Raw genomic sequence first — 71,449 nt, forward strand, 5'->3', positions numbered from 1 at the left:
GGGGAAGGAACCTTCCTCGCAGCTGCCTGCAGGAAGCTCCAGGACCAGGATGATTTCAGGAACCTCTCTATTACTCTCAATTGTCTGATGAAACAAGAGCTTTGGTGTTTCCAGCCATTAGCTGACACGTCAGAACAGCCTGGAGGGGTTAACACTCTCCATTGGCAACCTCCTAGCAGTACATCTCTCCCTTTTGGCATCTATGGATCCTGGGAGCGATAAGCAGCTTCCTTCCTAGCAGTGACTGCTGTGCTAAGGTGGAATGATTCCATTGGGCTGGGACAGTAGGTTTGAGGAGATTAACAATATGAGAAGAGACTAGAATTGAGGGGGAAAGCCTAGAAATCACAGCTTACCTGGCTATGAGGGGAAAAAACAGATCTATTTCTGACAGGGATATGGATTTTAGGGCTCAAATCCCTACGCTCCCTCATGAACTTTAACTCCAGAACTTCAAAGTCTGAAAGCTTAGAGATTTGAATTACAACTCCTATGCTTGCAACGTGCCACTCTCTTTAAAACAGGAAAAGTACTGTGCTGCAAAGATTTAAGCCCCTACGATCCCTCATCTTTGTTTTACAGCAAAACCTAGGGAAGAAAGAGGAGCACCCTTACAGGATGCTCATGCCCAGCATCTAAGATTCCACAGGATCTAGGCTTCACTAAACTTCTGCCTTCGTCAAGACACAGATTCAGGCTCAAACCCTGTATTGTAGCTTAAGTCTAACCCAACTGTTCTTTACTCAGCTACATTTTAACTTATACAGGCTAAAAGGAAACAGAAAAAGCTGCCATTCACCATCCTGCATGTATAGCCAAGCCCCAGATACATCTCTCTTTACGGAATGAGAGCTTTACCTGTCAAGATATACCAAAAGTCGATTTTGCAACATTATTTTTCTCCCTAGTTTTCATTTCCATGTAGTTCGACCCAGGTAAGCTTCTCACCTTTGCTTTTCCTCTCACCTCCTCCTCCTCTCTGTTTCACTCATTCTCTTATCACTGTCCTTGTCCATTTTACTCCTGAAGAGAGGTGATGGAACTGAAAACCCACCCAAGCACCAAATTCCTTTGTACTGGCCTGAAGTTAAACGAACACATCCTTTTTCTCTTGCAAAACAAGACCAAAGCCCATTCATCCCTGCTGGGACCTGGGGGAACTTAACCATCCTGCAGGATGAGCTCAGTGCTTTGTGAGATTACCTAAACAGTGGGTACAATAAAAGGTGGGTCCCAGCCAGAACTCCGGATATGAGCACTTTCAATCCCTGTAGGGAAGTTCGGATTTCGACATCGGGGCTTGTTCCTCGCTGTCAGAACTGGAAGCCAAACACCCCTGAACATCAGCAAGGTTCAACCCCAAGGGCACACGATGAGGCTCCTCGGATAAGTGACAAAGAGTCCTAGGACAGGAGATGCCTGGGAGACAGAACAGTCAACAGCCTTTTAAAGAAGTAAAGCTACCTGCAGGACTAGGACTTGGAAAGCCCTTTGCTGTCATTCCCTCAGTAAAGATGGGGATGAGCCTTGCAATGTTCTTTCTGGGTCTCAGAAGCATGAAGCAAACACAACTCACAGCCACGAGAGCTGCATCACCACAGTCCCCTTTAAAAGCTAAACTCACCCAGCCAGGCTTTCTCCAGCCCTGCTTAGCTCAGCTCAGCCCAAAGCTGAATTCCTTTAAATTCCAGTGGAGGAAAATCTTAGAACAAGAGAAATCTCACCCAGAGAAGCTGTGGCTGCCCCATCCCTGGCAGTGCTCAAGGCCAGGTTGGACACAGGGGCTTGGAGCAAGCTGCTCCAGTGGAAGGGGTCCCTGCCATGGCAGGGGGTTGGAACTGGGTGAGCTTTACGGTCCCATACAGCTCAAGCCAGTGATTCCATGAAAAGGAGTATTTGCCTACCAGCAATGGCTGGGATCACTATGATCGATTCCACCAGAATCTGTAGATGGTTTTTCTCCAGCTGCAGATATAACCCAGGACAAACAAAAAAGTACGAGAAGATTTAGGCAAGAAATAATTCAATGGGTTTCCATGCAAACAGACACATTCTGCAAGTGCTTTCCATGAACATTCAAGAGATGATCAGGCAAGTCAGCAAAAGGAACTCAGTGGGAGCAAGTATCAGCATTTCAAGAGCTAATTTTGCACCCAAAGAACTGCGTTGAAAAAGAAGATGCTAAGATTGCTACTCATCCAGAAGAGGAACAAAATCATCCTCAGTGTCTTATGGGCTCATTCAAAACTAGCCCAGACAGCTTGAGTATTGCATTTGTACCCAGATTGACTCATAAGCGATTAGAATGGGATTAAGGAAAGAAAACATAGAGTCAAATCCCTGGAACTGTTCCCACCATAAAATGGGGCTGAGTCAGGAACAATTATTTTCCTCTGGGAAGTGGGAAATGTCGTTTTGTAACACTTGCTTTACTCTTTGCTGGAAGCTCACCAACTTTGCCTTGCTGGTGCCTTACACACGTAGCTTGAAAAGGATTTCGCGTTTTCTACTTTCTTATTTACCCATTTCAGTGGGCAGCACAGACCCAGCACTGCCCATTGCAGAGCAAGAAAATAACTCCTTTGCTCCTGTTTCTACTTTTCTTGCTGCTCTGCGAATCGATCGAACCACCTCGAATCAGCCAAACCCACTGTGAAAAAGGAAACGCAAGCCCCACATGCATCACCCATTGTACGGAGCAGCCTTTGGCTCATAAAAAGGCTGTATGCTGACATCTCCCACATACACCTCTGGATGCATTTGGTTTGTTAATTCACTGCAATTGCTCTCTTCACCCTCACCAAGTACTACAGCATTTAAGACTTGTGGAAACATTCTACTTTGAGATAACAGTGCTGATGCTGCTATCCAAGAACAACAGAGGATGACTGTGGGTTTCAGAGACCATCTCATCTAATGCCTGTACAAACAGGCCATAGGCCCCGTCTCAACTCAATGCCATTTCAAGTCCAATAGATACGGTTGAACTAAAGCACAGCTCTGGAAAGGAAAAGAAAGACATGACAATGAGAAAAGACCCCCACAGATCAAGGAATGTGCAACAACATCCTGTACAGGAACCCCAGACAAGCCACCCTTGCCTCTCCCTGTGCCTATCACCGAATCCTGCCAGGTTCAAAGACAAATTTGGAAGCATTTTCACGGCAGCAGAAAGATTTCGTAGCTCACAGCCTGCATCTTCAACACAACAGGCAAGAGGGAAACCTATCCCGCTTCCATCCCTGCCAGTAAAAAGCAGCTAAATGGTATCAAATGCCTGGGATTTCCCAAGGTTCTTCCAAACGAGCATTGCCCAACTCCGGTGCATTTGTTTTAGGTTTCGGTGTAAACCTGTAGATTGCACTTAAATCTGTAGATGCCTCTTCAAAGTTGATTACTATGCATGAAATACACAGCGAGTGGAGCAATGTCCCACCCTGGCTCTGCTGAAGTCAGCTGGAGTTTTGCCATGTCAGTATTACCTGATGCAGATGCACGTGCCACAGCAGAGCTAATCCAGAGGTGGGGTTAAAGTCTTTCAAACCCCATTGAGCAAGAAACTGGGGGGTGCAGGGGGTTTGTGGGGTGATAAGAAATCCCTTCTCCCCACTCCTTGGATAAGGCACTCGAGATCTATGTGTGTGAACTGTCACCACCACCCCAAAAAAGGGGATACTAAATCATCTTCACAGGAGCACCAAGACCCACGAATGGGGTGTTCGTAGCCAGAACACCAGTGCTCTCATTCCGACACGTCCATCTGCACCCAGTGACAAGGTGGCATTACCAACACCCCCCTCACCTACCTCAACAAGGTGCTACAAGGAAGTCTGCCCAGCGCTTGCTACACAGGAGTGTTACGGAAAGTCTGATGACTCCCATTTTCTCCAGGGTTTGTTAGAACAGGCAAGCCTAGCCCACAAAAAGTCTCTGTCTAGCACTGAAAGAGAAACAACAACAACTGGTTTATTTAGATATTTCATTTTTAATTAAAAAATAAAGGTTATCTGAATACATCTCTTGCAGCCTTTGGGCAAAATGCACCCTTAACAAGACTTTATGAAACACGATGCACGTCTATTCTTGGCACACATCTTAGACAAATGTGAACTTTCCGCAGCAACTTCTTCAATCCATCCTTCTCCCAAAGCCCTGGAAACATTTAAGTGTTCTTTAGAAAAAATCCTGACAAGAATTAGAAGTGGGCCCGAAGCAACAATCCCAGCTCCAAGCATCCCAAAGCTTTTGGAGCTGACTCAAATCCAAACCCATCCTCTCATTCGAAGTTTTAGCCTGGATCACTGCAAATCCATAGACATGGCACCCAACCGACCACGAGAGATGAAACCTGGATGCTGAACCCGGTGTGGATCTCGCTTCAGAAGCTTTGATCTTTACACTGGGCCAAAGCAAAGCGATGGGACTGAGCTCCCTCCCGAAATGGTTTGGAGTAGGGCCCATCCCGAACACAAATAAGTGCTGGTTACACAACGAAATGGTGCTATCAGAGCTCCCCATTTCTTCGCTCTCCCTGATCTGAGACCAGACCAAGGGCTCAGTTCATCTGCACTACTTTAAAAGGCAAGGATAAAGTTAAGCTATCACACCGACCCCTCCAGCACAGTCCCAGCACGGTCCTTCTCCCACCATGGCCCATGATGGCTGATTCCCAAAGGCACAAAGTGACCAATCTTTAGACTTATACACAAGGTCTACATATATATATATATATTTATATATATATGTACACACACACAATTACATACATATTTAAATATATATATACATATATATATATATTTGGTTTTGGTTCTTCTCTTTAATATTTCTTTTTGCTTTTCTTTTCCTCTCTTTTCTTCCCCTTTTAACTTGATGGTGTAGTCTCCTCTGAGGAGGGCTCTGGTATATGTTCTGGAGGCTCCTCTGTCTCCAAAGAGACTTCTGGCTTCTCCTCTGTCAGTTTAGGCTCCTTGGGGGCTTGAGATCCCTCCAGCTCCTGACTCTGAGCCTGACTGTTCATTTTCTCTTCTGCTTCTATCTCTTCCGAGGTGGGAATGGAGTTTTTCTTTGGACGGCCTTTGGGCTTTGTTGGAGCTTCCTGTCCACCCTTCAGCACCTGGAGCAATGAGATGAACCATCAGGATCAATGTGAACTCTGCCGCTGTGAGACACCCTTCAGGGAAGGATGAACCTCGGCTTTGACCTCAAAAGTGAATCCGTGGTCACCGTTTCAGCCTGCATTCATGGAGCGAGTTCACCCATTTTCTCATGGAAATCGAATGAAATGCAAGCGTTATCAGCAAGGACACCCAGAACTCTGGAGGTCTTTAAGTCAGGTCCTACCGGAAGCCCAAGAGCAACCCAGGCATGCAGTCCTCATCACTACGGACAGAAGATTTAGTTCCTTTCCTGAGTGTTTGCTTTATTCCAAGCCCAAGTCTTGGAATGAGACCCCTCTCATCTGAGTAAGAGGTGGGAGTCAGCAAGCCAGGTCTGATCCTATGTTTAATTCCCTCTCCCTTCACACCATCGCTGCAGCAATAAGACACTTCCAAAGATCTGTATCCAAGCTAATCCCGGATTTAAGTGGCAGTAACTTCTGCAGCTGTCACACACATTCAGAGATAGGGTCTAGAACTGCACCTCCTCTGCCAGATCAGAATACGTAAACATCTCCACTTGAGAATGTCACAGCATCATGGTTTCCACCAGGATTTATTGGACACTTGTCCTTTCTAAAAGCATTTTAACTGGAAAAGGGCCACGAAGCTGTGAAGAAGTGAAAGACATGAAGATATGAAAAGCAAGAACTAATGATATTAGCTCTCAAAACTGCACTGGTTTCCATGGAACAGCACAATCCTTTTTGTCTATGCACATAACCTATCGCACAAGCATTAACAGCCCAGGGATGCTAAAAGTGCAGAGGGAGATATTTTGGTTCTTCCCTCTGTTCTGTCTTCATTTCTTTCACCCCTTTGCTTTGTATCCTTTCTACTGCCTAAGGGCCCCTCTAGCCCACCAGGCTGCAGGATGAATACCTGAAGAACAAGGAATGTCTCTAAGGAAAGTGACCAAGAATAAACCAAAACTGGATCTCAACAGACACAGGTCACTGACACCGTGCTCAGCTTCCAGATCCGTTCTTAAGGATGATGGAATGAACCACTTACCATTTTCTTCCACTTCATCCTACGGTTCTGGTACCACGTCTTCACCTGCAGCTGTGTCAGCCCCAGCGACTGGGCTAAGTCCAACCTTGGAGACAAAAGAGACACTGAAAAGAGTTGACAGAGGACAAGAAGAGCTGAGATGCTCTGGCACAGTTGCTGGTACACCACAGCCCTGATAAACAGGTCTATGGTGTCTGAAGCAACCACCTAAGAACCAAGACACTCAGCATCAGTCTGCTCTTTGCATCCTATTTCTTCTTCACTACCCACATAATAGGGGTATTAATACTTTCTCATTTCTCACAGAGTAGTAGTACATCTAAATCTATGAATTCCTTCTGCATTCTGCTATTATAGGCAATTCAGGCTTATAAATGAATTTATTATTTGCGTGCTTAGCTTAAGGCTATATGTGGCAGACAGCCCATAATCCTGATTCATCCTCCACAAATCTCCAACCTATGCAAGCTCCTCCGAGACCATTCATTATTTCTATATTAAAACCCAGGATATGAAGCAAATGCAGCTCAAAGTAACTCTTTATCCTTCCCCACAGGTGATAGCTCCATGCATCTGGCAGTTTTGTCATGGAGTTGCGCAACGGATGGAGCTGGAAATCCTCAGCCACGCTGGGTAAGGGCCCCATAGAGTCACGCAAGTCCTGCAGGTGGGACAGCTCCAGCCCAGAGCCACGTTCCAATGTGTTCTGGACTGCGTGAGCTTCCTGGCAAGTCATTCCTGACCTTTGGATAGGGTAAAACAAACCATCAAGGCCAAGTTTTCCATAATGAAACTTCAGTTTCAGGTGGGCTCTTAGGGCAATAGACTCACCCTCCTATTCACAAACACCTACATACCCGCAGCAGCTTGCTGTCGAACTCACGCATGGATTCATGGCTCGCCCCCACTGTGGATTCACTCCAGACCTACAGGCTTGGTCTGCCCACTGCCTATGCCACTACTTAACATCTGAGAGATATCCCATTGACTTCAAGACACTGTTATGTGAAAAGGAGAATCTAGCAGAGAGGCATTACCCTGTTGTGCTGCATTCCCTTTCTGCTACTGAACCAGGTGCTTCAGTTGCTCTGCCACGGGTACAGTCTTGTACCCGAATCACAACCCATCGCTTTGCTATCACGTTTCCAGCCATGAGTTGACAGACAAAACCTGCTTGACTCATTCTTCTTGCCTCAGTGCACATGTCTGATCATACTTTGTGACCTGTTACCAGCTCTTGCCACACACATTAGGGTAACCAGCATTGCCTAGAAACCCAAGGAAACAAACAGAGGGGAAGTGGTACATGGACAGGAATTGCTCATCAGCCTCAAACATGTCCAAAGCCAAGGAACAGTCATATGATAATATTAATTAACAGCCTCGAGTGCTTCATCAACAGGGTCAACCACCTGGTTATGTGAAGCTGTGAGGAGTCAGCACAGGAGCATTAGGAGCTCTGACACTGTGTGATACGGCCTGGCCAAGCCGGTGCAATTTGGTGACAGGCAGAATGAGCAGAGAATGTCATCTTCAAGTTAAATACTGGAGCACTGGCACCTGTGGAGTTCAAGGCCTGGTGTACCTTCCAAACCCTCTCTAGGTTTACAGACCTCATAGGAATTGGACAGGTCTTTCTCCCATCATTTCAATTTGCAGAATAGGATCCAAAGCCTCTTCAAAAAGCTAAAGCCTCTCCGTAGTCTGGTTTCTCCACATGGTACCAAGTAGTCCCCAAGAACTTCCCTTTTCCTTCAAAAAGACAACGTACTTGCAAGTGCCTTCACAAGGGCAAGGTAGCTTTCAACTCTCTGCAACCTCGGATGTGTTTTCCGAGCTGCTGGAAAAGCCACCACCTTCTCACTGAATTGCTGCCCAAGTGTGGCAGACAGGCTTCACCTTTCTGTCATGAGCAGCAGGAATGGGAAAGACCCAGTTCCTTCTGTTCAGTACTTTGCCTGTCCCTGAGCATGGATGCCTGCTAGCAAGCACATACATCACCATGTGGCCTTTCCATTGAGATAATCTATCTGTGGAAAAGTTATCTATCCCAAGAAAAGCCTTGGAATTGAGTCTGGTCACCTACCCACTGGCCAATGGCAGAGGCATCTTTGTGGAACCAGAAGGCAGCACACTACAGTAAGGATGGGAAGAGCTGAGCAGGTCCAGAGCAGCCCTTTAGCTCATCCCTTTTCCTAGTGTAAGAGTCTGACCTACCTGTCAGGGGTAGAGAGATACTTCTGCTTCTGGAACTTCTTCTCCAAGCCCATCAGCTGGAGCTCAGTGAAGATGGTCCTGCTCCGGCGTGGCTTCTTCAGCCGAGGTGTGGGCTGCTCTGCCTCCGACTCGCTGCTGCCATGGGTCTCACTGGCTGGTGCCTCGGAGCTGGCAGTGCCCGATGGGGTCTGGGCCGGCAGCACGCGGGAGCTGGTGGCAGCAGGGACGAGGTGAGGGACCACGGAGGGCTGCCGGGCGATGACGGAGATGAGAGGGTACGCCCGCAGAGAAGGGGAGCCTGGCAGGGGAGGAAACAGAGGGGGATAAAGGCCAGTTCAGTGGCAGTGTGGTAATGGGAGCACTGGAGAGAGTAGGGAGAGAGGAATACCTTTCCCGACTCTGCCCTAATGACCACAAGCAAATCAATTCCCTCTCTGGATCTGTTCCTTCTCCCTTCATAGGTTTCCTTGGGCTGGGCATCTTGACGTGCATATCTCTAGTACAGGGAAAGGAAGGCCTGTGCTTCCATTGATGACTAGTTTTTTAGTAGCTATTATAACACTCGCCATTGAAGTCATCTGATTGCCACAAGAGATTAAATTCCAAGCAAACGATGACATCTACCCCCGTTCCTGCAAGTCTGCTTCTCTCTGAACACTAGCATGGGGTTCACTTAAGATAATTACCTATTCTTCCCTTACAAGCAACAGACAGTGGAGTTCGAGTCACAACTCCTCTCATCCTTTAGTAGGCAACTGAGGGTTACCTACTAACCAGATAGATGAGGCACACTTTCATCCTCTGCTGTCTACACTGACCATACAGGCAGATGAGGATGAACAGATCAGAAGCAAAGCTCTTCACTGACTCTTAACTCCACATCCAACCAGTTGATAGCAGCCCTAAAGCCAAACCAGCCATTCTCCTCCAGTCCCTGAAGGCGAGGGCCATTCTGGGGTGACAAATCTAAATGTCCCCTAACACTACAGGAAGTTCTGATTCACAGCAGACCTGAATTTACAGCTATAGACAGGTCTCTGCTCAGTGCACAAGAGTACTCCCTACAACTCTGCAACCAAACTGCACAGCCTTGGGCTGCTCTGTACCTCCGTTGGCCTCATTTGCAGGATGGAAGCAGCCCTCCTTACCTACTCCACTGGAGGTAAAACATGGATTAAAATTGAATGTACATAAAGGATTCCGAGATCTTTAGATAAATGGTGTTGTGGAAAGGAACACCTTGCACCAGCAGGCCTGACTGGGCAACTCTTCATGTGAATCACCACTAATGAAAATGATCTGTAGGCCTCAATGACTTTATTTTGGTGAGTAACTTGTTGCAGTGGAAGTAAGGAGCTGTCAGTTTGGCCTGTTGATGACCTTATATATATATAATGTAAGGTCATCAGCATATATATACACCTATATGAGGGTATTCTTACCCTCCTCCCCTGAGTGAAGGGTTGCAATGGCACAAATCAGGTCCCAGGCACCGAGTACGTCAAGGAATCACAAAGCTTATTGATTATCACTTCCCTCCACAACCATTGCAAGCTGTGCAAAATCCAGCCACCTACAAAGCAAGCTTGGAAAACTACTGCCAAAACGCTTTAAATCCCAGCAGACTGGGATTTAAACAAGACTGGGATTGCAAACTGGGGTTTAGGCGGACTGGGGTTTAAGCCTTGCTTTCTCCTCCACATCTCTGCAATGCCAAATATCAAGCTGTCTCCATTGATTTTAAAACAAAGCACCAAAGAAGCTCTTGAGAGATGATATCGGAATTTCCAGGCAACCTTTGGCTGGTGCAAAAATCGACCTTTTCTTTCTGCAGCTCTTTTGCAGCTGTCCTACAGCATCACCAAGGACCCTGCCAGGAATTCTGCCTCAATCTAAAACCTCGGTGGCTGCTCCAAGACCATGCATTGGGATAGAGTGCCCTGGCTTTTGCTTTACGCTACTAATGCTGCCCTCACTGATATTCATGTACCCAGCTACGCAAAAGGTAAAACAGATCCAGCTCCCATAGCCTATATCCAGAAGTCCTTTGCAGGAACCTGAAGCCACCTTTACCATAAGAGATGTTCCTAGGGGAGCGATGAGGTTTGTCAATGGGATTTGGCTCTTCTGCTCTTGTTCACAGAGGCTAAATGAGAAGAGACTTCACAGACCCCAGTTCCAACCTGCTCTGCATAAGGAGACTGAAAAGTGATGCCCAAGCTTTACATACCTTAAAGGAGGGGATCCTGTCTTACTGCATCCCCTTATCCTGCTGTTAGGGGGTCCTGATTCAAACCATCCCATCACAGAGCTCCTGCTCCTCTGCAGGTTCATTCTCTGAGCCTTATCTCACAGCCTGAAACCTGTCCTTGCTTACGGGTGGCTTTTGGCACCAGATCACTGGTTAGTTGATACTTTTACCCTTGTACCCCTGTATATTTGTAGTACGGCTCTCCATAAACCACAAGATTACTAAGGAGTAATAAATCAGCAGAGCTCAGAAGCCCCTGCAACGCTCAAAGTGACCAAAACCAAAGGCATTCTTACAAGGAACCCTCTTCAAGGGAGATCAGCAACAGGTATTTGATATCAGAGCAATCAGAATCATAGAACCAATGGTTTGGAAAGGAACGTTAAGGCTCATCCAGTTCCAACCTCCTGCCATAGGCAGGGACACTTTCCACTAGACCAGGTTGCTCAAATATCAGGGATATTTGCTTTCCTGTACGGCATGGAAACAGCATGTGGGACTGCCTGGAGTAGGGGGAGGCTTGCTATAATGGTCCCAAAGCTTAAGATCTGCCTCAGTCAAGCAGAGGGAAGTGTCTTCAGGCTATTTTCCTAACAATCAGGTAGGATGGGGAACAAAAGAAGTGCTTCACTCCTTCCACGATGGGCAGCGAGAACATGGCTGGTCCTGCAGAGCAGAATTGGCTGGGTTTAGAGAAGCAGATGACATTGGAGCATTGGAGTTGTTCAGGTCCACGCTTCCAAGTGCTGAGCACCTGAATGGGGGGATACATTTCCCAAACATTCAGCAGCCAGCAGCTGTGAGCTGGCCAAGTGCTCAGAAAAGCTCAGCACGGGCTTATTTTTGGTGCCCACGTCAGGACACTGATTTCCTTACTGCTGTTCTACTCCTGCGCTACTAGGAGTAGAGGCAACTGCTGGGTTGCCTCGAGCTCCAGGTGGTGAACAGATTGGGGAGGCTGCTGACACCAAGTGTCTTGGATTTGTTTATCATTTGTGCTTGAAAGAGAAGCCTTTGCTTATGGTTTGACCCTAACAGTTGCGACGGTGCTTTTAGAAACCACTGTAAACAATGAAGGCATCTGCTGATGTTCAGCCCAGCCGTGTACAAGACTTCTCAGCTTTCTGCCCTCAGCCTGATGAGGACACAGGATGGGTAGGGCACAGGATAAGGACAGCTTTTAGAGAAAAGGGTTGAGGTTGTTGCTGGCCAGAAAAGGGGCAATGCTTCAGCACTGAACTCTCCTTGCAGGTAGAGGAAACCAGAAAGAGCCTCCACAGTGCCCTAGCTAGTTGCTATATCACGAAGAAACAAGCCTAAGTTCAATGTCCTCTTCTGGATATAGTCATCCCAGAGATCAAAGGTAGCTGGAGTTGAGCCAGCCCATTGTCTCTAGGTACACTATTAACATGACGCCCCTTAAACCATCCATACAGTTCTTACCCTGATAAAGCCTTTGCTTCCAAAGGCTATGAAATCTGAGGCTAGATCTAAGTTCCACATCCCCCAGAATTCAAACGGTATGGTGAGAATGGGATAATTTCTTAATCTTCAACAAATTAAATGCTGGCAAGCAGCTCTTGTCTGCTCAGCACTGTTGTGACATGCTCTGTCTCCCAAAACGGGATGGAATGGAAATGGAGTGCCCTGCCTTTCAGAACAGCTTCAGCTAAACCCAAACTTCTGCATTGTGCCTGAGCACCTATTCCAATCCTGACCCACTGCTCCTTTGTGCTTGAAAACCAAAACGAAGCCCCAAAAAGACAGAAAAGGAGGAATTAAGGCAGCAACACGCACCGAGCACTTTGCTGTTTCCACCTAAAACAATCAAGAGGCAGCACAGTCAAGTGTTAGATTGAGATGAGCTCTTAGGCAAAAGCTCTGCCCTGTGAGGGTGCTGAGGCGCTGGCACAGGGTGCCCAGAGAAGCTGTGGCTGCCCCATCCCTGGCAGTGCTCAAGGCCAGGTTGGACACAGGGGCTTGGAACAAGCTGCTCCAGTGGAAGGGGTCCCTGCCTGTGGCAGGGTTTGGAACTGGATGAGCTTTAAGGTCCCTTCCAACTCAAACCATTCTACTCTGGGACATATTCTGAGCACCAGACATGACGCAGTCGGTACCACCACGACACCAGATTGCCTTTTAATTAAAAAGAAATACTTCAAACACATATTTTCCCCTCCTTTTCCCCCTTTCCCCTCCTCCCTGGCTGACTTTCAAGCCCATCAGACGACAGACCGGAGGGAAGAGAAAAGGGAAAGCACTAATTAATTGCACTGTTTGACTGCCGGCAATGGCAGAACAATTTTCCTCCTAGGCAAATTCAGCTAATGCTGGTTTGGAAAGGAAGGAAAAGGAAGGAATGATTTATGGGTAAGCTCCTCTTGGCAGGGCAGCCCCGCTCAGAGGCAGAATGAAATCTCACTCAGAACAGGCTGCAGTGAAAGGTAAATAATGAAAGAAAACGAACTTACGACTCAGGAAGGTCTATAAATCTGTCGTCTCCTGAGTGTCAAAACAAAAGCAAACCAAGAAGGAGTTGAGTTCATTTGGGAAAGAACTTCATTTTGCTGAAGGAACGGGCAGCCTACTGGAAGGACCGAAGCAAAGGAGGCAAAAGCAGCAAGGAAGCATCGAGAATGAGTCGAACCATAGAGCTGGTTTAGGGGACAGGGCATTACATCTACTTTATCCACCACAGATCCCCAAAAGTAGACATTTGCCAGCCAGGCCATTCCCACTGACCTGGTACAGTCCAGAAACTCAGGACCCAACTGGTTAAAGACACCGGCCAAATACCCACTGTGCGCCCCAGGACACAGGATGTCCTCTCAGGTTGGTGTGGGCTCCTTTGCCTTATGGTTGCTAGAGCTAGGTCAATGGACCAGAGACCTAACAAGACCTTCAGCAAGGGCTGTGCTCTTTCTCCTCAGCTTCCTCAGGCACCACTGCGTGGACCTGTCACCTCTCTTGCCCATCAGAAACCCCACTGAGGGTAGTGAAGCAATTCCTGCTCTCAGGGTAGACCATACCCCATGTGTTATATTACCCAATAACACACAAAACCCTCCCCTTAACCCACCGTGTAAGTAAAACCCCACACGCATTTACTCTTAATGTCTTCCTTAAGCTCCACATTATGACTATGAGAAGGCAGCCTGCATCAGGTTCTTCCAAGATCAGTGCTGTGCTCCACCAAGTGCCTTGATAAGGACATAAAGGCAAAAGGAAAAAGAACAGCAACGGGTTGTGCATATACCAGGCAAATTCATTTCCCCTTGGGAACAAGTGCTTAGGAAAAGGTTCAAGGGAAATAACCAGGACTCCAGGAAGGGTAAATAGTCCCTTCCCGGATGCCCACTGGAGTGCTGCCATTAACAAACACTTGGATCCTAAGTTACAAGATTACCTGGGTGCCATTTATGCTCTGCAGCATGGTGCTGTGCACAGATCCAGGATGCTGTCTCCCGAATGGGAAGCAGCACAGCCGTGCCAGGCTATGATTGCACCTGAGCTAATTATGGCCTGAGGAGAGGTGGGCTAATTAGGTTGTGAACAATGTGTTGACAGCCTGACAGTTTCCAAGACATGAGTTGGGTGTATTTGCACAGCGCAGTCCTTGCAACACGCTGATGCAGATGGGCTTTCAGAGCTAGCTACCCCTCTTTGTGTCCTCTTAACGGGCTGCAAGTCCAGGCATGGCCACAGTCTTCCTGAAGCTGTCCCCTGCACAAGTCAACCGAGCCTCAAGCTCAGAGGTGGTACCTAATTATGGATGTCAAGGTTTTTAGCATCCCTATCAAACAAAGCTCGGCCAGAAAGGTGGTGACAGATAATTCATCAGGAATCCTTCCTATCAGCAGTGCAGACATTGATTCTCTTCTCATTCTTTCCACTTGTACTGTACAACAACCCTACAGAGCCTACCCTCGTTGAGAACTGAAATAACTGGAAAACCTGCATGGGATCCTCTGACCCTTTTGAAGTGCCATTCTTCAGCTCTATAATCTGATCTTTCTTGCCTATTGCATATTAAATAGGAATGCTGGAACTGGGAAGGCTTGAGAGTTATCTTGGTTGCCATTCCTTTTCTCCAGCATCTCAGCATCCAAAGCTCGGTCACCTGAGAGTTAGTGCCACTTTGGGAGATGAGATTTGTCTTTGGTTTTGTTTCTTTTCCTACTAGCTCTCTTTTTCTTTGGTTACATGAGGAAACCTTTCATAGATAAGCTAAAGGCTCTGCATATGAGCAGAGGTGAAGGGTTTGAAGGCTTCCAAAAAGAACTCAAGACTCAGCCCAAATGCACAGGGCAGATATTTCCATGGGAATCAGCAGTGCCTCAGTGGCTACAGGAAAGCAAAGCTTTCTTCCCTGAAACCGAAGTGCAGAGCCGGAGCATGAGGAGACACCGTGGTGCTCCGAAACAGCACGCAGCGAGACTCCCTGGAGTGAAGTCTAAGTGCTCCTCAAAGACTGCAGGTGCAGTTCACACTGCATCCCATTTCCACTTCAACTGAATGAACTATAATAGCCTGACAAAGACTATGAGACTTGCTATACTAAAGGCAGCCCAGCTACACGGCCAGAAGACCCCTTGGTAGCAAATGGCTTCTCTCCCTTGTGGAAGAATCCAAGTCCATGGCAAAATGCCCATCAGCTCCAGTGGAGCCAGGATTTCACCCGCCTGTGTCCACAGAAGGAAAACAGAGAAGAAAGGAAAAAAATCAGTGCAGCTAATTTTAGCACAGCTAAAATGATCCTTTTTTGGAGAGCTGAAGGCCAGTTCCTCGGGAGTCTGCACCTTCTGTGATGAACCAAGTGGAAGTGGGGGGGGAAAGCAGCACCTTTTCAAATGGTGATTTCTGACAACAGCTTCTTAGCTGGGTGAAAAATAGGGCTCATCCGTGCGTCCCATTTCACCTTCCCCAGGCACATTAGAGCACAGTCCCTGTATTGGTTTTGAGTGGGTTTCCAGCTATATCAGTTGCAAACAAAACCACTGGTGTCCGTAAATGCTGACTTCAATTGAATGTAATGTATTACAGCTAAACGCTCCTCCTCAAAGCATCTCTTACCATGCAGCTGAGCCCCGTTTCCTCAGTGAGACCCAGGTTTTCCCTTCCAAGCCTGTCCCCGTTAGCGATTCATCAACGTAATGTTTCAGTCTAACTTCTCCATAATAACAGTAATGAATAAGCGTGAATGCATGTGAAGCATGCGTGCCGCAGGCCTGCACAAAAACCAACCAGAAAGATAATTAATCCTCACTTAATAATGACATTTGATGCTCATGTTGTGCTTTTTCACATGTTTAAGGCACTGTACGCGCAGTCAGTAATTGGCCCTGAACAGGCGCTGAGCCTGAAGGAGAACTTGCCTCACTCCCTGCTCCAGAGGCAGGATGTGGATGCGGGGTGATTATAACCTTATAACCACAACCCAAACACTCACCCACAGTGCCAGTGTCTCCAGGGATGCCAGATCCCTAAAGCATGGCACCAGGGTTCTTCTGGCAGGGCTGGCGATAACCACTCTACCAAACTGGTGTTGCTGAGGGCTGTACTGGTGGGGCAGGAGATAGGAATTCATGTTGAACTGGGAGCCCTGGGGGTGCTGCTATCCTGGGGCGAATCACTCTGCTTCCTGTTATCACAGGATAGCACTGCTGAGCTTCTGAACTGCTGGAAAGGTGGAAGCAAGCACCTCCTTGGTGCTATGCGTTGTTCTCCTTCCCTTTCTTCCAGGCTGTCTGTCAAACAGCGGAGTGTGCCAGGACCTTGTCAGATCCTCAGTGAAGAGGAAAATTTATATATAAAGAAGATTATTACTTTTTTAGAGAAGCATTTAAAGCTTCGATTTGGCCAGCACTCAAGAAATCCTTTGGAGCAAATGTAATAGCACTCCGGCTTCATCAGCGGAGGATGAATCAGAACAACACGCACCACTGCTCTATTCTGAATTATCCTGCTTCACGTATTCAAACAGCAACCTGCCTCTTGAAGGTTTTGACTCAAATCCATTTCGAGCATGGCTCTGAGAATTGCTGATCTTTGAGGACAGAGGAAAAGGATTCTGCCTGAGACTCCTCATCTTGAGCAGATGATCCCTTTCAATCCTACTCAGTGGGAAAGCAAGTGCTCTGAACCCAAGTAGATCTGTCCTAATATCTCCTATTAGGATATCTGGGCCCAAGGCCATCATGACAGGAAACAGATCCAAATGGATTGGTGGGTTTGGACATGAACCTGCAGTCCAGCCCCTTACAGTTTGAACTCTGAGGGAGCTCTAAGACCAGGCCACACGAGTCTCAGAGAAGTAAAGATGATCGCCATAAAGGATATCTGATGTCTTTTATGATCTCCATAAAGGATATCTGATGTCCTTTATGATCTCCATAAAGGAGAGCGCCCAGATGGTGCAGGAAAGTTGTTGGGATACAAGCCACCAGCTCATTTACAGTGTCTGTATCAAGGGATGCTCTGGCTCCACTAAGCCAACTTCAAGCTGAAGCTTTTGCTTTTGAACTAAGTCATGTTAAATACTTCAGCCAAGTGTTCCCTTCATTACCAAGGATAAGACTCAACTCTAGAGCTCATTACTCACTGGATCCAGGTTTAGCAAGAAAAGTAGCCAAAAGATTACAGAATCAAACAGCTAGAATAGATTTATAGGCAGTCTCTGGTCACCTCTATTGGGGTGGAGGAAAAACACTGCACCAAGATGACACAGCTTTCAGGGTGCTGAAGTTTAAGATGTCTTTCCTAATGATGGCCAGACGACCAGACATCTTGGGACATGGGGAAGAAACGTAGGAGTCCAAATCCAACCCTCTGTCCGGATGGTATCACTGGTCAAGGACCAGGATTTGGACTTGGATGAAGAAACAGAGCTGAGAGGGTACAGTTTTAGTGGAAGGATACGTCACGTTCTGTTCTTTACAGTGCTCCCTATCTCTTGCTGGTCAGGATTCGAGTCTATATGGACTCTGGACTGACATTATGACCATTCTTACATCCTTCCACATTTGGTGGATGAATCTTGCCCTCTCTCAGGATTTCAGAGTTTCTGTGCAAGTTCAAACGCACAATGCCATGTGTGCGTAAACCAATCGGCCCTTTACTTCCTGCTCCATTAATGATTGTCACAACAGCCATAAGCAAGCACTAGCCTTGGACAGCTGACTGGCCCTGCACACAAAAGCACTCTTCAGGTTTCTCAAGCCCACCCTTGTGTGAGCTCCAGCAAAAAGCTTCCCATAAATATCACTACCTCTTCCTGCTCCCAGCCTCTAAAACACTCTGGTGAGTGACACATGAAGAAAGAGAGTTCAATTGTTGCTGAACAGCAGACTGTGTAAATTTGGCCTGATGGATCTTTTGGAAAGTGCTTTTTTCCCTCTGGGGAGAATAGTGGATCAGTGTTTAAAACACACAGACATCCCCCTCTTCTCCTCCACACAATGAAAGGGGGACTTCACCAAGCACCAGTGTTAACCTCAAAGAGACCTGTCACGTCTTTGCCAAGTCTTTGACTCCTCTAACTGTGGCTTATCATCTCAAGGGTTGCTTTATTAATAACCTTGCCCCCATCAGGACATGTTTAGCAGAGAGGTTGGTCTCTCTGAGCTGCTTTATAGGACTCTTTGATCTTGCATCTGCCCTAACAGAGAGAAAACTCATCTCTGTTTCCTCTATGGACGAAAATAAACTCTGGGGATGGTTTGGCTGAACAGCTGCACAAACAATGCCATTTAGAAGGATGCAAATGAGACACGAGCGGGTTTTGTTCACAGCCTGTCTCCCCTTTGTGTTTGCCAATTAGATTGGTGATCTTCACCCAGCTCTTATGCCTGGGCTGAGGAGGAGAGACACATCCAGGGAATAAAGCTACGCATAATGCACATCACAGGAAGGTGAAACCCTATTATCATAGCCTATAGCACCTTGGAATAAGGATTTCCTCCAAACCTGATCTTTTTGGTTGAAGAAGCTGACAAAGACTATGTCACAGCTTCCACCGGCACAGGGCATGGCTATTTTTAATCCCTCCACATCAAATAACAGCGCACCCATGTCACCCCATGGACTGAATCTTAACCCAAACAGAATGAATCAAGGAGAGCCAAGCTTTCACTTTTTGGACGGGGAAAAGAAAAAGGAAGTCATAGAATCCCAGAGTGGTTTGGGTTGGAAAGGACCTTAAAGCTCATCCAGCTCATGTTCCTGCGACGGGCAGGGACACCTTCCACTAGAGCAGGTTGCTCCAAACCCCATCCAACCTGGCCTTGAACACTGCAAGGGATGGGGCAGCCACAGCTTCTCTGGGCACTACAACAAAAATACAGGTGAATTTCCAGTTTATAGACAGCTTTCATTGCAAACTGTCCTGCAACACTGCAAAAAATCACTGCTGGCCACTTCAATCCCAAATCAGCTTCCTTGACTTTGTATAACGTAGGCATTATACAAAGTTAGTCATGACCTGAAGGTGTTGCAAGAACCCCCAGTCATTTGGCTTTGTCACTGCCTCTACCTGCAGCTGTGACTATCCAGTATGGACACGGGGAGGCGGGATGCTTCCATCAGTCTCCAGGCAAGCTGATGCACTTCTGCATCTGCACTTCATTAGCCAGGCTAATGAGGACAAGGAAAGCCGCATTCACTGCCACAGACATCATGGAAAGATCATGTCAGATGACAGCATTATACCGCAGAGTACAGCCGGTGGGTGAAGATACAAGCAGAGCAGATAAGGCAGATAGGGGGTTGGTGTGCAGTAAGCAACAAGCAGAACAGCCAACTGCTGGAGAAGGACCTAGAGGACTCCTAACAGTAGCCAAACCCACCCTACACCCAAACCTGCAGAGCCCCCAGCATCAACACCAGTCTGATGTATAGTAACTGAGACCCAGCCCATTCGTTTCAGGGTGGGTGGTGGTTCGTTTCTTTTCAGCTGAAGCATAAAACAAGTTTCACTCCTATTGAAACTCATCTCGCCTCAACCAGCAAGCTCAAAAATGTCTCAAGGATGGGCACTCTCACACTGGTCACACCCTGAGTAAGCAGTTGCATGAGAAAAACCTTCGAGCTGCAAAGCACTTCAGGGGCATGCAAGCACTTCTGGGTCAGGAAAGTGGTGACAAGGGTTGCCCAGCTGCCAGGCTGCCTCCTATGGCACTGGTAGAAGGATGAGCCAGAAATTCCAGTTGGTGAGCTCTAGCTGTCCCAGTCTCCGATGAATCCGAGCCCTCGCTCACGCCAGACATTGGTGCGCTGGGGTTTTTTCGCTTCTGATAGGAAGTCAGCCAAGGAGACACTCTTTGCACATCTCCAGACAAATACAGCTTAGACTTAGGGTGGAAAATAGGCTCTAATTAATCATCACAAGGGACTGAATTAGGTTTCTACAGCGCTCAAATTGTGAATGAATGCCATTATGGATAGACATGATGGAAGGACACATTCCTGACAGCTCCAACACAGAACCATAAACATGCCCCTACAAACAATTTAGGGATCCAGATGGGAAACCCTCCCTCACCCTGAGGTTTGGAGAGCTTTGAGGCAAAGCTTGGGTGATCCCTCATCTCTGCTTCCCATCAGCACACCTATTTACCTCCGATTCTCTTTGCGCACCCGTCACTGAGGAATGCAGCATTGCCATGTTCCACAAGTACCTCTCGGGCTTAAGCATCTCATTTAAATGCCAGTCAGGAAAGTCAATAAGCAAAACACAATGCAGCCCTTTCTTCCCTCCACACGGGTGTGGGTGTGCAGTTAGACACAACTCCAGGCTGAAGGGAATGTTGTCTCATTCCCACCACCTTTATTTATCCCCACTTGCTCCATCAAGGACCAAGAGAAGAATGCTCTCTTCACTTAGATGTAGATCTGGGGGGGAAGAGGACATTAGGCACAGTGTTTCCAACCCTGCTACTGCTTTAACACAGGATCTCAGCCACATCCTTGAACCTCATTGTCCTGCTTTCCCCAAGGGCAAGGCGAGGGTGATAATGTTGACCATGTGAGGTGGTTGCATGGCCTGGGAAGCACTCAAAGGGAATCCGTGAAGGGAGACAGAGGTGTGACCATCTCACAGCTGGCTGAAGACATCTCCTATTAACAGACTGCACGAGGTCTGCATTGAGAGCTCTCCTCTGTGTCATTGGATTACGAAATTCCTTAAGGTGCCATTAATATATATGTTAATACTGAAGCCGCGTGTGTATCCTGTTGTTGTGTAACTGGCAGTGTTGCCACAGGAACTCCTCCGGTAATAGGCACGTATGCAGCATGTGGCTTTTCAAACCAAAATAACTCCTCCAGCCTTCCTGTTTGGTTGTTTGAGGGGTCTGTTCGTGTGCTTTAAAGTTCCAAACCAAGATTCTCTGCCAAAGATCATCTAAAGGTCCTTTCCAATCCAAACCATTCTATGGTTCTATGGTCAATGCCATGCCTACAGCTGTCTGTTTCCACCCCAGAAGATCTCCTGGGAAGCCAGATCCAAAGTCTTTCAGTTCATGCAGAGCTTTAGAAAGACTTGAACACTGCAACCTACTTCACTGTCTTGAAATAGATTTTCTCCAATTCAGCCCAGAGTGCTTTTCCCTCTTTCCTTAATAAAGCTATTCTACAGAAATGAAAACCTTGAAGTTAGATGGATGCAATGCTGAACACATACAGCTATAGAGCTGGTTTAATAAAAAGATGACTTCTACATCTAGTTCCTGTATTCAGACCAGCACAAGCACTGCCCCACCACCTTCTTTCCACATATAAAATGGCATAAACGAGGAAAAAAGTACAACTGAAACTAAAGCAACATCAGGAACTTGTAATACAAAAATTGCTTCAAAACAACTAGAGATTTCAAATTATGTTAGTCCTTTACTGAAGCCATCAACCAAAGACAGAGCGAGTTGAAGGCATATGAATAGCTTGCCCCTTCCAAATTTATCAGGTTTCCGATTGACAACACATTCTGACTCCTGTCTGAGCGGGAGGGAACAAAATGAGGATCTAAATTTAAAAGAGACATCATGTATTTGAGTCAAAAGAATTAAACAAATTAATCCAAGTGAGTTGTCTCTGCACACACTGCAGAGAGGCAAAAAAAGAGGCATCATTTTAAGCCTTTTCTCCTCTCTGCAGGTCACCTTTCACTCAACTGTTGAGAACGAACCAGCCTCCCACCAAGACAATAACATCTCATTTCCAGTACTGCTTGGGTGAGGAGCCCACATAAAAATAAATGGCCTCTCCAAGAGGACACATCATCCATCTTCAGCATGTAAAACACAGTCATTAATCACAGCAGCAACCTACTTATTACAGGTATTCAAGCACTGGCAATACAAATGCTTATAAAACAGGGGCTCCTTTCATAATTCCCTGCCCTTGCCTCTCAATAGTTTAGAGGATTAACCCTTTTACAACAAGGGATGGGCAAACTGGTTTTGCCTAATTCCAAACCAACTTGACGTCATGGGTTCGAAAGTTCGGCTTGAACTCAAACCTCATCAGATGCAGTTTGTGCCCATGGGCGGCAGCTCAGGTGGGAGAAAAGGGAAGGAAGACAGTGAAGGAGCACCTTAAAAACCCCAGCAGGCAAGGGCAGAATGCGAGAAGTCCAGTAAAGAGTCAAAGGATGGATAAAAACTGCTAGTGAAGGAGTTGAAACCCCTATGAAGCAATAATCACAGCTTTATCTTAACACCTATCTTAATGCTTTATGTTGGGAAGTCCCTTCCCTCCTACAGACCTCTCTGGCGGGGAAAAGAGATTTAATTTGTGTATCATTAATCCTCCACAGTTAAACAGACACAATCCCCACTGACCATACTACTTTGGGTCTCTCTTGCCTTTCTTAGCAAAGGATTTTACACCACTCCGCGCAGGTGTGCAATGAACCACTGCTTTCCTTTAAATAATGGGAAAGACGAGCATGTAACTGGCTCCACATCACACAGTGAGTCAAGGACAAAGCCAAAGCACCGAACGGCCACTGCAAAGCTCTCCGCTTTTCCAAGGGCTCTGCAGATTCATAAGCTCCGTTCAGTTACCCCGCTTCCCATCAGCGGCATGCCCCAAGCTGCCGGCTAAATGAATGCTCAGCAGAAAACGTTCCGATAGATGCAGTCTGATGCAATTCCTTTTCTTTTCCTACACACCCAAAACTTCTATTGACTTGAAGGAGTAAATAAGAACTGGAAAAAGGGGTGTAAATCAAGAGGTATTGAGAAAAGCAGTATTTGGCCATAACCCGCAGCAGGCAAAACCACACGAGCCTCACTATTTACCGTGTGTTGTAGTAAGTGAGCCAGCTGAATGAAGGAAATTCTTGTGGAGGGGAAGGAAAGGAGTATTTGGGTTTTCTCATAGTGTGCAAACTGGCCCCAGTTTAACCAGAGGCAATAACTTCTCAAACACTTACATTCACTTTGTCATCAACTGGACAAGCATTTCCAGCATCGTCATCGATTACTGGAGGCACATGACCCACAATTGCCTTTGGGGAGAAGAAACATTTTTAGAAGACAAATTAAGAGAGTCCACCACGTTTTAAAGCTACATTAAGAGTCCACCACATTTTCCTAAAGGAAATGGTTTTTCTTCAAGCAAAAATGCCATCAAAGCACTGGGATGAACAAAAACGTTTTCTGTATCTTTCACTGTCCAAAAGGATTTGCTACCCCGTAATTTACTGCAGGAAAATAGCATTCTTATTGCACTGGCATTTGCTCACAAATAAATACAATCACCAGGTAAAACCATTATCACTGGGTTTGCTTTTTGAAAGGTAACACTGAAGTTAAGATCGCTGGTGAGTTAATGTGAGTCAAACACATCACGCCTAGGCTGGACTCGGCAGTCGGTATCTGTGAGGAGGTAATAGTAATGCTCAGGTTTTAAATAGCTGTCAACTGGTTTTAATGCATTTTCACAAGCTGCAACATGACTGTTTGTGCTAATATTGAGAAGGAAGAAATAAAGCATCACAGAAATTAGTTTTCTCAAACATATCCAAGCCACAGACAGTCATCTATTGCTATCACGTTGTCTGCATTGCTTTCATGGCAGCGCCTTTGCTTCCTGATGGGGAAGAAAGCAGGCAGTGTTTTTAACTGGGTTTGTGACACAGAAGTCCTATACCACTATTTATCATGGCTGTATCCCTTTCTCCCGATCAACACTGATGGGTACCACTCTTACCCTTCTCCAAAGAACAGATAGTTCTATTTCATCGTCGCAATCTCTTTAGAAAGTGTTATTGGAAGCTATGAACTGATCCTGCTATTCATAGAGACACATGCAAAACAGAAAATGATAGCAAAAGAAAAAGGCAAAACCACCGTGAAAACTGTGACAGCACAAGAGAAAAGGAAATAATTTGCCAAACGGAGTTTGCCAGGCTGAAAAGGAAGCTCATTTAGCCAGCTAACCAGGTCTGGAGACACTCCATCACTCCCGTGCTAACTGTGCATGCAGCTGAACGGATCCCGTTTTCTGTCCCTCCGGTGCTCTGCCGATACCCGACATTTCTATCCACCACAAAGACCTTTCACAGCGCCAGAGCCGTGTTGTGCCCTCAGTTGAAACGAGGATCAGGCCCCATCTTTCATTTTAAACACAGCTGCTTACGAAGGCAGAAAAGAAACCAGACCAATCCCAAGCCCTGCACAAGTCCTTTCAGCGCCTGGCGTTGACTGGGAGATCGTCTGTCTGCGGGGACGAATTTAGTTCCCTCCGAGAGACGGGGATGACCCCACTTAACAGCTATTCCCTGCTGCGTGCACAGCTCACCATGCCCCAGGCTTCTGGCACATCTTTAGGGATGGCACTGGGGATGGGATGCGGTGCTAAAACCTCCCGAGACAGCCTGCAAATGCAAGCCAGGAAACCCTAGACCTGCCAATCCCGAGCTGCTCCCAGGAGCAGGAGATGCCTTCGAAAGGGACAGCGAGGAGAAATTCTGAGGACAGAATGAAAAGGATCAATCTCGAATTTATAACCAAAAAAATGAAGACATAAATTGCCTTAAATCGGCCTTGTGAATCCCAGTTTAAAAGCTGATCTCGCTGAGGTTCTGAGAACAACACTATATGTCGTTAACCTTGAACACAGCCATAAATCCCTCTTTTTAGCACGGAGGTTATTTCTGTTTAGCTAATATTTTGGGTGCTGTCCATTCTTCAGCTGAGACAAAGATGAATATCCATAACCATTACAGTTTTGAGATGAGCTGATGCAAAAGTTGGAGTGTTTTCTGAGCTGGTACTTACACAAGTAAGCTCTCTAAATCCTCACAATTAGATGAAACAGCACCAGGATTTCTACAATCTCTTCTCAGTCACCTTTCCCATGCAATCTCTGGCCAGCTAGGCTCCGATAGACAGAAATACATCTATGGTACCAATTGCTGCGACATCTCTTCACAACAGGCAGGTGCTGTAGGATTCGGGCACCACACTAAGAGGTCTCCGGCTCCCAGCCGCAAGGAAAAGGGGTTTTCAATAGAGCTGTACAAATAAAACACTCTCCATCTGGGATTTCGTAAATGCTTTTGGTTTAATGTAATTTAAGTGCTAAACTACCTTATAATAATGTGCTTTTAAATGTTTACAGTTCAGGAATAATTGAATTTGACTCATTCTGGCCCTGATCCAGCTACGATTTAATTGACTTCAGTGGGAGTTGGATTGGGCTCTAAGTAATTTTAACTAAAATAATCCACCAATTGTTCCTCACCCACTTCATCAAACTCCTTCCCGTCACTTATGATTGCCCTGTGATTTATTGCAACAAGGTGAAACCAACCCTTCTAACTTCTGGCACGGCCTCCTGTCCCTCAGTGGGGACTTTTACTACTCTCCAGCAACCTACAATGTAAGCAGAAAGCTAAAGAGCACAAGGAAGAGCAGGCGGCAGAGATCCAAACTGCTGAGCACCGGCCTCTGCTGTCACAAAGAGCTTCAAATATCAGCTCCTCCACTCTTTAGTCACCGCAGGAACAAAATGAACTGTTAGCGAAGCTGTCAAGAGGAGGGCTGGAACAAAACAGACAGAAGGGTGAAGCAAAATGTATTCACAACCTCACACAAATGTTTTGTGGGCAAAAAAACCCACCCCCCCAGCCCATTTGCTTCAGACTTGTCACCATTATATTGTTTCAATGATTACGTTCCCCATTTCTATTTCAGGGGGACTTTTCACGTTTTTCCCTTTTTTAAGGTGTCTGAATCAATGCAAGGCAGGGAAACAGGCCTTCCTAAAGACGTATGATGTTATGCACTTACACATATGTGTTATGTACGGCATGCAAGTAGATATTTTCCATCAGAAAGTGCCACCACTGCTAATTTTGTGTCTAAGATAAAAGGTTAATCTGAAACAGAGCACCCTATTTAAGTAACCACAAACGTATCGCACACATTTCTCTGTCTTCTGAAAGAAAGGAGATGCTTTTATTAAGGCTTTACCCCTTCCTTGCGCTTACACAAGGGTGTTTTGGTTTTGAATGTACAGACGTAGGCAGCTGTACACTAGATGTGGCAATAGGTACCTGTAAACTCAAAGCTACAGGGACCTGTTCTTGCTCCAACATTAGTCCTAAAGATGCCTATTAAAATTTAATTCAGTTTTGGATTTAAGTCCCGGATAAAAGTAGCCATTAACTGATCTCTAACGTGCGAAAGAATCACTAGCAGAAATACCCAAAGCCAAGCGCTGAGCCAAGTGGTTGATGACTATGTGGAAAACTCTCATTTTGAAGAAAAGCCACAAAATGAGTAGCAAGATTATCCGAGTTACAAGGCAAATACAAAAGCTTCCAATCCAAACCCTTCTTTGCATGAGTAGTCCTGTTGAAGTTAGCCAACTAGCTACATGAATCAAACCCACTGGCACGTTAAAGAACGTACAAGATAAGACCTGAATACGCACATCCAAACACATTTTAAGGTCACGGTAAGGTTGTTGCTCCGAATCTCACAGAAAATAAAAACCCAATTTGCAAATTTTCTGTCATCACATTTGCAAAGGAATTCCATTTTTCTTATACAGGATGCTCTGGAAAACTGGTTTTGTCCTTCCTTAAAAAAAGTGTGATTTTCTTTTTACAGAAAATGAAAACCAAAGCAGAGGCGCTGTTAAGGAGGATGTTCTTTCAGGTGCTGTGTTTTAGACAGACCCCAACTATTCGGGAAATAAATACTGCCAAAACCATAGTTTTATAAAAGTCTTTTATAGGAAAAAGACTGTATTTTCCCACTCATCATATATGCCAGGCTGTTCTTGTACAAAATATCTTGTTTAAACTTCAAGTCATTTCTTCTTACTGAACTATATATTCATGCTCTGCAGAAGTGCCAGCTATCATAGAATCAGACTGGTTAGGACTGGAAGGGACCTTAAAGCTCACCGAGTTCCAACACCCTGCCACAGGCAGGGACACCTTTCACTGGAGCAGCTTGCTCCAATCCTCATCCACCTCACAGACTCTCATCGGGAGGCGAAGAGCAGAATCAAGCCTTTAGCATCCTTATGGCACATGTTCTACCAGCATCACCCAGTCTCCGCTGGACTCATCCCCTCTGGGGTCAGGATATGTCTAAAGAAGCAGCAAGTATAGAACTTCATTTGCAACACCAGGATGTGCTATGTGCAGTTGGAGGAGGTTTCAATACCAACCAAGGGGGGAATCCTTGAGTTCTTCACCCTTCCCTTGAGTTGTTTCAATGGATCTCGGTGCCAAGTACCCAAACACCTGTCTGAAATATCTGCAACTGGTAACTTGGTGTTCTGGCCAAGAGAAATGAGGGAGAAAATGTCAAGAATAAGTCAAAACTAAAGGCTGCTGAGAGGAAAATGGAAAATATTAAGTATTTAGAGTGTTAGCCAGGTCCTAATACCAAATCTCTCTATAATTTTAGAGACATCATAAGAATATAGCTCTGGGAATTCCATATCACTCAAAAAGAGCTAAAAGCCTCTCAAGCTAGATGCTCCCAGAGTGCTAGGAACACAAGAAACAACAGATAACCTGGGGAGGAGAAATCCATCTCCGGCCCTTGCCTGGATGGTAGCATTGATACGACCTCATGATGTACTGCTGCTAAGCTACTCAGACTCTTGCCTTTCTCTCACCCGCACGATCTATCGGACACAGGATGGCACAAAACCATGAGCAATGCAAAGAGGAGACACTTTGATCAGTGTGAGTGGGCCCTGTTGCGTCCACCAACAGGAGACATAACGTGGTCTGCCTCATCTGAGCAAGGCTACACTGTGCTCCAAGCACCCACAAGTAAAAGGGCATCTACTGCTCAGCTCCCATTAGACTGTTCTTGTGATCCTGCTCTGTTATGGGCCTTGTGTTGACTTACACAGATACAGCTGAGACCACAAAGCAGGTCCTAAACTTTCCAAACACCTTATTTCCCACCAAAGGAAGCTCATGGCAACGTGTTCTGGCTTCTGCAGCCCAGCCGGAGCAAGTGAAAACAGAACCGAAGGAAAGTGCTTGCTTGTAACATCCTTTCATCAAAAACAAGGCAAAAAGAGGGAAATGTTGCAATACAAAGCAACTTCACTGCTTTGCAAATGTCTCAGAAGAAGGGAAGTGGTGTAAGTTTTGGTTCAGCCTAGAGATGTTTTCAATGTTTTATCCTAGATCAAGTATTTTCTCTTATTTGACCCCCACACACACAACTTTTTAAGCTTTTAGCTTACCAAGATATATCTAAACCATTTTGGTCCACTCTGACCTGAAAAGGACAAGGGATTGTTATTTTTAATAGCTGCACTCAAACACCCATTTTCCTGACTACCCCCCGTATTTTCACTTTAGTGTGATGAAACTTGGTCTGCAAATGCAAAGCCCCGGTTTTCAGTTCTTCCAAACTGGACTGCACAGTCACCTCAAACTGGAGAATCATGGAATCCCAGCCTGGTTTGGGTTGGAAGGGACCTTAAAGCTCATCCAGTTCCAACCCCTGCCACGGGCAGGGACCCCTTCCACTGGAGCAGCTTGCTCCAAGCCCCTGTGTCCAACCTGGCCTTGAGCACTGCCAGGGATGGGGCATCAAGGTATCAAGGGAATGAGCATAAGAAATAGATGATCAGGATCAAGAAATGCAGATGATCTGAGCAACAGCACAGCCTCTCTCCCACCCAAGTCAGTGCCAGCAGTGGGGTAAGGACCACCTCTAGCCAGTGCACAGAGGAAGCCATCTACAGAGATCGCTTCCAGGTGTCAAGGTCAATTCCTGATGATCAGCTCTGCTGTCTACTATGTGCAGTTGAATGTAAACCTTCTTTCCACACAGGCTGGCACTGAGGGCACAGAAGCAACTTGAAGCCAGGTATTTCTTTCCCTCCTGCTGCTTACAACACTCCTATCAGCATTAAATCCTTTCTGAAGGTGGACCTCCGCTCCGATCACCGCGCTGCCAGAACATGATACACCGAGCTGTCCTTCACCATGCTCCTCCACTGGGAAAGAATCGGAATGCTCAACGTGGGTAAACAAGACAAAACAAAAAGGCTCCTTAGCTACTGCTCCATTCCCTGCCTCACTTCTTTTCCCCCTTCAACTTCCCAATGGAGACTCATGCCCTTGCTCATACCCAGCTCGTGCTGAAGGCAGCAATGCTGGGGGACGTTTTTTCACCTTTTGATGTCTGTCTTTTCCTGCATTTTACAGCAACAAGTTGAATAAAAGGCATAAAATCAGTAATCCCAACACCCTGAAAGCTGTGCCATTGTGCAGTCACCTCCATGAGGACACCTTTTACACAGCTACAGCCTTTAAACCTAAACCGGTGTGGAGATGAATCCACCTGAGCTTCAGTGCGAGCCGTGAGGCTTGAGGAAATCAGGTGTAGGTGTTGGTTTTCCCAGTGGCATCCCAAATTCATTAATACCTCCTATTAGAGCATTCCTCTACAACTCTTATTCACACCTAACCACAACCACAATGCTGATGACTTCCCACAGCAGGTTTTGGTGTGATTTTCCCTTTTGTCCCATTTCATTTGTCCCTTTCATTCATTTCTTTTAATCACTATTAACTGTACCGAGGTCCAGATGGCAAAACTCAGTCTGGATTCCAAATGGTTTACTATCTAGCACCGAAACCATTTCAAAGCCACATTTCCCTGCTCAGTCTAAGTGAGACCTGGTTTCAAATCCAGATTCCGAGCTGCTTTTGCTGCTGAAATACCACCTCTAACACTGAACATAATCTGACAAGGAGAAATGACAGACGCTTCCCGCGTATCTAGTTGTTATTCCCCAGCCTATTATTATCTCTCATATGCCACTTTTTGGCATTTCTGAACTATGTTTTCTGTGAAAGACATCAAAACATGTAAAAACCAAGGCAGATGTCCAGAAAAATGCCTGATCTTCAGCAGTTACAGATGAATTCCATGATTCAATGAATCCATTTTCAAAGCCTATAGCATTGGGTCAGTTTGCCTCAGTTGATAAACTCATCTTCAGCATGATTGCTATAGAAAGACTGTTACTTATAGGGCTAAAATGGGTGGGTTTTGGAGTTATTTAGGTGAGAGCTTTGAGAAATCAGAATTCCCTGAGGTTGCAGCTACAGGAGCAGGGAGACAGTCGGGATAGCAAAGCCTGACTTTTCCAGGTTCCCAGAGGAGCACGCCGAGACATCAGTGTAAATATGACTGCATCTTCTAGGATGTGTATGCAGCAACATCATCTCTGCATTATCTTATGCTTACCAAGAATACCTGATAGCTCCCCTAGTACTGCAGCACGGACATCTACAGATGCAACACTTCATATTTTTAAGGATTAACAGCTATCTTTTGCCATTTTGCTTTTAGTTTTTTACTATTAGACACTAGAATTACTCTGTTCTTTGGAAGCTAAACCCAATAAATGCAGGCACCTTCCAAAAGATATTTCTTCTCTTCCTACATATGCACAAATAGCCAGAAAAACCCCAACCAGCATTGCAGCAATGTGGATTTCCACACAGACGCGCTCAGCTTTGCAATTGAAGATGGCACCTATCATTCCCTATTCATCCTGACCCCGCTTCCTTCAATAAATCCAACTTGGGACACAGGTCCCAGGTGACACCTCATGAGCCATCAAGCTCCGGCTCCTGCCACTTCAAGCACACGTTTAAGGCATTTGAGGGTCCCGAGCACCCAACTTCACATGCCACAAGAGCAAAACTCTTTCCAACACCTTGGAATTTTGGCTGGAATGTCATCCTTACATCTGCAGTGAATTAGGGGTTGGCAATTCCACCCCAGCTGAAGATGCAGGGCTACGGCACGCTCAGGTCCAAGTAAGCTTGGCAGAAGGTCTACCCATAACTTTGCATTAGCTTTATTTCATGGGATTAATCCAGCTGTTATGTTTCGGATAACGCACTTTGAATGGATGGCATCTCATTTTTCCCCACGCTGGGGACATACGCTACATGGATTCCCTTTTCCTTTCCCACAGTGCCCTGCTTTCCCCCAGGAACTCTGTAACAGGATCCATTCAATTTAAAGGAGAAAGGTCCAGCAAGTATTTGAGCAGAAGAAATAACGTCCTAGAGCAAATTCAACCCTTGCCTAGGTCATGGCTTTGCGAAGAGAATCAGAAGGAAACTCGTGGTGGGGTCACACATGAAGACCGAGCTGGTTTAAGACACAATAAACGTACTTTCTCACCACGTGGCTCCTAGGAAGGCTGGTGGGACTAGGGATCAGGATATCAAAGCTCCCACTTGAACACACAAACAAGGATTCCCAGCAGGTTCCACTGGTTGCAGGAACTGCTTAGTGTAATCCAGACCATAGCAAAGATACCCGGGAAACGCCAGCTGGAAAAAACAACTTTGGGATAAGCAGTTCCCAGTTTCACCTTCAGATAAAACAACAGCAGAGAGGCAAAAGAACTGGGAAAGAAGAATGCGAGTTCTGAACCGTTTTATACGGGATACCTGCCTACATTAAACCCCCCCAAACAACAAAACCCCACAAGCAACAACCCCGATAATCATTTCAAGGAAGCAAATCATTAGTATGAGTGTTCTTTAACTGTTCCCCAGACACAGCAATAGTAGTAAATGTTCAAACAAGTTGAGAAAACGAAGGTGATGTCCACTTCCAGAACTTGTGGCACTTGTAAATACACACAGAGCAGTGCAAGCCCCTTTAACACAACTCCCCTCACAACAGTGCAAATTCAAGCAGCTCGTCCCTGAGTAAAGTGGATTTAAGGCAACCTTCCACCTCCAAAACTACTTTCATGCAAGACCTTGCTCTAGTATTCCGACTGCAGCAGCTAAAAGAGAAAGCACAGTCGGACTGCAGATACGTGCTGGTAAAAACCTTGGTGTAGAGCAGAAATTAACCGGTCCTCATTGGGATTTACTCAGTTTCCAATATAAGGGGGGTTTTTTTATGAGCTCTGGAGTAATTCCTGGTAGAAATGAACACACGGCACAGACACTGAATAATCTGTCCTGCTTAGCTAAAATAAACCCAACTCTGGCAGCTCGCTCTTGGAAGAGGCAACGCAATTCTTTTTCATCCAGCCAGCTCAAGTCATTCGCATAGTTCAGAAAGGACATCCACGACCAATAGCGTTAATTGTTAATAGACAGCATCACACACTGCGCTATTGCTGCGGATGGAGCACAACTCCCCCCCCCCCCAGATTTTCCTTTGCAAGCAACTGGAGCTATTTTGCTACTATGGAGCATTTCTAGTTCAACCTCGTAACGTCGTACCATGACAAGTGCTTCTTCCTCATGCCCAGAACGACAAGTATGGCAATTGCATTTGGAATGCCGGGATTTAAAGCCAGGAAACAAACCAGAATTGGTAGAGACTCACCTACCCATGTTGGTACAGGTAAAATTGAAAAGACATCTGTTTTCTCTACATATTGTCTTATACAAAAGGCTTATACGTTGTCTGCATATTATAAGAGTCATATACTGTGTTATATAAAGACAATTTGAGAGATGATTTCTATAGGACTCTGCTCAGTCGAAAGCAACCTTCAGAAACCACTGTAACAAACCAAGCAGGGGATAAACTAACACTGCAGTCATTTACCTGCACAGATTAATTGGGTACCGCATCAGCTGAAAAACCAATGAAAACAGAAACATCACGAAAGCAAACAAACGATGGCTGCCCTAAGCCGTCCCATTCAGAAAGTCAGGGAGCTATTAAACATCACCTGAAGAGATTTCTGGTTTCATAGATGGATTTGTTCAATCACACTGGCTCTGCATTTCATTACAGGTTCGGTCTGAGTCCCTTCTTTAGTTGGCTCGAGAAATGCCGCAATAGGTCCTCATACACCACATTTTAAGCTATCGAGGGATCCTTTTTATATGGAATTGCATTTGAATTTCCAGAACAAACACACTCTGTTTCGGTTGGGGCAGGCTCCAAGCGATTCGCAATGGGAATCCCTGCAGTGAGACAGGCGAGCTTTACATTAGACCTCCAAACTCTCCTGAGGACTAAAACATCAGCCTTAGCCCTCGCGATGCCCAGCAAAAGTCCCAAACGCTCCTTGCAGCCCCTCTCCCCTCTACTTGACAAATCTGCTTCGCCCCAGCTCGGCTGCACACACTTAAATGATCATGGCCAAAAGAAGAAACGTTTTCCATTTGGTCAGCCGTGGTTTCCAGCTCACTTAACAAAGGATGTTGTTAAACACACACACACAGCACGGCTACAACACCTCCCATCTTTCAGCTCCAAATGAAGGCATATCAGGCTTCTCCGACTTCCCCCCAGATGAAAGAACTATTCACTCTGCAGCCCGTGAAAGCGCCGACAAAGTTTGCCTCCCAACCTGCTGCTGCAGAGGAGCTCAGCTGAAACAACCAGTTACTCATTCCTCTTCCAAACACCCCCCAAGTCCCAGCCACAACCACCCCGACCAGGCAAACGGCCGTGATTTAGGTTAAGATTTAGGTGAAGACTTAGTTTTGCAGCCTGCAAACAGACTCTAAGCACTCACTCGCTTCCCCATGAACTCAAGAGACAAAGGGAACGCTGGCAAGTTACACGCGACAGAGCTGGGATTCTGCAGCCTTCAGTCCCTCGGTGAGTTTGGGTTGGTTTTATAGGGGTTTGCTTTTTTAAGCAGACCCGTACTGGGTATGATTCTATGATAGTTCAAATTCTCACACATTCAGTTCTCTTTTGGGTAGTATCTATTCTGTAGAGAACGACAGAATTTCCTCTGTTATAATAAAAGAAATCCCATGACCTAATACATATAGCACTTTAATTACACCTCTAAATCTCAGAAAGCTTACAATTTGGAAGCGTTTTGTGGCAGTTTCTTCTACGGTTTTAATCCCACAAAGCAAACCTCTCTTCATACTTCACTTCACAAGCTTACACAGCTTATTCCATTAGAAGCAGATATTCCCAATCCACCCCACCACCAGGACAGGCTGGAGCTTGGGCTAGAAACACAACCTTGAGGGCAAATCCATTCAAGATCCCAAGCACAAAGAGAAACAAGGCTGCAATTGAACAGTAATCACAAAAGTCTCGCTAGCATCACTCAGAATCCCCGGCTGAATCACTGCAGCATTATTAATGGTTATTTAATGAATATCTAGATGACTCTTGCAAAGACAATGCTATATTTGCTATACTTGCTATATATATACCTGCTATACTTGACACAGAAGTATGTATTAAAAACAATTCTCTCCTTCCCCCCCCCCCCCCAAGGGGGTTGTGAGAGGCAAAGCAGCAGCTGGAAACTACCCCAGCCATCATAAGTATTAAATATTAGCCTAAAGGTGACACTCATAACGCAGGTTTTGATGCCCAGTTAGCCCTCGGTGTTTCTGGATGGTGGGAAATATTCAGGCTAATATTCCTTTTGGGTGCTAAGGGGAATATTTTCTCTAATGCTTTCTTTTTCTGTATAGAGGAGGAGATAGCAACCTCATCTACTCAGCAGATGGAAGCCACGGCAACGACCCCAGCACAAGCAGAATCGGGCCCTCTGCGCCTATCTCCAAACTGAACCCATCTGAGAGCTTCATGCCTATTTTGGCCAAGCACTGAATTTCCCCCTCTACGCTCTGAAAACTTCTCTTGTGAGCAATATCTTGATTAACAACCAGATCTTCTCGTATAAAACCATGCCAGCCATTAGGCAGAGGAGGCGAGGAATGGCGATCAGAAGAAAGCGATGTTGAAGGAGGATCACACCACTCCGGTCATTTCTGCCCATCAGGGCTCTTAATTCTGATCCAACCTCCTAATCCCTTCCAGATCTCGAACCATTAGTATTTATACTGAGTTTGGAGGAAGATTTAAGCTTGGGCCGAAGGTTTGCTCCACTTGCCCAACTCTTAGGATACCCCGACAGCGAGTTCTTTATTAGCACAGTTCCACTAAGACCCAAAAAGTTCCTTTTTCTTTATATTCAGCCATAAAAAACCCAACCCAAACAAACCTAAGCTGAAATGCAGGCCTTGCCTTTGAAGCACAACTTCATACAAATGCAAAATGAACTTTCCCAGGAAAGGGAAAGAGGAAAATGAGGATTTTATGACCTTGAAACAGAGGCTATTTCCCCAGGAATTATCCCTTTACAAATACTGCTTTCAGGAGGTAAGATTTTTGTTGAAGAGTGTATTTTATACTGCGGTTTCATCTCCGGGTTCTCTGAAGACATCAGGTGGCACCACTGGATGTATGGGAAGCAGATAAACCTGGAAAACAGCCTCCTTCACCAAAAAAGAGGGATTTGTTGCTGGTTTAAGATCTGGAGCGCATTAGAACAAGGGTATTTTCACTTTCAGCGCAGGCTTCCAAAGCTCACATGAGATCAGTCTGGTTGTGATATTTAATAACACTCATGATCGAGACCCAACTGCTCCTTTTGGTGTGTTTTATCTGCACAGGACGGAGGTATCTGTGTGTGTTTAGTTGCGGTGCCTGTGTCCGCAACATCATTACGAGTATTTTCACATCTTTACCACTAGAAACAGCCTAACTTCTTTCAACAGAAGCAAGGATTTAGGGTAGAAAAAGAGGGGTTAGGGTACAAAACCTGTCTCAAGAGCGATTTGCTCTCCTTTCTCTGATTTTACTATTCATTTCTTTGTCCGAGTGGCAATGAAAAAGCAGCACAAGGTCACTGCCGCTTCCTAAGGGACCCGAGCTCCTCTCAACCCCCTCCCGTCCACACCACTTCTGAACCCCATCACCGCACGCTGCGATGAGCCCGCAAGACTCCCTCTTCCCTAGAAAAGGAGGGCAAAGAGGGGGGTAAACCCCGCTGGGGATGGAAACCTGCGCAGGGGTTGGTTTGGGGGAGCCCCTTCGGCGCAGAGGAGAGGATGGGTTTGGCTGGCAGATAGAGACCTCCGCACCCTGGGCACAGGGCAGCGGGCTTACCGGCGCAGGAGTGCAGCGGCTTGGGCCGGACGAGGAGGGACGGACAGACGGAGTAGAGGGAAAGTTTCTCGAAGTAGTCGCAGGTCTCCTTGGAGAGGATCTCGTCGATCATGAAGGTCTTGTAGCGCCTCCTGCCTGCCCTGTGCCGGCCGGGAGCGGAGAGCCGGGGCTGCGGCTGGCAGTGCATGGTGGAGCCGGCCCCGGGGCTGCGGGGCGCTGCGGGACCCGCGGCCGCCCGCGCATCGGCCGCCTTCTCCTCTTCTTCTTCTTCCTCCTCCTCCTCCTCCTCTTCCTCCTCCTCCTGCTCCCCGCTGGGCTCCGCTCCGCTCGGCTCCCCCGCTATATAAACCCTGCGATAAGCATCTCTCCGCGGCCTTTTTAGGACGCCCCGGCTGTCAATCACGACGCCCCGAGTGTCAATCACGGCGCCCGCGGCTCCGCGGCCAGCACCATTGTTACCCTGCGCCGGGCGGGGAGGATCCGCCGGGCCGCTCCCTCCCTGCGCTCTATTTTAAGACACCGGGGTGTGTGTGCGCGGTTCTCGCTCCCGTCTTTTTCTCCCCCTGGAAAGGCTCCAGCTTGGGGCTGGCTTTTTCTTTTTTTCCCCTCCTTTCTTCTCTCCCCACCCCCAGGCCCGTTCATTTAAGGGATTAAAAGTGCACATCCCGCATGAAATCCATGCGGCGGGAGAGAGCCTCATCCCAGCTTCCCCCCATCGGCGTCAAACCTATTCCCCAGTCACCGCGTGCTGCGGAGAGGCAGAGAAATAAAGAAACCCCTATTTATAGGGGCCTTGCTGAAGCAAAGGCTGCTCTCTTCGTAACGGTGTCCCAGGATAAGATGATTTCCTGGTGGATCGCTGCTCATCTCAACCGGATTTTTGCAGGGATGAGAGCTGAGGATGGACCCCACCCGTCCCCACTCCCCCGAGGCCGAGCCACAAGTGCCATTTACCCTGCAGCTATTCCCCCCGATGCGGAGAATTCGGAGTGGTTTATGGCAGGAATCACCAGGACACACTACGGGGGGAAGGCAGATGGGGATGAACCGGAGCTGCGGGGCTTTGCCACGAGATACAGCCGGCTTGCAGCGACTTGCGGCCGCAGGCGGGTGCATAGAGGCTCGTTACAGAGCTGTGCCACCCCTCAAACCAACCATTTGCAGCCTTCCTGCAAGGATTTCAGTGTCATCGGCAAAATGCTACCAGCAACCTTTTAGCTTTCATGCCTTAGTGATCCCAATGGCAGCAAACTTATCCTCCTATTAGAAAACCCTGCTTATACAGAAGGAAGCGACCATCTCAAGCTCATAAAAGATTTACTTTCATTTTGTTGATCAGTATCTTTTCTAAAAGCCCTTGAAAAATGCATAACCTACACCTGTAATCTCTTGTTTTACTATTTCGCTATTTCTTTTTCAATTGCAAGAACCAGTTGGCTTGAAATCCAGAGATTTATTTGCTGATTTGGGCAAATTGGAGCCTGAAAACCCAGAAGGCGCACACGCAGCGGCCACACGCTCTCACAACCGGAACGCAGACGCAAAGAAATACACTTCCCTTTGATCTTATTTCCTTAAAACCTTGTTACACGGTTTATAAGCAACATAAGATATTAAAGCAAAGGCAAACCAAAGCGTTTTGCTCTTTAAACCATTGGAAGGGAATTCGCATTTAAAATAAATGGCTTGGAAATGGGTTTGTCTTTTTCTATTGAGAAAGTTAAGTGATCGGACAAACAGGAATTCAACCCGAATGAGAAGAACAATGAAGGAGCTCAGAGACTTTTCCCCACATGTGATCGAACTCTTTTAAACTAAAGTGTTGCTCTAATTCCTAAACAGCCATTTAACCGATTTGCTGACTTCATTATGAACGCGGCTTTACGAATACTCAATTCAGACATGAAACATTCTAGGAGCCCACCTTCTTTGCCTCTTTTTCCAAGGTTTTTTTTCCTCTTAAGGAGCTAAAATAATTCCTAACACCATTAACTTCCTAACACCATTAACTCCAGCAATTAGCCCTTGAAGATCATTATGCCAAAGCAGCTTTCTGAAGCGCCGTCCTGAGCGCGGCACTGATTAAAATCCCAACGCAGCAGCAAGAGGCTTTTTGCTCCAGCGTGGTTCCTCGGTGCCTGGGGAGCTGCAGCCCCTCTCCCCCCACACCAGATTCACCCTCCATTCACAGAGGAACGTTTCCTAAATGGAGAGCGCTGGAAATCAAAGTCTTCCATGAGCCCGATAAGATCCAGCCCTGAAATCAAGAGGGGAAGGAAAGCATCGGCTCCCCTATAACTGAGCGCAAGACTGAAACCTCTGTTTGGCTTGAAACATTTCTTTGCCACATCTGAAGGGTTGGCTATGCAGAGATGTGGGGCTGGCACCCTCTCTAGAAACACCAATGCCCTCACCAGACCCCATCCACAAACCATGAGGTGGGATGAACACCCCCGGGCCCCATTCGTGAACCATGGAGTGGGATGAGCACCCTGCGACACGGCTCTAGAAACTTGATTTCTTGTATTAACTAAAACTAGAGAAGTCAAACTGTGACCCGAGCAATACAGCGCTGTATGAACACACGCTGGCTGTCAATCAAAACAGGGGGGCTTTGGTCAGGAATAATCAGGGGTTTTGTTTCCAAAATTAATGAAGTGGCTGGAATAGCAAACATCTGCCAAGGGGACTCAAACCCTGAGCAGCTGCTGGAGCCCCCATGCTCTCCCTTGTGTAGGGCTTCTCCCTAAGGTTTCTCCTGTGGTTGGGAAACGGGGCCGGACAGGAGGGCGGAAAGCAACAGGCATGTTTGGAAAGGTTTGACGCAGTTCGCATGCGTGAGCCCAGCACCCGCAGTGCACAAACGACAGCGTGACAGCAGAACGCCGGGATTGCTCCACAAGCCCTTTTCCAAAGGGGAATGAAGCCAAGGACACGATCGGACAACTCCAGTTCTTGTGTGGGTTAAAAGCATGGTCAGAATTGAGGAGGAAAGCACTGCAAGGAAAACACAGCTCTGAGCTGGGCAGTCAGCAGCGGGTTGTTATGATGAAGAGGCAGTTCAACCCTCCACTAGTGCACTGAAAGCAGATCCTCCAGGAGGGAAATCATATTCCATTGGCAAAGAGATCAGCAGGAGACATGAACTAGGGTTTGGGGAGACAATTGGCTTTAATTCAGAGAGGATCTGTGCTACCAGGCACTTCTTGTGCTGTAATGGAGCCCTGCTGGTGCTGAGCACCTCTGGAAGTTCATTAAGCACCTTCAAGTAGATAGTTCAGTCCCACCACAGTCATTAGCATAAGATGGTGATTAAGGCCAGAGCAATTAAGCTGCTGCTGGATTACTACAGTTGTTATTTAGGTAGAATTTAAGTACCTGGCTCTGCTCAGGGAGGAGCTGCTGGTTGCGATTACTTGCTCCTGTATTTGTGCGTTGCCTGGCACACTGGCATCCTGTGCCCAAGGAAAGGAGCTCTGCCCAGCGGGTTTGCAGCTCACTAATTCCACATCCAAGCACTAAAAGGCAAAAGAGCGAAGTTTTCCTGCCCATTCTGTAATCAAAGAGTGCCACAGCCTTAAAGTGCCTCGGTTCTGGCTCCAAATTCCTTTTGCAAGCCCCTGACATTACAATGTTTAATCACTAGAAAAGCCCCTTTCCCAGTGAAACCCAACCACCTTTGAAAGCAGACCCACAGATCCTGCTAAACAGCAACACTCTGATCCTAAACGTACCCCTTTTTCAGCAGGATCTCATGCTTGATCCCTGATCCAGAATAGAAATGCTCAATGTATGCCTACACACAGGGAGGCACAGTTTGGGCCAGTGTTTCACTCTAAATAATCCAGAGGCTTTGTCCTCTCAGCATGAGAGGTCTTGGCGCATCAAACTCCCTCTGAGTGAAAGAGCTCCGCATCCATCTCACATAAGTAAAGATGTTTCTAGTATCTGCTTGATGCCAGAGAAAATGGGTTTGGTTTTAAGAACCAGGAAGGGTGTAAAGTCTCCCCACACATAAGCCCATGAGCCCCTGACAGAAATGCTCTTTGGGGCAGACAGACACCCCTGCGTCATAGAATGGTTTGGGTTGGAAGGGGCCTGCTCTAATCCAAGCCCCTGCAATGAGCAGGGATATGTTCAAATAGACCAGGTTGCCCAGACCCACATCCAGCCTGGCCTTGAATGTTGCATCCGCCACCTCTCCATCATTATACTGAATTCCTTCCTCATATCCAGCCTGAATCTCCCTCTTTTAGTTCAAAAGCAACATTCCTCGTCCTCTCAGGATCTTTGCAGATGGGAAGATACCACTGGCACCAAAGTGTGTGATGCAACAGGAATGGCAGAGCAGAGAGGGAAGCGCTCATGCTCACACACCCCACTGGCTTCAAGGAGGCTCCCACTATTCCCCACTATGCTGCTGCACATTGTGTGGTCCAAGCCCACCCTGGCTTTGTCTCTCAATGGGAAGAGCTGGGCTTAATGGCAGCCACAGCACTAAGTAGCCCTTGGCATGGTCAGAAGAAACAAAGGCTTCAGTTACTTCAATAAAACTCCACTGAAAGGTGAACTATCAACTGGGACACCTTTGTTTCATTCCTTGCTCTGCCACAAGCCCCAAACGTGACCTTCTTTGCTTAGAGCCAGCTTTGAATAACCCCCAAACAGAGTATAATGGTATTTATCATGTCTACAAAGCCATGGCTAGCCCCCAAATTAGCTCAGATGCTCTGCTTTAAAGTACTAGCAGAACTCATCCATGCTGATAGCAGCCTCCAAATGGCAGAAAGCTCATCACAGAGATAGTAAACTCCTTCAGAAAGACAAAGATAAGGTTTCAGATATACATGAAGAGAAACTGAGGCAGAGGTTCCCCCTTTGTCAACCCTCAGGACAGAAGGCAGATGTCCCTCAGCACCATGCACCCCCTCCAGGCAGAGTGCATGATCTGAATCCCAGTATCCTCATTTCCCCTCTCCCCCAGCAGCACTGGGGGATGCAAAAGCATCTTGGTGTTTTCCCAGTTACCCCTTTGCAGTGCACACAGCACCTCAACACCTTCTTTCCTAGGCTCTGTTGCTCCCAAAATCAACCCAGATGCACCATTGACACTGCTGGTTGGGGTGGTTTCCATGAGCATTGCCTCACCACTATGGAGAGCACCAAAGAACACACCAACCCAGACAGAATAAATCATTATGCATTCTGAGACAGACTCACCAGCAGAACTGAAGGCATTCAGAGTGATATTTATGGGGTGGCTCTGATTTTCTGGGTGGTGGAAAGATACCACGTACACCTGAGCTGATGCCAAGGAACATATGGCGTCTCTCAGCAAGCGGGGATCTGTTTCTTCATGCTATAGCTCAGAGGCTAGAATGTGGACTTGGGAACTAGGGAGAAGGAGTTTGGGAGCAGCAGCCAGAAAAGATGATAAGAATATACAGGACAACATCACAGAAGGCAACTGATCTGCTGTTGTCCTAAGCATTACAAATGAAGGCACAGTTGCGGCAAGACAGGATGTGCCTGGTCCCGTACTGTGCATCCCAAATACTAATGGGACATGAGTGCTTTCCCCATACATCCATTTCTCCAGGGAACTCCACATTGTACAAGCATCTCTTCTTCATCCTGTCCACACTGCTGTCCTCTCCACGATGCTAATGGAAGCCAAGTCAGCTATTGTAATATGGCCAAGGCACCAGAACTCTCATTCAACCCACTATCCTAGAGGGACTGGAGCCAACAGAAAGGGGAAATACCTGATCTCATGAGAACGAGAGCATTTGGGATTGAAGCATCTTAAAGGTCTCCCTATTTTGGGCTTTTCTGGCCCTTTCCCAAAGCTGATACCGCTTCACTCTAATCCACACTCCAGCTGGATGAGGATCAATGTGTGGATCCTCACTGCTGCATTCAGCTTTGCCTAAGGCCAGTAATTTTTCACACATTGCTAAATATCTACCAGGTTGGATGGTACCATATTAGAGAAGGAAAAGCCACACTACTCCCAGCTCCCACCGAAGAGGACAGGATGCTTTGGTGCTCTGTGAGTGATGCTTTATTCACCATTCACAAGGATTATATCTGTTTGGCTTCTTTTTTTCCTACAAGAAAACTTACCTGAGAGCAGGGAAAAGCTCCCAAGCCAATAGAGCAGTCTCCATAGAGACACCAGCAAAACACCATGATCATGTGAGCTGCACACAAGCAGCCTATTCATACTGGAATGGGTGGTGTTCCAGGACATGAAGTCATTTTGACAATCTGCCACTATCTCAGCCTGCAAGAAGCCCAGAGGGAGTTATCGATGCTATCCAGGACTGAGTTTTAGACATGGTTTCTAGATGGCCCTTCAGCAGTCTGAGCTCCCAGACCCAAAGCTCCAGATGGATCTGAGCACAGCCATGCAAAGGAATCCACAACCCCCATCCCCAGGGATAGCCCAGATGTCCTACATAAACTGTTCATGCTTCCCATCCCAAGCAGGCTGCAGAAGGTCAGGAATTGCCTGCACCAAGCCCAGTTATCCCAATACACCTGAAGAGCCCAAGTCTTCCCCTTCACTTACTTAACTGGAACACTCCTGGGTCCTCAAGAGTTCACAGGACTCCCACTGCCTAACACTAAGGGAAAAGCAGAGTTATTTCCAAGAAGCAAAGCCTGATGATCGTGCCTATAGATTCACTTCTAAACAAGAAAAGAACAAAGTCTCAGCTATAATAAAAACCCCCTTTCAGAGCCCCTGGCCAAAATGACTCTTCTGAAGTAGGCTGCAAAGGGCTTGCTGCATGCATGAAGCCAGCCAAGGCAGGGTTTGGTGCTTCAAACACAGAGGAGAGCCTACTCCAAGCACTTAGTTCTGCTGCTAGTTCTGCACTAATGACGCACAGTGTCCTTCTGCATAAAGTTCTACGTCTGCACCAAGTTTCTGCTTATGGAATAGCTCAGGAATGGATTTCATGGTCAGAGCTGAACAACAATGCCATTCCCAGAAGGATGTGTTGCAGCAGTCAGGCATTTCAACATCAGCTAGGAACCAGCACACAGCTCTTAGGATCCGGGAGCACTGGACTGCCTGCAGGACACTCACATCCATCAGCCCCAGCTCAGCCAAAGCTATTTCTACCACCAAATCTCTCAAGAGAAGCCTTGGACTGAAAGATCTGGCCCTGAAGAATGATCTGTCTGTACAAGTGCCATTCTAGAAGCAAATCTGTCACCCTCTGGATTGCTTAACAGCCAAAGCACCCATAGGATCCTGCTATCAATCAGGTTATGCCACTGCCCACCTCCACAAGAACTGGCGCTGCTTCACTGCCCTTCTGTTTGCTGCAACATGCTTTCAGACACAGCTTCTTGGATGATCCCAACTCCATACAGGGGCAATTGTATTTCAACTGCCATTCAGTATCATCAGGGCATTAAAACACACATAGCTGCTAAGCCCCTGGTGCCAATGGTTAAGCCACAGAGCTTTCACTGTGTTAGCAATGTAAGAGGAGGAATAGGACATCAATAAAACAGTGCATATAGCAAATCCCATTGCATTTAAGGAGCACCTTGACTCAGACATCCTGTTTTCCTGCATGTGATCCCAGCTTTATGCTTGACCCTGAGCTCTTTGTCTTCACACCACTACCCATTTCCTTGCCTTCTCTCTCAAAATTGCTCTTAACAGTGCTTTTCCAACAGCATCCCTACAGCCAGGGCTCTCACCACTTCTGGGAACCTCAAGCCTAACATTACCTGCTACCTGACCATATGCGGAATGCCTTTCATTCAGGGCTTAACTTAGGCTGCACAATCACGAGCTTTATTCATTTGCAAACAAGAACTGCTCTCATTTGCTTCTACCTATTTCAGAGACTTCGTAAGAGAAATAAAGTTGCACTATCCAGCGTGCTATAGACAGCAGGAACAGCCACTGAAAAAGGCCTTTAACACAAGAAAGAAAACTCTAGATACAAGCTTCCTCCTGCTGCACCTCAAATATCTGGCCACCCATCCATCTTAACACTTTTACCTACTCCAGAGACATCCCTGCTTACTACATTCAGAAATCTTCACAGCTTAGCCCCATATTACCCCTCTATTATAGGTTATTTCCTTATTAACTTACCAGAGTAGAGATATTATCTTCTTTCCTGCTTGAAGATCCTACATTTTACTCTGAAAGCATCATCCAGAAAGCTCATTTTCCCCCTTTTATAAGAAAGGAAGGGTGCCCACACCCCTGTATTTCCACCTGCAAGCACTAATAAGGGCTCATTGGTCTAAGTGCTTCTGTGCTATAAAAAGGGGACAGGATAACCTTAGGAAGTCCTTGTGTGATTGTTGGTTATGGTTGAGGTATTAGGTCAGTATTAAGCTCAGAAACTGAAAGCAGAATGCTCTGTTACTAAAATAAGTAAGATTAAAATTAAATAAGTTTTTGTAGTTGATATTACGTTTATGATTTGTATAAATAGCAGATTATAATTGTATGATACTAGCCTGTAGAGATGCTATAAGAACCATAGAATAGTTAAGGTTAGAAAGGACCTTGCTAGAAGATCAGTACAGGACTTATCTTTTGAAACCTCAGTAGCTCATATGGAAACTCACTTTCATCATCAGCTGTGGATCCTTGTTGTAGGTAAGCAAGCTGTTTATGAGGAGAGGTCAGGAGCACTCTGAGACTCCTCAGTCTTAATTCTTCTGTGCATCCTATTTTATGCTTTTTATGTTGAAGAAAATGATTGTTTTCCATAGGTGTAACTCTAAAGTCTAGAAGAACATGAAATTCCTAAGAAAATAGAAGCATTAAAGTAGATATATGCATTAGCATATGTAAGAAATGTTAAGGCTTACAGAAAATCTTCTGTTCAGTGAGCAGAAAGAAAGTATTCAGCTGTAGCTAGAGAATAAATCAAGATCTGAAATTTCTCATAGTGTAAAAAGCTTCTTTATACCTTCTTGCAACCACTGGGGATCACAATACATGGCAATAACACTGCTGGCCGGGTAGCTTGACAGTGAACTAGTGGATGTTTCTGTTGTGGTGTAATGCCTGAACACGGACATTCGATGTGTAACTAACTCCAAACTCAGTGATGAGCTTTGGACAACAACCCCAATCAGCAAAGCTGATCCCTTGCTGATCTAGGAAGAGGAAAGTAAGTTATCATGTGCATGAACCAGCTTATAACAGGGTTTGGACCATTCTTGCATGATACTCTCCTATCGTGGCTTTGCCTGTAAATACAGCAGCATGTGGATGCTGTAATGCAGCAAGGTTAGAGAGCTAAGGGCACTTGGTAGCATGAAAGGAGGTGTGAGAGCTAAGAAGCAGATGGAACGGGAGATTTGAATGCCACTGTACAGAGAGGGCTGGCTGGAGAAGAGGGGGCAGATGGCTACCTCCAGGACCTGGTCTGTGTCCTGTTTGTGTGCTGCTGCTTTAACCTGCATTGGCCAATCTAAGTCATCTGTGGCATGCTACCTTCACTTCAGTCTTCACTTAACACTTTCTGTTAGCTGCTATGTCTCTGCAGATTTCAGTGGGAGAACTCCCAGGGTTTTCCGTAATAGTAGGATTGTGAACAGGGTCCACTTTAACAGGTGAACCCTGTTCCATTGCATGCAATGGGACTACTGATACTGGATAAAGATCTGTCTTGTGATCCAGGTGAGGCAAAGCTTAATAATTACCAGGTAATCAGGTCTTTGGTCCAGCTGTTCTCTTGGTTGAACCATGATAAGTACCTGGTTCAAAATCAAGACCTGCTCTGAGCTTGGATGTGTGAAAAGTTGCTCCTTTAAACTTCCAATGTGCTATTTTTCTATATATAGTAAAGGCACAACAATGACAGCATCAGTCAGGCAAAGGACAGTGACTTAAGATGCAGTGATAAGCCACAAATGAGTGTTGAGAAAGGCAAAGAGCAGATTAGAGTTTTCTGGTCCTAATTGTTTTTAAGCAGAACTGGTATGGCCACATTGCTACGAGATGCTCCTGTGTACAGGTGTACAAACAACTCTGCCATGTTCCACAGGGCTCCCTTGCTATGAGGCACTGCTTTCAGTACCCAGTTCTTGCTTTGTACGCATGGGCTGGGATAAACCATGTTGGTTCTGCTTGCTTTAGACAACCTCTGTTAGGAGATACAGGTCTCTTGGGCAAAGGTGCATGTTGTCAGCTGCTGCTTTGTCTCCTCTGCAGGGGATTTGGAGGTCCTGGTGACTAAACAGAGTGGGTAAAGGTGGAGTGTTCCTGGGCTGGTGGTGTTGATGGATGTTGCCCCATTGTGCCTTACAAACACATGCATGCTCTCAGCTCACAAATGAGCACTTAGAACTCTTCTAAATAGAAGAGGATCACAGTGTTATCAAGAGACAGGCTGATTAGTAGTCCTGGACTCATCCTGACCTCATAGAACTTGAATGGCAGGTCAGAGGAACAGCACTCTGTCTTCTGTGGGATTTCCAGAACCTTGCTTCCCACTGGATATGGAGGCACTGTATTAGTGGTAGGTAGAGACACTTACCTCTGTGGTAGTGGTAGGTAGAGGTATATCAGCACAGCTAGCTTTTCAATGAACTTACCAATATCCATCAGGGGAGAACCCCTGTTCTGGATATCCTGCTGCTGAAGCTTGCTAATATTGTGGTGGTGGGTGCTTTCAGTCTGAGGTGCCAATGAACTGGTCATTAAAAGGCTAAGTTTGAGAAGGCTGTCAAACACAGGGTGGTGTGTGTGGTTAGAATAGATAGCACCATAAAACCCAGATGCTGGTAAAGAGACAAGAAAACAACTGTCCCTTAGGTCTGCTCCAGCCTCAGATGCCATCCAACCCATGGTCATGCATTCAGACAGGGATGCTCTGATCTCGGAACCAATTGCCCCTCCCTGCTGCAAGCACTGGGTCACAGACACAGGGGATATTAGCGTTAAAAGCCAAGCACCAGAGCTCTTCCATAAAAGTCCAGCAGACAGCCACGTTAACCCCTGTAATCCCTTCCTGCGGGGTACACGACGCCACATGGATTTATTAATTAAACCATGTTATCCGGTGGCCACTGTTTCCTTGTAATGTGTATAATGAGGGCTCATTCATTAGCAAATGTTTCCATTACATTTAAGGCTGTGAGGCTCTATGAAGGCTTCTCCTCCCCAAAAAGAGGTACAGAATTTGCTGTGGTTTGAGGTTTTGGGGGAAGGCAGGGGATGGAGGAGTAACCCTGGAGATGGATCTGTTGCTAATCTGAACAATTCAAGCCTTGCTGTGCCCTGGGAAGACACGGTACTATCTACAAGCAGCTCTGGGGCAGGAGATGGATGTGATTCCTCCTCTGGCACTTCTCAGCCCTGTGATCCTTACCTTTGTTGCTGTTCCCTGCTTAGCGCTCTGGAGAGCTGCATGTGCAACGACCTGATGTGCAGGGCCTGCATCTTGATGAGTGCCTCTGAAATGTAGCCCCTTCAGGTGGGCAGCACTGAGATGTGAAGTGTTTCTGACTTCATTGCAAGGTCTGTGCTGATGCTTAAAGTACCAGCTACTAGAAATACAATCACTTTTGTCAGATGAACTCTGAATGCTGAGAAACTAAGCCACCAAAAGACTGGACAAAGAAAAGCCCAAGATGCTTCTTTCAAGCAACAGCTGTAATAATAGGAAGGTCATGATTTTAAATGAGTACATGATGTCTTTTCAGAGATGTGATTTTTAGATCATTGGGCTTTGTTAAAACGAATCTAATAGAATATTAAATCTGCTCTGCATGTTACCAAGAGCTCTTGGCAGCAGCTGCCTCAAGAGAAAGGGGGAAAGGACTAACTGAACCCAAAGCCTTTAGAAAGTCCAGGCCTGCCAGTTGTGCTGGAGCAGCTGTTGGGAGATGGAGCTACAGTTCCCTCTTCTGGCATAACCTGCAGCTGCAAGTCCTTTTAGAAACGGGATTTAATGGTATTTAATGGGCTGGATTAGGGCTCCATGTGAATAAAGTTCAAAGCTAAGGATCAAAGCTAAGACAAATCACAAAGTCGGGGGGGGGGGGGGGGGGGGAATAAAGCCTTTATGGAGATAAAATATAGCTGAAGAAATGAAACTTGATGGCCAACTTGAAACAAGTAATCATGGAATCATAGAATCCCAGAGTGGTGGAAGGGGCCTTAAAGCTTACCCAGTTCCAACCCCTGCCATGGGCAGGGGCCCCTTCCACTGGAGCAGCTTGCTCCAAGCCCCTGTGTCCAACCTGGCCTTGAGCACTGCCAGGGATGGGGCAGCCACAGCTTCTCTGAGCAACCTCTATGATGCTCTTAGTGCTGCAGTGATTTAATGGCCTTGTACCATGATCTCAAAGCTTTAGAATTACTACAGGGGCAAGAGAAAGGGAAGCCTCTTGTAGGGGCTCTTTAGTTGCCAGAGCCTGCAAAGAGATGGGATTGGACATTTGGATCTCAGGCTGAAGAGTTACTGTGTTGTGTCTCTCCCTGCTCACTGGGAGCTCTTGCCTGCCTGGAATGGGGTCAGCAGCAAAGCCTGAAGGAATCCCTCAGCTAAGACATGAATCAGATGTTCCCCCTCTTCCCTCTGCAGCCAGACAGTGAATGAGCTGTTCCTGTTGAGCACATGGAAAAGGCGACCTTATCGAATCAAAATCACTGGGAAAAACAGCCCATCCCATCTGGCTGCTCCCGAGTGAGCTGCAGACCTTTGCTGGCACTGGCTGAGGCAGCCTGAACCCTCATCCTTCCCCACGCATTCCTGGGACATTTCTAATCATAACTGTGAATGGCATCCCGCAGCGCCTTTCTGGGATCAGGTTCCCCTCTAGAAATGCCCAGTCCTGTGTCAGGAGGCAGCGGAGCTCCAAACAGCACAGCCTGGCATTTCACTGGGGACCATTAGTGGAGTTTTGAATAGACATTGAGGTTCTTTAACAGTACTTGGGGTTTTCCGAGTCTTCTTGTAGCTTCTTGTAGTTGTGTGTTTAAAGGAAGCCAGCAAAAGACAGGCAAGGCTAAAACGACCTCTTCCTTGTCCTCTCTTCTGAGCTGTTCTACAGTAACATATGCAGATAATCAATTATGGAGAGCAAAAAATAGCCTTCTTTTTCAGAAGGCCACTTGATGTTTTTCCCTTCTCAGTGCTGGTGTGTTCACACAGTTCCACATGGACCCCAGTGCTAACGACTAACTCGGCACACGGCCCTGTCTGTTCACTTTATTATCATGCATTCCTGTCTGCCCATCTAATCTAAGATGCTTTTAAAGGACCCATCATCAAAATAGCTAAGTGCTGCCACAGGATCTGGTTACTAATCTCCAGGAAGAACCACTGGCTTTGCTGCAGTTGGAATACCAACCCCCCCCCCCCCCCTTCAATCTTTATGAAGCCAAAGGCTGAAAAGCACCTAAAAGATCAGACTTTCTTGTGCTTGGCTGTGAGCGCTTGAGGCATGATGCAATATAGAACTATTGTTCTGTCAGAAAGGGTGGTGTTACTTTACACTGCACGAGACCATGAGTCATTAAAACTGTGCTGAACTATGTCCAAGAAGTGCTTTACGTTGGCCTATGTAATTCATCACTTGCTTTATTGGTTGGCTTTGAGTGTGTTACCAGAGAACGTGAGTGCCTTACGAGTAGTAGTGGAATCACTCTTGCAGCATCCACACATCACACGGCATTTTCTTTCCATGTGGGGAATAGGAGGCATAATGAAGGATGAGATTTGTCTAGGGAAATAAGAGTGATTTTCAGGGCAGCACTCCAGATGCAACCAGGTGTCCTGTGTCATAGTCCTCTGCAGGGTCTCCATCTAGACTACTTTCTCCTGTCTCCTGGCAAGCCAAGGACAGGTTCAGCAGCTGGACCACATAAAATCATAGCCAATGTCTGCATCCTTCTGCTTAAAGAAGTTAAAACACTCATGGTAATGATGTTACATATAGACTTTGTTGCTTACCATATAAACCAGGGAAACAGAAGAAGGGGGAATAGGCCTGGGATGAGTCTTTTAGCTTGGTTATAGAAACCAGCTTGCCTAATTCTAGGTCTCTCTTCTGTTCCTAAGTCACTACCAGCCTTATGCTCCCTTTTGCATATCCTTATTCCCAGATAATTCTTCATCACAGGCAGGAACAGGCTCATGTATCACATCTGTGTGTCCCAGAAAGACAGCCTTCACTCCAACTCACTCCATAGAGTTCCTCAGCTCTGTCTCTTTTCCATCAAACTGTGATTTTCCTAAACCCACTGTGAAACTGGGGCGGTGGGGGGGCACAGTCTGATTTCCAGTTTGTGTGGACTGGGTCAGTTTGTAGTGATACATTTGCAGCTAAAAACTATACCATTAGAGCCAACTGTATTGTAACTGAAATGGCTCATGTTCCACTGCTATAACTGTGGTTTTAAACAAATATATATATAGATGAATGGGTGTATTACCTCACCTTAATAACTGCCACCCACTTTCTCCTATGGGCAGAAGTATAACCTGCATAATCTGAACCCCAGCCTTCTCTTCCCATTATTCAAGTCATGTTTCCTACCAAGCAATAGAATCATAGAATCCCAGACTGGTTTGGGCTGGAGGGACCTTAAAGCTCATCCAGTTCCAACCGCTGCCACGGGCAGGGACCCCTTCCACTAGAGCAGGTTGCTCCAAGCCTCTTCCAACCTGGCCTTGAACACTGCCAGGGATGGGGCAGCCACAGCTTCTCTGGACAATAGCAGCACATTCATAGAGTTAAAGCACGTACCATAAAGTTATCCAGGCACCTCAGTGCAGATGTCCTTGAGCTGCTCTGGTTTGTCATTTTGGGGGAAATGCCAACTTCAGAAAAGCATCCATAAAGCCTTCATTTGGTGGCATCCTGAAACAGAGAATTGATCCATCGGCTCAGATGTGCCTCTACAAAAGGAGAGTTTTACATCTAAGTTGGATGCGTTCAGCTTTAGCATCTAAGCGCTGATTTAGAAAGACTTGAGTTCCAGTGTCGAAACTTCTAATTATTTTTTGAGTGCATTTATGAAAGTGGTTTTAACAAAGTGTTACAATTTTGTAAGCTCTTACACAGGGCAGGATTTATCACCTGTAAGATCAGTATGCTCATCACTAGGCGGCTATTTTAAGGTGTCCAGCTTCGACCCTTATTCTGGCTGGCCTTTAGCAAAGGTGGTTCTGCCCTGCCGGTGTACCTGAGGGCACACAAGCTGCACAACCAAAAGCAGGGCTGCAAACCACCGGTTCCCCCCAGTCCTGCAGCCCTGCCTTTCCAAGAGAAGCCCACCAGATGGCAGTCCTCCAGAGCAGAGCCTCAACCCAGCACATGAGCATCCCCTCTTCCTGCTACGCATCAGCCAAGAGCAGCAGCTCAGGCCAAGGAAACCTGAGGAAATGAACGAGCAAAATGTCCCTAAGCTTGGCTGAAACATTCAGCCTGAACTTCTGTGCCATAATGGGCAAAATCGTTGGTGCATGTGCCCTCTTCTGCCTCTCATTTGTCTGTCTCACTCTGTTCTTACCATTGTAGCTATTTTTCCTTTGGAAAGCAATAGTCATTTTAATAGGATAAGCATCCTTGAGCTGGATGCTGAATAAAACCCACCCCTTTAACCAACGTTTTCCAACCTAATGTTATTCTGTCTCCACAGACAGGGTAACACTTTTGCTACCGCAGCAGCATCCGTACAGAAGTCGGAGGGAATGCTGTTAGCCTGCACCCACCTTGGTAAAACTGCCTGCCTCACACCACATGGTCTGCATAGAACAGTGAAGGGTCTTGGTGAGCTTGAGTTGATCTTCTTCCTTCCTCCTTTCTCCCATAATTGTATCCTTTACTTTAAAACCACCGAAAAAGAAACCAGTCTCAGCCTAGAAGTGTTCATGCTGCGAAGGACAAAAGGCGGCCTTTAATGATGCTGAGGGCATAAACTGTCATCCCTGGCAGTGTTCAAGGCCAGGCTGGATGGGGCTTGGAGCAACCTGCTCTAGTGGAAGGTGACAGGGGGTTGGAACTGGATGAGCTTTAAGGTTCCTTCCAACTTAAACCACTCTAGGATTCAGTCCTATAATAAATAAAATAACCCCATGCAAAACTTAGCAAATCAATGTCTTAAACCCCAGCCCTAGGAGGCAGAGGAGACGTGGTGTTATCCCACCCATGGGGAAACAGAGAATGGGTTACACAATATTCCACAGGAGGGACCAAGAGCTGGAGGTGGATGCTGAGTGCCAAACAGCCAGGGAACAGCAGGGGGAGGTATCAGGCCAACCATGAGGATAACCAGGCGAAATTCCTTGGTCTGTGCAGTCACAGGAGCTGATCACCAAGGTTCCTTTGGGTCTGCGTGCCTCCCGCTCCCAAATTCCACTGTGGAAATACTCTCAGAGTAGTTGTGCATAAAGAAGGAAATGGTTTTGCAGGCGATATACAGAGAGAAGCCTTTGTGTCCTGGTCAAGTGCACAGCTGTGCACATCTGTGAGCCCTTGAAAGGACAGTTACTGGAGGAACATGTAAAAGGCTTTGGCTTTTGGGTGTACTTCTGAATGCTGCTGATCTCATCGCCATCACTCAGGTCTGAAGGAGAAAGGCAGTGATGCCATGTACAGCCCTGGAAGGGGATGTAGCTCTCACCCTCCCAGTGCAGGGATGCTCTCAACAACCAGAGGTTCTGAAGAACACATCTGGAATCACTTCCAGCAGCATCTGGAAGTTGTCATGAGCTCCAATGAGGCACAGTTGTTTAATTATTGTGGGCCCATATCCTTTGCCACTGTGAAGCTGTCAGTGGCCATTCAACCTCCTCTGCACACAAGACCTGCATGCTGCTTGTCACACGTAACACTTGTAATGGTTCAGGAAGCATCAGCTTTATCTTCAGCCCTGCCCTGGTGGCATCCAGCACAAGAAAACGACTCTGGAAAGTTTGCTGTTACATCAAGAAGAATGAAATACAAAGGAAAGTGTCTCAAATAGACAGCCTAGAACAATAGCCCTGTAATCTTCATAGCTAATCTCACCACCAGACACAAACGAAGTTCTCATTCTACAGCTTCAATCCATTCTTTCATGAGAAGTCCATCAACAAATCTCTTCGCAGCAGCTCTAAGGTAACACGATGAGATATCCTAGAAGAGGAAAGGGGTAGGACCATGCCCAGGACACATTACCACTTTACTATTACATTCTCAGTGCCTCATGCTCTCTTAGCAGTGTAGAATAGACGGTCTTTTCTTGCAAGGTGATCCTTTTTGTTTCCCTCTCTCTTTCCCAGCACCTTTGCTTGCTCCTGGAAGTGAAGGAGTTAAGCAGACTGCACAGTGCATTTTACTCCTGGCACAAAGGGAGAGAAGCTAAGGATTCTTGCTCTTTATCCCAGGGCTGAACTTCCTCTGGAATCGTTTGCATCTTCCCTTTCCGCCTCCAGCAATGCCTTGGAGGTCAGTGTCTTGACCCAGGATGGATGGGATTAGAGCTGATGCCTATTAGGAGTGGGATGGTGCTCCCTGTGCTAACAGGAAGCAGGGGAACGCGAGGAAAAACGCACTAAAAAATAATAGAAACCCAGTAATAATGTTGGGAAGTTCGGGGGGAAAGAGGGAACACGAATGTACACGGGATACAGAAGGGCAGAGTGCTCCAGGGGCACAAATGAGCCGTAGAGAAAACGTAAAGGAATGCCAGAGAAATCATTAAACCAGGACCAGATTCCACAGGAGACATCTAAGGGCTCGGCTCATGGTGCAATAAACAGCCAGATGGCTGCGTATCCCAGAGAGATGCTGCTGGGAAAGGAAATGGAGAGGGAAAGAGGGAGAACGGGGTCACTTACACACGACTCTGCCATTCCCAGGGAAAGAGGAAAAGGAAATGTACATGAAGAGAGGGCTTCACGGCCCCAGTGCAGGCAGAGGAGGCAGAAGCAGCCAAAGAATGGTTTTGAACCTCGTGTGCTCCCATGTTCTTCTTGCCCTCTTCCCTTCTTATTCTCTCCCATCATTCCAGCCCCCTCTTTTCCTCCCTCTCTCTGTTCTGTTTTCAGAGGCCCAGAGCAAGGAGGGGGTTACAGCACCCTGAGCCATGTACCATGGTCTCACGTCCTCTCCTCTTTTGGGGCTCCAGAGTCCTTCACAAGGTCATGGTGACCACAAAGGGGAAGCTCTAAGAAGTCAATTTCAGAGCAGGAGGGTTTTGCTGTGGATTTTTACTGGGCTTTTTAGGCTTTGATAAGCTCCTTTCCATTAAATACTATTCTATTACCTGTGCAGGCACCAAGTCCTCAGTTAAATACCAATGGGAAATGGGGGAGCTGTGTTATATAGAAAGTGGCTGTCTAAAACTTTGGTCATTAAATTAACACTAAGTCTTCTTACTTTGTAAAGCCAAGGGCATTCCGGGGAAACCCAGTACCAGAAGCCATTACTCAGGACATATTCCCAGTGGGGCTGCAAAGGGCTGACACATAAGGAATACAGAAACATAGGAGATGTTAGCTATGAGCTGTCTAGCAGAGGGAGACACAAGATGTAGGTTGCATTGTCCCTCCACCACCCTTAGAGGTTAATCTATCAGGTTGATTTATCCAAGCTTTAAAACACACACACACATATATACATATATATATATCCAGGAAAGGGGATAAGGGTCTGGTTTTCCTTTTTTCCTGTTGTTCTGTGCCTTCTTTAGGTTGAATAAGGCATTCTTTCTTCTAAGCTTTTTCTTTTTAGCATCACTTCACTATTTGTACCTTATTTTCCCTTTTCCACACATTTATCTGCCTTTAGAAGGAGAAGGAAGCCTGCTGGTAGGGAGATGCTGGTAGTACTTCTGTCCCTGGGTGGTCGAATGGCAGGGTGCTATGCTTGGAGAAGTCAGCATTTTTAGGGTTGTTTGCTCGCGTCCTCGCTATGAATCTGTTTTAGAACCTGCTGACTAAGAAAGGAAAAGAGACTGGAGCAGGAGGAGGACAACAGATTGCTGTAACACCTTGTTCAAGGATCTCTTTTATACTGAGACTGCTAATAATCACAGAATCGTAGAATCCCAGAGTGGTCTGGGTTGGAAGGGATTGTAAAGCTCATCCAGTTCCAACCCCTGCCATGAGCAGGGACCCCTTCCACTGGAGCAGCTTGCTCCAAGCCCCTGTGTCCAACCTGGCCTTGAGCACTGCCAGGGATGGGGCAGCCACAGCTTCTCTGGGCACCCTGTGCCAGCGCCTCAGCACCCTCACAGGGAAGAGCTTCTGCCTTATCTCCAACCTGAACTGCCCCTCTTTCAGCTTAAACCCATCACCCCTTGTCCTGTCACTACAGGCTCTGATGAAGATTCATCAGGGACTGGCGTTGCAGATGGTTTTACCATCACTCCAATCCCACGAGCAGAAGCTGAATACTAAAAGGAGGAATAAACAGTTTCAAGGATAAAATAGTAAAGCAGATACTGCAAATTTTGTATCATGTCTTTAGTAAGTCCCTGTGTGATAACTCATCTGTAGAAAACCAATTTGCTTTTCTGTCTTGCCTTTCTGGATGCTCTTTTGGTGTCTCTCATGACCCACAGGGCGTCTACCCAGTGGGATTGCTGCGCCTCTGAACACCACCACAGTGCGAAAAACAATGGTGTGGGCTGAATCCTGGAACACAAGACTTTGTATCTGTGATCCCTGTATCATTCCCACTCAGCAGACAGGCACCTCTAAGAGCAAGAGGCCTGTTTTAGTGACTGGCTCAGCTTCCAGAGCCCCCAGAGCAATAGCGTTAATAAAATAGTCTTTCAGCCACAAAGATGGGCACCAGGCCAGTGTCACTTTGCCTCTGTAGCAGCATACTTTGGCTGATGGGTGAGCAGAGGCCAAAAAAGCCACACCACAGAAAGGAGAATCGTTCTTCTGAGTCAAAGCAGCACAGAAAACATTTGCTGGGCTGCAACAGTAATTGAGACAAATGCATTTGTATCTGCCAGAGCATTTGGAGTATTTCATACTCTACAACAGCTCAGGGTATACAGGCTTCTCACTAGAATTTGCCTGAACTTCCTCCCCAGTCCTGCTTCTGAAGCCAGAAATCCCTCTCTGCCTCATCAGAATCTAAAAGGTTTTACCTACGTCTTGGTTGGGGCTGTCCTTGACTTGTTTAATGAGGTGCAGGGTATTTTTATTACCATCGTCTGCTCTGCAGAAGCATCCAGCATTCCCAGTGGCAGCCCTGCAGTACCAACTGCTGTACGAGGGCAGGAAAATGGGAACAGACTTTCCCCAAGGACGTTTATCTGCTCAGACTTGCTGAACCCTCCTTGTGACCCATACACAGCTAGTTCCTTCCTTCATTAAGCCAGGTCTGCTTACATCTTCATCCTCTTGAAATAAAGCCACTTCATACAAGATTAAGCTCCCAGGAAGCATCCAGCTGGAAATCAGACCTACATCTTTTCTCATGGCAAAGAGGGAAAGGTTTAGGACCATTACAAGTGGTGGAAACTTCCCAAGGGATAAGGGCAGTTCATTGGGAGGAACTTTTCAGACGCTCTTTCACACTTCTCATAATGGTGTCATTCAGATGTTACACTTCAGTCTAAACTGGCCACAGTGATGCAAAACCAAACCAACCCAAAACCCCAACCCAAAACCCAGAGCAGCTTGCTAACATTCATTTGTTCATCTCAGGCTGTCAGATACATGGGATTTCATTTTATTCTCTTGTTCCTGACAGGAAATTTTATCCAAGGAGATCTGAAGAACACGTACACTATTTTTCCCTGGGTTTCTGGATGGCCAGCACCAGCTTTGCTTAGGTAACTCTGTGTCCAGCACTCCTGAACATATCCTTTGGGTACGGAAAGCTCATCACTCCAGCACCTGCAGAGCAAAACTCCAAAACCCAAGAAAGTCAGGAGCTATCAAGCACGCAGCTCACAGTCAATCTGCATATGCAGAGTGACTGCATGGTGTACTACATAGAGTGCCTGAACAGAAACATGCAGTCCCACACCTCTCCAGCAAGACAAACACTGTCACTGTGACAATGAGCTTGATGAAAGACTATACATGCAGAAATCAAGCACGTTTTAGCTGTGCAGCAGCTCACAGACATGTTATTCTAAGGCTGGGATCCTTCGGCTTTTCTAGAGGGTGGGGATTGGAACTAGATGTGCTTTCAGGTCCCTTCCAACCCAAACCATTCTATGCTACTGTATTGTTTGATGCTGGGACATCAAACAGCAATTTAAAGGATGCTGCATTGGTTCCAGTCTACTCTTTAGCAGCTGCTATGGTTCTCTCCTAGATCCAGCAGCCTCTTGCTGTGGGCACTCACCACCATGCAGAGCATCACACACTGCCCTTGCCAGCAACCTGCTCTAGTGGAAGGTGTCCCTGCCTGTGGCAGGGGGTTGGAACTGGATGATCTTAAGGTCCTTTCCAACCCAAACCAGCCTGGGATTCTATGAATCCATGATTTTCCGATTCTGTGTTAGTCATCTTTGCTTGGCACAGGCCTCAGAGAGCTTTCTTAGTGTTTCTCTCCTTCCACTTTCAGGCATTGCAGAACCTTCACACAAACTCCCACAGTAAGTGGGCTCAGCTCCGAGATAAATACATCCAGGTACAGCAAAAAAGCCTTTATAAAGCACTTCGTGCTTATTCATGGCAAGCACCAAGAGGATAGAGGTCTCTCTGTTCCTCCTCTCTCATCAGTAAATTGAGGAATAAAGAACCATGGCAAGGAGCAGCAAAGGGAACAGGGATCTCCCTGACATGAGTAAGGAAACTCCAGTAATTGAACAGCTCATATTTTGACACATTGAGTTATTAAAGTTTGAGCACTGATGAAATCTCTCTAGACATAGCACTGCTTCCCCAGCGCCAGGATAAACAGCAGAGCTTAGGCAGCCTCATTTTAACACAGATACGTGGCCATGAAGCCTACAGTGGTACTGATAGAGGGAATGCTTAGCCTAAAAAAGAAGGTGGTTCTGAAGGTAACAGCACCACAATGGCTGCACACATGTAACCAGGGCTTAAGGATCGTGGAATAGAAGGTCTTCCATTTGCTTCTGTCTTCACTGAAAGCTGAGGAACCTCCTCCAGTTTCTATACCCTGCTGCATTTCCAGCTCTTTTCTGTTCCAACAGGGACTGATGGGGCACTCCCACAAGCCCCATTGGGCACTGCGCATCCCTACCTAACGTACCCTTGGATCTTGGCTTGCAACTTGAAATATGCCATGGATCCCACTTGAAATGTAGTATTTCCAATGAAACTCAATTGGTTTTACCCTGCAAATAGCTGCGAGCATCACTGTTAATAACTTAGAATCCCTTGCACATAGGTAGCATCTTTCATTCAAGAGTCTCAAAGCACTTAGGAAGAAGCAATTCATTAACCCCGCAACATCCCACTGCTGTAATTACAGCATCTCTATAAGGACTAATTGCACCATCAGTGGCTCTGGCTCCAGTAACTTCACCAACCTGCAGCAGATCTGCCGCAGCAGCCTGTAGTGCAATGCAACAAACAGCAGCAGCCTTAGAAAGATCCGAAAAAGCTCTGGATGAGGCTCCGGTGAGGGATTCAGGAAAGGAGAATGCATGTAGGGAATTCATCACCGGTGTTACAGGATTTCTGCTTATCTAGAATAGATTTAATGCTTATCCAGAATAGATATATTAATCGCCAGGATAAGTTTGTCCATCACACTCACGTTAGGTTAAAAGCATCCCATGGAAGCCTCGATCCACACAATTCCCATAGCAAGAGGCAAGTCAAGGGTTTCAACTTCCAAGCACAAAGTTTATGGAGCAGTTAGGCCACCAAGAAGGCCTAATGATGACTTGGGATGTCTTTAAAACACCTTCCAGGCTTTCAGGTTCACAAAGAAATAGCTCCAAGGAGCATGTAAAGTGCTAACAGCTCAGGTATTACATTGCATTTGCATTTCAGAGGCCAGGGCATTAAGTGAACAACAGCCACTCTCTCACAGGCACAAAGGGGCCCTTCATGTCAAAGTGCTTATCAGACACCCTCACCAAGCAGGTCTGGGGATACTTCATGTTTCATTCTCAGTTTGGATGAAGAGCTGCCTCCCATCTTTTCCTAGTGTTGCATTAGCTTCTTTCCTACCCTTTGATACCTCCTTTCCAGTAACAGCTGTCCTATCTTCCCATACAACTGTGACATTCTCTTCCCAGAGGAAGGAAAAGGGGATTTGTTCCTTTAGAGAGCTTTGCTCCGCACACAATGCCTTAAGGCATCTGCCTAGATTTCTATAATCTGACAGCTTAAAGACGGAACAACAAGAATTATCACGGCAAGACTTGCCATGTTCTCCAGCAGCTCTCAAAGCTCTTCAGCAACAGGAATTTTAACAGGGTTTTTGTAAATGGGAAGTCTTCAGCACACACTGGGTTAAAAGGACTTGCAGGGCATCACGGAGGTCAGAAACACAGGAATAGAGCCCGGTAGCCAGACAGTATTGGTAAGGCCTAATTTTTCCTCTTTCCTTTCCTTTACATGTGCATCAAAGTGCATTTCTAATGTGCTAGTGTGTAAGAAGTGGCTGTACTTCCCACCTTGCTGCTTGCTCTTCTCTTTCCAAGCCCATATACCATCAGGCTGGGTCAGTACCCAGCTCAGGAAGGACACTCCACAGCAGTGCTTGAAATGCTAAACTTTCAGATGTCATATCCAAGATTTTCCCAGCAATAGAAGGCTACTGATACCGAGTTACTTTCTATTGTCAGGCAAGACCCGCACAGCAGTAAGAGGCCGAAATCTTAGCAGGTATAATTTAGCATAGTTTTATTGAACCCAGAAACTATAGACCAACTTAGACCCATCAAAGCTGGGATAGCAAGACTCAATCAAAGTATTCATCAGGGAATGTAGTGATAGGACAAGGGGTGATGGGTTTAAACTGAAACAGGGGAAGTTCAGGTTAGATCTAAGGCAGAAGTTCTGCCCTGTGAGGGTGGTGAGGTGCTGGCACAGGGTGACCAGAGCTTGGAGCAACCTGCTCTAGTGGAAGTTATCCCTGCCCTTGCCAGAGGGCTGGAACTGGGTGATCTTAAGGCTCTTTCCAACCCAAACCATTCTATGATTCTATTTAACATGCATAAAACCATCAAGATCTGGAGTTTCATGATAACAGAAAGATAAGCATCTTGCTTCAACATTTAAGCCAGTCTTTGGAGAAGGTCCAAAACAGACTGGGGGTGAGATTTTCTCCACACACTCACTCTATTGCCTAAACAAAGGAGAGCCAGGTTATTTCTATCAAAGCTCTGCCCTGTGCTGCAGGAAGAGCACAGCGAGTTGTGGCAGTGCTTGGACCTGAAAGGCAACATTGTTAGAGTGACAATGTGACAGGGAATCAGCAATGAAAGTGTTAACCCAAGTCTGGGTTCGTATTGCCACAAAGGCAGTAGAAAAGAGTGGTGACATCTCGGGTTGGATGGCTGAGAAGACACCAGTTGTTATTCAGCTGTACGGGTAACCACTGCTGAAAAGCTTCAGCATGCTTCATCCCCCAGTTCCTTCTGAATAGGAAACTAATGAGTGGCATCAAATGTGCTGTTAATGAAAAGCTCCTGAAATGCCAAGCCTTCTCCACACTTGGGCTCACAGTCAGCAGTTCTGCAGGGCTGGGTTAGGCTGCAGACCAGCCCGCAGCTCCTGGCAGCAGTGTTCAGCTATGAAGCTATGAAAGATGTTCAGCCAGTATTAAACCCCTTGTTAAGAGCCATCCACATCTTGTTTAAATTTATCCAACAGCCTGCTCCTGCTAAGAAACATTTGACCTGGCAGAGCCCTGTCAAACAGCTCAGAGGTTGTGGCTGCTGTCACGGGCACCCAAGCCAATGTTAAAAACATAGAAGGAGCATACAGCTCACTGTGAAGTCAAAGAAGATGCTGCTGATCTACCTGAACTAAAGCTGTCTACTAAAACAGGCCCCGAATTCCCAGCTCATAACAGAATTCACAGAGCACAGTGTGTCTGCCATACAAAGGATGTGTGCCTCTTGCAAATGAAGAGGCATTTCCTATGTTTATTATTCAGGTCTATTGTTTGGTACATCAAAAAGAAATGATCACGCTGGAGGAGGAGAATGTTCTGTTTCACAGAGCTAAAGCTGTCAGTATTGGTTTTTGCATTGATACAAGCGAAGCATAGAATCCCCATTCAAATCAAACTCCATTTCCTGGCTGTTGTGGCATGTGGGACAAAGCAGCAAGTCAAACTAGAAAGGAAAAGGGATGAGGAGAGTAAGGCACAGCACGCTGGGCACATCTCCCAGACTTCGGGTTGCCCAAAAGCTAAGAAACCCACAGAATCGCCTTGTCATTGCAAAGCTTCTCAACATCCTCAGATGTGTCCCCAACATCAGAAGGACATGGAGCTGTTGGAGCAAGTCCAGAGGAAGCCACAAGGTTGATCAGGAGCTGGAGCATCTCCCGTACAAAGACAGGCTGAGAACGTTGGGGCTGTTCAGCCTGGAGAAGAGAAGGCTGCGTGGAGACCTCAGAGCAGATTCCAGTGTCTGAAGGGGGCTACAGGGATGCTGGAGAAGGACTCTTCATCAGGGTCTGCAGCGACAGGACAAGGGGTGATGGGCTCAAACTGAAACAGGGGAAGTTCAGGTTAGGTATAAGGAAGAAGTTACCTACTGTGAGGATGTAACAGGTACCTCATGCTGAAGAAGTCCTTCACTGCCTGCTGTCAGCAAGCACTGCTGTCACACCGGGGGCATGCTTCACCTGGAGACCTAACCACATAATTATAGCCTTAAAAGTTCAGAATTTAACAGAACTCCAGCAAGGACGGGTGGGCAACAGGTTCTGCAGCATTTATTCCTCATGGCAATTAGGAAAAGAGCTTTATTCAGGAATTCATGGATTAATATACAGAAGACTAGATATTAAATACATCACATGGGACATTCTCCTCCCATTTTGCTCCAGATTGGTGCATGGTAGGGAAAACTTGCCTTGCAAGGAATGCTCTTGTTTAAGTGGCTTGAGAAATTGGATTCCTTTGCTGATGTTTGCTCTTCCTTAATCTCTCCTAATCGTAATAATGATTTTTTTTTGTCTGCAATGCATCTGACCTACTTGCACACTCTCTCTACCCTGCTGTTCTCTTCTATCTACATTCTCTGTGAGTATCTTCATTCTCCCTCCCACCCCATTGCCTTTTCCATCCAATTTCTTCCCAGAAAATTAAGATCCTCGGGCAAAAGAGATGTTTTGATTCTCACCACCTAGTGAATGCTAGAAACCACATGCAGGGATTCTTCCCCTTTAACCAGTCCAAGCATTAACCTTTAGCAGTCCCAAGATAATGTTAGGCTACATGGGATTTGGTGAAGTATTTGAACCACAAGAGACCTACAAAATGAAAGCAATCCTGTTTTTAATCAGCAAAAAAGGAATTGGGCAATTAAAAAATAGAATAATAAACCAACTTTGATTCAGGGACAGAAGGAAAATAGCTTTGAGTAGTGGCAGGGGCATCAATTCAGGCGAACGATACACCAAGCAGCCTGAATTCTGTCTGATAGCGCAGGTTTTCATGGAGAATTTGGAATTAAGGATTACAGTGCCTGCTCCACTATGGGGTTAACAATCTTCCTCCTCCCTCAGCCGTATTAAAACACCAGAAACACAGAATATTGTCAGGCTGTTAAGGCTAGATACAATCTAAAAGAAACCATACCGGGATGGAATCTTGAGCACTTAATGTGGGTGAGCATTTAAATTGAGAGCCACGACACTTCAACTCTGGTACAATCCGGGAGGGACGAGCCTGTTTACACCTCAAGCTCAGCAGTCACCTTATTTTCTACTGTAGCTACCTCCATTTTTATGACTTTAAGTTTTTTTATCTGAGTTGGAGATACTAGTGCAATAGGAGCAATAAATAGGAGACTAAAAGGATGCTGGAGGGGGACTCTGCATCAGGGACTGCAGCAATAGGACATGGGGTGATGGGTTCAAACTGAAACAGGGGAAGTTCAGGTCAGATCTAAGGCAGAAGCTCTTCCCTGTGAGGGTGCTGAGGCACAGGGTGCCCAGAGAAGCTGTGGCTGCCCCATCCCTGGCAGTGCTCAAGGCCAGGTTGGACACAGTGGCTTGGAGGAAGATGCTCTAGTGGTCATCCCTGGAGATCACAAGAGGCAAGAGAAAAGCAGCTTTTGCAGCAAGAAAGTAATTTCTTTCCTCATTTCTGGCATACTCCACTTGAAAACCAGTAGTAGGCATCTTGCCTCCAGATTCATATTTGAGAGCCAGTACTCCTGCAGACTTTGCACCATTCTGTACCAGACTAAATCTCCCCTCTGTCAGTGTAAACCCATTCCCCCTTGTCCTGGCACTACTTGCTCTTAAAAATACTGGAAGATTTGGGAAGAGCAGTACAGAATCCTTGACAAAGCTTGACACCCCCGCCCCGCACCCCAATAGTCCTAATTCCTCTTGTGTGTGTCAATGCTTCTTAACTGCTTCCAAAACAGTATTCCCCATTTGCTGCAGCACAGGGGAGAGGAGAAACCCGGGCTCATGTTCAGGGAACAAAATGTTTAGAGCCAAGCAAGCAAAGACAGAAGGACAACAGGAATCAAAGGGTGTTGTATCTGATCCAAGAACACAGGGGCAGTTAGAGTTTCAGAAGTAAATTGCAATAAATGGCAGGTACTATGGTAGTCAGAGAGCTGAAAACCAGATTTCCTGTGCAAGCAGCATTACATAAAAGAAGAACTTAATTTAAAGGGACAGCCTTCCTCTCTCTGTCCTTTCCACTGCTTTTAACACTTCTGTGACAAACCAGCAAGACACCCTGATACTGCAGCTTTACCCCAAAATCCCTAAGGGGATTTTTCTGGATGCCAAGCCAAAGTAGAATGAGGATACATGGCCAAATTCAGTCCGTCTCTGGCAACGCAGGAGCTGAATCTGGACCTCCCACAGTTCAGGTCAATGCTCGCAATCACAGAATCCCAGCCTGGTTTGGGCTGGAAAGGACCTTAAAGCTCATCCAGTTCCAACACCCTGCCATGGGTAGGGACACCTTGCACTAGAGCAGCTTGCTCCAAGCCCCGTTCAACCTGGCCTTAAGCATTGCTAGGGATGGGGCAGCCACAACTTCTCTGGGCACCCTGTGCCAGTGCCTCAGCACCCTTCTAGTAAAGAATCCCTCCCTTTTAATGCCAACACCTCCTTCAACACACACGCACTTACAAGGCGTTGGAAACTGGGCTCAAGCTGACCTGATTTTCTTCACCAAAATTCCAGTGAATCGTTTCTTGATTCCAAAGTGCAGAATCACGCAGATGTGATGTGCAGAATCCAGAGGAATGCTGAAAGACATCATTTTCTTCCTCCTGTCCTCCATACCACACATGAAATGAATTTACATTCACAAACCTCACCATTCTAATGAACAGTGTATGCTGCCTTGTCAGATACCTCACAGGGACTGAAGAGCTTCTTCTTCCAAGAGTAGTTCTGCTTGCACTGTGCATCCAGTGGATTCATTACAGGTCTCATTCCCACTGCCTATCTTGCACTTGTCAGAAGAACTGCACAGAACTCCCCTAGAGATGAGAAAAAAACACATTCTAGAATAAGCAGGCTTAAAAGAAAAAGCAGCTTTTGACTGGAGTATATACGTCTAATAGCTACTGATGATGCTAAGTCATGGAATCTGATGCTAACAAAAATTAGGTATCCCCAGAAGACACACAATCATAAATGTTCATTGCAAATCCACCTCCTGAACCTGCTGCCTGCGGAGAGAATGAAGAATGACTCAGTGAGACCCAGGCACCTTTTCATTTCAGCTGCAAAACTGCTCAGGCTGCTTTGCGGATGCTACAGAAAGGTAAATGGGGGGGGGACAACCAGTGCAAAATGGGCCGCCACAGCCCAGCCAGGAGCATCCTGTCCAGTTCCATAATGAAGGCTCAGGGGGAATAACTGCCACTAGGATTCCTGCCTTAATTCTTGGTTTATAAATGCGTGTTTTCAGCCCATTTATGGAACAGGGATCGATTCTACTCTAAAGACTTTGCTCCTTGTTGCTGTTCTTCTCCCATGACAGCAATCCTGACACATAACCTTATTCCCTGTTGTATTTCTATTCATTAATGCCCTCTGGGCAGCAATACCTGGTGACCCTCCTTCACCTCTGAGCTGAGAACAAAGCTGGTACTCTGTTACCTTCAAAAAAGTCCAGCAGCTCCAGTAATAGAACATTAGGCAGCAAAACTCTCATTTATTAAATAAGTTGGGATGTGCTTTCTGTTTCCTGACGGACACATTTAATCAACTTGTGTTTTCAAGGTGTTGATAGCACATGGCCCTGCTCCAAAGACAGCCTGAGAGCTTCCAGAGCACAAGAGATCTCAAAATCACAACACACCACCGATGATGCAGCACTTTTAAACAGATTTCCAGATGGAAGGAGATGCTCTCCCTATCCACCTCCTGACAGAAGAGCCCAGCAGGTAAAACAGACCTGCAGCTTTGAATTGGCATATAAAGTATATATTAGGGAACTGTCCTTGTAAGGGACATTTCTTATCCCTTTCTTGTTTACTTGCCTTCAGGCCAAGATGCTTGGCCCAACTCTCATTCTAGGATGCTCAGAGAGAGAGCAATCCCATAAAAGCATTGCAGACTTGACCTAAGGCCAATTTCTCTCCGGTGTCAGCTAAATCAATCAATGAAGGAACCTTTCAGCTGAATTCCCTGCTCATTTCTCATCTTTTGTCTTTCCTCCCCATTGCCTGAAGCCAGCCTCAACCTTCCCCTTCCTGCTGGCTGCAGTGCAGCTCTGGTCCACAGCATCAGCTCCTGCAGCCATTTTCTACAAGGGAACTTTACTCATCCCTTTATTGCTACACCGCGTAGCATCTCACATCCGCTCTTGATATAAGGAACTGTCACAGTTGTCATCATTACAACAGCTGGAGGGTGCTGAGGCGCTGGCACAGGGTGCCCAGAGAAGCTGTGGCTGCCCCATCCCTGGTACTGTTCAAGGCCAGGTTGGATGGGGCTTGGAGCAAGCTGCTCCAGTGGAAGGTGTCCCTGCCTGTGGCAGGGGTTGGAGCTGGATGAGCTTTAAGGTCCCTTCCAACCCAAACCAGGCTGGGATTCCATGTTATACCTCCCGTGTCAGGGGTTAAGCCACTTGCTGACAGAGATGGAGAATCTAAGACTGAAAATGCAAGACACTGTGCACTTCTTACAAGGTAGTTGTGCAGCTTGTGGCAGCTAAACCTCAGGCTTGATCCAATCTGCTACGTGCACTCACTTCAGGCAATGGAGAGACATGAATAGAAACAGGCAGCTCTGGCCACACAGAGTCATAAATATGCAAATTATTACACAACCTAATTTGCGTTAAGTATGATGGGGTGCAGCAGCAAACCAGTCACTGTGAAAAGGAGGCAGGGGCTGATGTACCCTGCATGTTTCATTTCCATCACAGAGTGCCTCTGATACTCTCCCCTAGCTGAGGAATAGTGCTGGGTTCCAGGACATTGCCCTATTACCCTCAGCCCTGTACATTTACTCTCTCAGTGGTGTGCTATGATCTTAGCAAGTCACAGAAGTGCTCAGCATGTGCTAAGGCTGAGAAAGTTGGGGCTGTTCAGCCTGGAGAAGAGAAGGCTGCGTGGGGACCTAATAGCAGCCTTCCAGTACCTGAAGGGGGCCTATAGGGATGCTGGGGAGGGACTCTTCATCAGGGACTGTAGTGACAGGACAAGGGGTAATGGGTTCAAACTGAAACAGGGGAAGTTTAGATCGGATCTAAGGAGGAAATTCTTTCCTGTTAGGGTGCTGAGGCACTGGAATGGGTTGCCCAGGGAGGTTGTGAGTGCTCCATCCCTGGCAGTGTTCAAGGCCGGGTCGGATGAAGCCTTGGGTGGGATGGTTTAGTGTGAGGTGTCCCTGCCCATGGCAGGGGGCTTGGAACTGGATGATCTTGAGGTCCTTTCCAACCCTGACTATTCTATGATTCTAAGTCTTCTCAGTCTTGCAGGACCCCTGCTTACATGAATTCATCTCAGTCACTTTCTATAGAGAGAAACTGTGTGACCTGCAATACAGCCCCACCTCCCTTCCCACCAAGGTCCCAGCAGCTAGAAGCTGGCTCTCTTGAAGAAACAGGCATGTGACTGACCCAACTAGTCACTTGATTTCACAGATGCTTCATGGCACTATAGCTCCAGGAACACTTATGAGACTATAAAGGAGGGATTAAAGAGCAAGCAGTCAAAAGAGCAATTTTGCTCTATCCCAAGCACAACATCACATTTGCACGCAAGGAGAAATCAGCCCAATACCTGGCAGAATTCCATTTGCACTCATCTGAGCGGATGTGACCATCAAAGAGACAGGCTGGGATAGAAAGTTCTATTCTGCTCTGCTTGTATTTAGACACAGCTGAACTTTACATAGTCCCAGAGACTATGTGTGTCCACTGGTTTGGTACCATTCAGGGCTTTAGAAATGAATTTATTCAGTTAACGCTTCTCATCCTCCTCATTCCTCATATAACCCAACACAATGTTTTCCACAGAGGTGCCAGAACAGCAAGAATTTGAAAAGGGTGGAAAACCATCCAATTCTTTGGATAAAGGCTACAGAATACTGCAAATTCACACTGGTGTTTGCAAGCATTTTGAGTTTTCAGCCAAATCATTTCAGAGGATGGCAGGTTTTCTGCTAAGCAGTCTAAAGGAATGGTTCCTTTAAAATCTGACCTCAGTATATCTTTGTGAGTGTAGAATTCGCATGGATTTACAGTGTTGTGCACGTGTACAGAAATGTTGGGTTTGTCCTATATGAGAAAGGAGGATTCTCATACCTAAAGACGCTAAAAACCAAAAATAGATGAAAAAATCAAGCCATAAAATACTGTAGGCACAAAACCAATCTATCTGTGCTGAAAAGGAGATGTCTGAACACAGAACATGCATTTGGAAACAGTCACAGAGTGATCAGCTGAGCCATCAGCCCCACTGAGCCTCTATATCCATTGCCAGGAAAAGATACATTTATTTCCTGAAAACATGAGTAGGAATATTGGTAAAGACAGAGGCTTTCTCTCTCCTCCCCCAGAGCCCTCTCAAACATGCCAGGTTTGCTATTGAAGTTACTTGGATGAAGACTCTTACCACTAACATCTACCTTGGGGAAAAAAGCCTGGTTTCAGTTGTCAATAGCAATGCTGCCATGATCTTTAACAGAGGTAAGATACCACACTCGGCATCTCAATCCTAACTGAATTACTGCAGTAAGCAACTGAAATGAAGATTAAGCGAAAACCTCAGAGCAGCTAAGACCTCAGAGCAGCCTTCCAGTATCTGAAGGGGGGCTACAAGGATGCTGGAGAGGGACAGTTCATCAGGGACTGCAGTGATAGGACAAGAGGTGATGGGTTCAAACTGAAACAGGGGAAGTTCAGGTCAGATATAAGGCAGAAGCTCTTCCCTGTGAGGGTGCTGAGGCGCTGGCACAGGGTGCCCAGAGAAGCCGTGGCTGCCCCATCCCTGGCAGTGTTCAAGGCCAGGTTGGATGGGGCCTTGGGTGACATGGTCTAGTGTGAGGTGTCCCTGCCTGTGGCAGGGGGTTGGAACTGGGTGATCTTAAGGTCCTTTCCAACCCAAACCATTCTACGATTCTATGATACTAAAGCTGAAATTAATGAAACTGATTGCAATTTTAGGATGCTTTTTTTCTGGATATCAAACGCTTTGTAAAGATTCTGATAAATCTTTCTCTGCTGCAACCCCCGAAGCACCAGTCCAAATTCAACACCCCTATATAAGAAACTACACAATAGTGTGGCTCCCACAACCCTGCCCCAGAAAGGGTTCACCTTTCTCCCTGGGTTATGTCTATCCAGGAAACTTAATCTCTAAATGGTGGCAGGAACTGCACAGTCGTGTCCCAAATCTGGCATGAGGCATGACTAATGCTTGCGATGTGCCATGCAATACTGGAAGGAAAGGTTCTATAGGAATGCAAAGCAGCTTTCAGGAACAGAAATAACATTGTCTCTCACTCTTCCTTTTCCCCATCTTGTTTTTTCCCTCTCACACTTCTTTGTTGTGGTCCCAGTTTACCCTGTGAACAGTCTTGTACTGTTTGGCAACGGCATCAGCGTCTTCTCAAAGCAAACATCTAAAGCTCATCAGAAATCTCCAAACGCAGCCGATTGTCTTGGATATATATCATTTCACTCCAAGAAAAATATTTACCAGAAGCAGGACATGAAGGAAAGATACAGTGTTATCTCCCATGAGCGTCTTCTCAAAGCACAGCTGATACAACTAGCTATCAACATAACTGCTCTCTACAGCTCCTCTCAGCATCTGAGGCATCTTTCCGTCAGCATTCCTGGACCAAAAAGGGCCTCCAACTGTTCTAAGCCAGGCAAAATCCCGTTCTTCACTTTTCCTTAGTGGAAAAAAGTGGAGAAACAAAAGAACACACAGAACAAGCCCTGTGGATCAAAAAGTCTTCACTCAGGAGAAAAACAACCCTACGCTTGATAACAAATAAATATGCACCAGTCTGAAACCAAAAACTCGGGTCTGGAGGAACTGACACTTCCATAATTGCCATAATGGCCGTAATTCCTCCCTCTGATCCTTTGGGAAAGTTTTCTTTTCCTGAAAGCACTGGCTGCTGAGGTGATCAGGGCCGAGTGACCTTCAGATCTCACATGGAAAGGGCAGACAAGCCCTGCGGCACACAGCAGCAACCTCTAACTGGCAAAGGCTGAAGCAATTCACATCAGTCCTTTCCTGTTTGGGTGAACTGGATACGAGGGCTCAGTACTTTTCCTTTGGGTTGAAGCGCTTCCTGAAGAGCCATTAAAGTTTTCCAGAAAATCGGTGAGAGCAAGGAGGGAGGAACAAGAAACAGAGAAAGTCTGAACAGGGAAAACGTTCTCCTTTTTTTCTTTCCTTTTCTAAGCAAAGCTGTTGAGACAGAAAACAAAGGCAGCAGCTTCAAATCACAAGCCACAAGCTTGGTGGGAGGCAGTTAAAGGGGAAATGCAGCACCGAGTCAAGACCTTTCTTTGATCTCCAGCTTTCCCAAGCTGCATTCCCATCTGCAGCCCACCATTTGTTTTCAGTTAGACAGGCAGAATGAAAACTCCTCTGCTTGGGAAGAGCAAACAAATCACACAGTGACACACAGCCAAAATAAGGAAGAATTAAAATCTCAAAAGAGCTGATGGCATCTAATGAAGAGGGAAAGGCTCATACTTGGGGATGCTCTGGGTATCTTTCATCCACGAGTTTCAAAGTCACTCAAATCAGTGATGGGTAGATAGGGATCACCTCCTCACACATTACTACATGGAGCCAGCAAGCTGGTGCCCCAAGGTTTTATCAGCAGTGAGTGTGGTCCTGGCCCATCCTTAATGAACTTGACAAGTTTGACAGGATCAGAGCAGTAGGTTGTATTGCACACCAGCACAGCAAACCCCATGATTTTGCCCTGTCAGCACTGTAATTGATGTGTTTTCTGCATCCTCTTTTGTTTATTAGCCCACACAACTACATTCTTCCCCGTTTTAGGGGACACGGTGCAACATCTTCATGACGGTCGAAGGAGGTGATCCTGCCCCTCTACTCTGCTCTTGTGAGACCTCACCTGGAGCACTGTGTGCAGTTCTGGTGTCCTCAGCATAAAAAGGACATGGAACTGCTGGAACAAGTCCAGAGGAGGCCACGAGGATGATCAGGGGCTGGAGCACCTCCCGTATGAAGACAGGCTGAGGAAGTTGGGGCTGTTCAGCCTGGAGAAGAGAAGGCTGCGTGGGGACCTCAGAGCAGCTTCCAGTATCTGAAGGGGGCCTATAGGGATGCTGGGGAGGGACTCTCCATTAGGGACTGTAGTGACAGGACAAGGGGTAACGGGTTCAAACTGAAACAGGGGAAGTTTAGATTGGATATAAGGAGGAAATTCTTTCCTGTGAGGGTGGTGAGGCACTGGAATGGGTTGCCCAGGGAGGTTGTGAGTGCTCCATCCCTGGCAGTGTTCAAGGCCAGGTTGGACAAAGCCTTGGGTGCCATGGTTTAGTGTGAGGTGTCCCTGCCCATTGGGGTTGGAAGTGGATGATCTTAAGGTCCTTTCCAACCCTGACTGTTCTATGATTCTATGATTTACTGTCTCCTGACACGTGGAGCCCCAACCCCACCGACATCCTCAACTCCAGTTCTGTTTGTTGGCATCTGGCACAGCATATGCTGACACAAAACAGTTCACATGTCTCAGAGCTATTGTTCCAGGCTCTGCACATTTACCGTTACCATCAGTTACTCACAACAGGCTCTGAAAATGTTCATTGCCACAACTAAAGAGTCTCCA

The 71,449-nt window shown here is 46.5% G+C and overlaps 1 protein-coding gene and 3 long non-coding RNA genes across 5 annotated transcripts in view; 1 reads left to right on the forward strand and 3 right to left on the reverse strand.

Moving 5' to 3' along the window:
• Positions 1-4,014: 4,014 nt before the first annotated feature.
• On the reverse strand, positions 4,015-36,255 carry BARX2 (BARX homeobox 2). The gene is made up of 4 exons (XM_065697270.1): positions 36,069-36,255; positions 8,391-8,688; positions 6,174-6,258; positions 4,015-5,116 (listed from the first exon to the last, which is right to left on the reverse strand). The coding sequence occupies exons 1-4, from the start codon at positions 36,253-36,255 to the stop codon at positions 4,865-4,867; spliced, it is 822 nt and encodes a 273-aa protein (XP_065553342.1). The 3' UTR covers positions 4,015-4,864.
• Positions 36,256-39,363: 3,108 nt separating this feature from the next.
• On the reverse strand, positions 39,364-44,242 carry LOC136023130 (uncharacterized). The gene is made up of 3 exons (XR_010616484.1): positions 44,194-44,242; positions 42,643-42,697; positions 39,364-39,586 (listed from the first exon to the last, which is right to left on the reverse strand). It is a non-coding gene; the product is annotated as an uncharacterized LOC136023130 (long non-coding RNA).
• Positions 44,243-44,503: 261 nt separating this feature from the next.
• On the forward strand, positions 44,504-56,910 carry LOC136023131 (uncharacterized). Its single transcript, XR_010616485.1, has 3 exons — positions 44,504-44,709; positions 51,715-51,845; positions 56,772-56,910. It is a non-coding gene; the product is annotated as an uncharacterized LOC136023131 (long non-coding RNA).
• Positions 56,911-61,051: 4,141 nt separating this feature from the next.
• Positions 61,052-71,449, reverse strand: part of LOC136023129 (uncharacterized) — an 11,706-nt gene continuing 1,308 nt past the window's right edge. The window contains exons 2-5 of one of the 2 annotated variants that reach the window (XR_010616482.1): positions 64,520-64,647; positions 64,321-64,434; positions 61,744-61,821; positions 61,052-61,642 (exon numbers count right to left, since the gene is read on the reverse strand). This is a non-coding gene — a long non-coding RNA (uncharacterized LOC136023129). Of the gene's footprint in view, positions 61,643-61,723; positions 61,822-64,320; positions 64,435-64,519; positions 64,648-71,449 lie in introns of both variants that reach the window. The other variant, XR_010616483.1, reaches the window with a different exon arrangement.

Source organism: Lathamus discolor, chromosome 17 (assembly GCF_037157495.1).
Source record: "Lathamus discolor isolate bLatDis1 chromosome 17, bLatDis1.hap1, whole genome shotgun sequence".
NCBI lineage: Eukaryota > Metazoa > Chordata > Aves > Psittaciformes > Psittacidae > Lathamus > Lathamus discolor.

Coding starts and splice junctions, on each gene's coding strand:
- BARX2 (XM_065697270.1), bottom strand. CDS start 36,255: ATGCACTGCCAGCCGCAGCCCCGGCTCTCCGCTCCCGGCCGGCACAGG. Junction 8,689..36,068: donor GCCGCTGCACTCCTGCGCCG/GTAAGCCCGCTG, acceptor CTCCCCTGCCAG/GCTCCCCTTCTCTGCGGGCG. Junction 6,259..8,390: donor TATCTCTCTACCCCTGACAG/GTAGGTCAGACT, acceptor TTTGTCTCCAAG/GTTGGACTTAGCCCAGTCGC.